Source organism: Amblyomma mixtum, chromosome 2, assembly GCF_055824585.1.
Source record: "Amblyomma mixtum isolate Tamu chromosome 2, ASM5582458v1, whole genome shotgun sequence".
NCBI classification, from domain to species: domain Eukaryota; kingdom Metazoa; phylum Arthropoda; class Arachnida; order Ixodida; family Ixodidae; genus Amblyomma; species Amblyomma mixtum.
Window position 1 is genome coordinate 138,999,742 of NC_143013.1, and position 63,674 is coordinate 139,063,415.

The 63,674-nt window shown below is 48.3% G+C and overlaps 1 protein-coding gene across 1 annotated transcript; it reads left to right on the plus strand.

The window, feature by feature from the left end:
- The first annotated feature begins 13,769 nt into the window (after positions 1-13,769).
- On the plus strand, positions 13,770-55,444 carry LOC149361081 (uncharacterized). The gene is made up of 6 exons (XM_089567990.1): positions 13,770-13,858; positions 28,397-28,472; positions 32,236-32,393; positions 42,249-42,322; positions 44,270-44,353; positions 55,293-55,444. Exons 1-6 carry the CDS (start codon positions 13,770-13,772, stop codon positions 55,442-55,444), a joined length of 633 nt encoding a protein of 210 aa, XP_089424116.1.
- Positions 55,445-63,674: the final 8,230 nt, after the last annotated feature.

Sequence of the window (63,674 nt, forward strand, 5' to 3'; positions counted from 1 at the left end):
TGCTAGCAGTACAATATCGTCCGCATACATTAAACCCGGGAGTCGCTGCTCAACTACATTTCCGCCTAATCTGTACGATACATTATAACCCAGATTACTTTCTTCTAGCCTTCTTTCCATATTTATCACATAAAGCATGAACAGCAGCGGTGATAGAGGGCAACCTTGCCTTAATCCTTTGTGCACCCCTACAGTTGTGGTACTTTTTTTCCCTTCCCATGTAATTTCAACTTCATTATCTCGGTAGATTTCCTGTAGAAAATCAATTACCTCATCACCAATACCTAAATCTTTCAATATGCTCCACAGGAGTTCCCTGTTCACGTTATCGTATGCACCGCTTATGTCTAGAAAGGCTATAAACAGAGGTCTATTTTCGGCCTTAGCTATTTCTATGCATTGGGTAAGCACGAACAGGCTATCATCTAACCGCCTACCCCTTCTGAACCCATTCTGAAGTTCTCCGAGTATCCTATTCCCTTCTACCCATGACTGCATTTTTAATTTCACCGCCTGCATTGCCAGCCTGTACATAACAGATGTTATCGTAATCGGACGGAAGGATTTTATGTTCATCTTATCTCCTTTCCCTTTATAAATCAAATTCATTTTACTCTGTCTCCAGCTGTGCGGAATTTGCTGATTTGTTATGACTGTCTCCAATGCTTTTATCAGCGCGTCCTTGCTTCTTGGGCCAAGTTCATTAATCAGCTTAATTGGAATTTCGTCTATCCCTGCGGATGTGGTTTTAGGAATATTCGCTTCCGCCTTTTCCCAGTTAAGACTAGTCAGTTCTAAGCTGTTCTCTTTTGTGCTGTCCTGTGTTGCCGCCTCATTTGGGGAGATTACCCCATTGGCGTCGCTAAAAGACGCAGCTATAAATGACGTAATGTAGTCCACAGCATCGTCTCCCTCCAAACATTTTCCCTCAGCATCTATAATCTGTTCCTGCTTTCTTTGATTTGTTTTTCCCAACCAGCTTATATGGTTCCAGAATTTTCTTGGCCCCCCTTTATTTGCCTCGCGAACTTCAGCCAGCCATTTATCAGAGGACTGCTTTATTTTAGCCTGGACTAGGACCTGAACTTGCTGTTTCTTTTGTCGATAAGATTCCCATTTTTTGCCTATTTCTTCTTCAGATAACTGCGCCCTCTTTGCTTCTCTGTGTTCCCTTGAAGCCACCCGTCGTTGTTCGATGGCCTCCTTAATTTCCATATTCCACCAGCTTCGTGGCTTCCTCTTTCCTCTCCAGCGGTTAACTCCTTTCACTTGTTTCATTTTTGTAGCGATGAGCAGTTCCAACTGATTATAATCCCAATTTTCCATGTGGCGTTTCTCAATTACTTCTTCTATATCGGCTTATATTAGCGCAATTTGTTCATCATTTAATTTTGCGTTGTCTTTTGGACTTCGTTGCATTTCTCTTTTGACTAGGGCCCCCAACTGTAGACTAATACGTTTATGATCACTTCCTAGGCTGTCCTTCCCCTCTTCGTCTATTTCCATTATTGCGAGCTTGCTATAGATGCCCTGCGACATTAGACAGTAGTCAATGGTTGTTTGCCTGTTACGGGATTCCCACGTGATTTGTCCCTCACAATTAGTTTCTCTATTGACAATAACTAAGTTGTGCCGCTCACACAAGTCTAGCATTAACTTCCCGTTACAATCTGTGTATCCACCTAGATCCTCGATGTGGCCGTTCATGTCTCCAAGCAAAATAATATCGACACCGTCTCCAATCTGCTTTATATCGTCATTGAGGCACTTAACTAGATCCTTGTTTTCTTGCCTGCATTTGTCCCCGGTCCCTAAATAAACTACCCCTAGCCATGTCCTTTTGCCAGCAATTGTACCTGATACCCAGACATGTTCTTTGCAAGTTGATTTTATTCTTTGCCAATTTGTTCCTTGATGTATCAGCATACCTACTCCTCCTCCCTTCTTCTCCGTTGTTGTTCTGTTGCACCCTTCCCAGACATAGCCATCGATGAAAGGTGGATCTTCTAGATCCCTCAGATGTGTCTCGCATAGAGCGTACACACCTACTGCTTCGTCCTTTAACTGCTGTTCTATTTCTAGCCATTTCGCTCTCTTTCTACCCCCTTGCATATTTATGTAACTGATCCTGGCGTTAAATTTCTTTTTCGTAGTTTTCTTTCTGGGCCTCCTAGTGGCCATTTTGTTGAGATCAGCCGCCATTGTTACATTTACATCGCTTCTACCTACACCTACGCCCTGAGCCACCGTGGACCCCCTAAAAAAGCTACCGCTCGGCCTCCCAGGCGCCTGCCTATCCCTTCTCCTACCCTTCCACTGAAATGGATGCCATCTCGTCCAAAGTCTCTGCCCGAACCTGCCCTGTGCACTTCCTTGTTTATTTCTACCACCTCAAAGCCTTTCTCGAGGCCTAACTGCCTTATCTCGCGATTAAGATTCACAACGTCTTTAGCAACCTCTGCATTCCTTCCTTGTACCTCCGGCACTGTACACACCACGATCTGCTCTTGCTGTGCTATCGCCCTTATACCGTCAACTCCCTGAGCTAATGTTTTCCCTACTTGTGCGGCGTTACCATTCAGGACATCATTTAGCCCCGCCGCTACCACTACCAAGTTACGCCTTGCAGCCTTCTCGGAAAGTTCACTTTTAGTCGCTGTCAGGACACCGTCCATTGTCTTTCCTGGAAACACCCCGACTGCTACCCGCCTATCACCCTTCACCCGGTCCAGAATAGCTCTTTTGCAGCGTCCCATGTTTGAGTCAGCAGCGATAAGCACTAGGGTACTCTGCCACTCCCTCCTAACTTCCGGATCTCGCTGCCTCTTATTAGCGACTGTGCTCTCATTTCCTGGAAATAGCTCGGACCCCTTCTCAGTACCGCCTCTTGAATTCCCAGCTGCCACCTGTGCATAGCTGTTCCTGCCTGAACATGTCTGACCTACTGGCCCCTCGCTGTCCATGCCAGTGCAAGCCCCATCCACGTGGCTGGCGCTGGAATGCCCGCCATTGTGGCTTCCAATGGCGGTGTCCGCCGTTTTTGACTCGATCTGAGATAGCTGTACTTGAAGCTTACGCTTCTCTGCCCTCTCTATCTGTAACTCCGTTTCTAGAGCATCCATCCTTAGCACTAGTTCGCTGTTCGCCTGTTCAGCCCTGTCCAGGCGTGCACCTAATACGCAGAATTTGCACATAAAATCTGCGCCTTCGGCCTCCTCCACTGAATCGAACCGCGTTTCTTTTAAATTCACCGATTCCTCACACTCCATACATCTAACCTTCAGTAGCTTAACCATCGTAGCAACACTCGATTATTGCTTGCACTAAATGCCCAGATATCTACACGCTCAAGACGAAAACATTTGAAAACACGTGCAAAATTAAAATAAAAGTCTGGCTACCGCAAATGCCGATCAATCACTTGGAAAAAAAAGAGCTATCTCTCTAAAAGTTAACGCACAAAAAAAAACACTGAGACAACTGTCGGCCAAATAGTCCCGGCCGAAATTAGGTCACTGACCTAAATTCTATTCCTTAACCTGCACTTCCCCTAACAGCCTAAAAAACTAAACGCACTTTTAAAACTATTAAAGGAAAGTACTCATCTATTTTACGCAGTCGCTCGCAGTCTGTCCGGTCCCGGTCTCCACGCGTGATCCGAAGAGCACCAAAAACGCACGTCCGCACAGCACGGCTGTCAACTGTCAACCTCCACCACAGCGCCCCCTAGCAGATTGGAGCGAATCGCGGCTACTTCCGGGAACACTGCAAGCCCAGAAGTAGCACCTACCGGTAAATATCAATCTCCAACCTTCAAAGCTACAACCCACTTCCTCCCCTTCCCCTCTTCCCCCCCCCCCATCTACTCCGGAAGCCTGTACTCACGTCAAGTGCATTACTTAATGAAAAGGTGTTCAGTGTAAGACGCAATCTAAAAAAATTGGAGCCGAATGTGTTCGCTTCGCAGCCGCTTCGTAAGGCTCCTGTAGCATTCATGGAAGGTTTGCCTTTGGGGGTAATGAGGTCGAGAATTCCCATTAACTTCAAGAGATCTGGAACGATGAAGCATAGCAAGCGACATGGTTAGCCCAGTGCGAGAACTTTGGACTCTAAATTTTTGACAAAGATTGTGCAATCAACACTTGCAAAGGAGATTTGTCAGATCGCATCATATGAACACTAGTGCACTTATTTTTTAACTGGATTGCTCTCTTGTTGTTTAGTGGCGATGACAAGCGATATTACTCTATGACTGCGCATGCAGCTACAGCAGGGTGACGTCCGCCAGCGCGTGTTTCAGCTCGAAGAACGACGCTTTGTGAATATTGGCCCGACTGTTTACTTATTATCAATTCCTGAAATGCCACAAGAATAGGGCACCTATTCGGACTCAGCTGAGTGTTTTACTGAAAAAAGATTCGATGACAGCTTTGAAGCGCGTTGGATTAGAGTGGCGCAAAGAGTTGACTGGCAGATTGTTCCCGTGCCGAGCAGTTATTACGATGAAAGAGCGAAGATAAGCTGTAGTCTTTGCTTGAGGGAGGCTAGGCGGCGTAGAAATGGCAGGTAAGGCTTGATAAGCGGTAAGCCGGGAAGGTAAGTGAAGCATCAAGTGGTAAATGATAAAATTTGTGAAAGAGGCGCCGCATAAAGATGCAACGATTCAATGCGAGATCAGTAAAGTGAACCCCTGATCTTAGTACAGAGACGCTGGTGGGATAAGAGCAGTCCGAAAAATAAATATGACCCTGCGATTTCGAACTAATCCGCTGGAAAGGTTACAATGATGAGGGTCGAGACTGCCCATGCAGTCTAACTTAGGTGAGACAAATGAGAAATGCTTTAACGTAACTGAAGCAGAGGCGAGTCGAAAATTTCTACGGAGGCAACCAACATTGCGACTAGCATCGTTCGTAATGCACGTTAAGAATGCAGTCAAAGTAGTTGCGTAAGAAAACATGGGGCCGCGGTATTTCTATGACTTAGTGGATATTTCCGAGCCACATATGACATAGTTAATGGACTGGAATCATTGGCGCCGATATACGTGTTTAAGGATATTAAGTGTTTGTCGCTTCAGGCTTCTAAACTTTGAATGTAATCTTGAAGTATGCAAGAGTCAGAGCTGTTAGAGAATGGTCAGTAGATTAAGCAGTCATGTGCATATAGGCGAATATGAGACGTGGTATTATTGGGCAGGTCATTAATAAAAATTAGAAAAAGCAAGGATCTGTGTACGCTGCTTTCAGGATAACGGTGAGTAACGGACAAAAAATTGACGAGGCTTTGTTTGCGTTGGCAATTTGTTTCCGATTTGCAAGCAGTTGCATGTATTGTCCAATACGAGGGAGGTTAATGTATAACCATGAATGTATTAAGCACAAACGTTTGATAGAGAACTGTCTCAAATGCTCTTTGAAACCCAAAAACTGACAATCTTCCGATGTGTTTAAACACAGATTGCAACTTATCTCGTTGATGAACAAAGTTAGAGTCATATATGAGCTGTCTGCTAAAACCATGTTAGATAAGATGAAAAGAGAAATATTAGGGATTTTACTATGGGAGAATAGAGCCCCTGCAAAATTAGCTTCCACTGAAATCTGTTTAGTTGACTGGGAGGATTACTAGAATATAAAGATGCAAGACCTTTTTGGGAACACGAACGGCCTTGCCTGCTTTCCATTCTTCCTGCACAACTCCTGATGACAATGATTGCTGCTAAGTACAGCACGAACTCACACTGACAATTTTTTGTGGGTGTCATTACTTTTGAGTTGATGAAATCGACACGTGAAGAAGATGTAAGTTTTAGTGCGCCAGTGATCTCCAACATAACAGAAGTGAAGTGTGGTTTATGGGGACCTGAGCAGAGCCGGCAACGAAGACTCAGCCGCAGGTAATCGGGAAAACAGTGGGGCGAGAGGCAGGGTCACAAAGAGCAGTTCGCAGCACCACCGTCAGTAGGCCTCCTCTAGACCTTCGTCGTCGCTGGCGTCTGCGCTTGGTCTTCGTCTCCATTCCTGAAGTATTATACGTGATGACAGGCATGACTGCGGGATCTCGTGAGCAAAGTCGGTTAAATATTTAGCAGTTCTTAGTGAATACAGAGCTGAACGTGAGGTTAAATTCTTCGGGTATTTCAGTATCAGCAATAGGACGGTTTGGTAATCGTACATTTCTGATGGCTGCGAGCAGCGGGTTTATTCGTACTCCAAAACTTCTTAGAGTTGTTTTTTATCCTCCTTCGCACAACAAACGAATTTGTTAGCAAGTGGTTCGAACACTTTTTCTGGAGCGTAATACATGTGCTGTGAACATTAAAAGAATTGGATGTGGTCTGAATGAACGGCTACAAGAGCACGTAATAAAATCTCGCTCCCTGATAGTGCGATGCGGTTTGACCAGTCACTGTCTCCAACACGATTGCAGTCCATCGTTCAACTGAGAAAAGATTAAAAAAAATTCACTTGAGTGTCAGTTACGCGTGTGCATCAGACAAGGCAAGGCACATTGCAGCCGAGCCTTACAAACACTTCTTTGGTGTATTTTATATTTTTCATTGATCGTTTCTTTTCAATTTCATTCCATTTTTATTTTTTATTCATTGTTAATCATTCATTTCTGCTGTCGACAGAGTAAACTTTTGCTTTCTCTTCTCCTTCCCTTTTATATTATTCATTTGCCGCCGTGGTGGCTCAGTGGTTATGGCTCTTGGCTGTGGACCCAAAAGACGTGGGCTCGGTCCCGGCCATGGCGGTTGAACTTTGAAGGTTGGCGAAATTCTAGAGGCCCATGAAAGGTGCGATGTCAGCGCACGTGAAAGAATCCCAGGTGGTCGAAATTTCCGGAGCCCTTCACTACGGTGTCACTCATAGGCCGAGTCGCTTTGGGACGTTAAACCCAATAAACCAAACCAAACCTTTTATATTATTTACCAAGCTTATGTCACGTGCTCTTGCTTCGATTTTTTTTCCAGCGGGACAGAATAGTTTCAGTTGGCAGATTGCGCTTGACCTTTCGCGCTGTCGTCTTTAACTTTGTCTGTTCAGTTAAACGAGCGCACGTCTTGCGTATCATCATGTCCAAACTAGCCCAATCTCAAGCACTTCTTAGCTCTCTTCGATGTGGCCTGACAGAATTAGTAACTATTTGATAGCATGGTAGCAATTAAAGGGGATACGAATGAAAGACATTTGGCTCGACAGCACCAGTAAACCAGCATGGCGTGAGCTACGCGCGAATAAGGTGTATTCAGTGTCTGTCTGCATAGCGACCGAGCGTCGCAGCTTAGTCGCGGTAAACATGGTTGTGGTGCTGTCGAGCCCACTGAAAGCGGTGGCGGATGGTGTCGCCTTTACAAAGAGGACATGTGGAGAGAAGGACGATTGCTAGCGACTAACCCTCATCGACAGGGGTGAGAGTCTGGGGCCATCTTCGTACGGCGGTCCTGGCGGGCACCGGCAGGACTGTGCTGTTAACATGAGGATAGTGCACGTGATGTGGTGCGACAGCGGGAGCCGGGAACCGCGTTGTGCTGGCGCCCAGACCGGCATCCATGTTGACCAGCAGAACACACTGCCGTCGCTCTACCAAATGCCGCAGCTCAGGAGGCACAAGGACATCCCCATAACGAACAAACGTCACAAGAATTTTGCTGTAGCCATGGCTGCAGTGGTGCTCACCTTACGCTCAAGGCCACAGCATTGGTCGTAGAGTAGGCATTTGGCTCCTGATGACTTTCTGATCTCCTAACAATGAAGGAATGCTGCATGAGAAATATTTTCACAGTGCATATAAATTAACGCGCGCAGGAAATTTGTGGTTCACCTGATGTGTTACATTTAGTCGCCCAGTGAGGACGCTATGGTTAAACGGGTAAATTTCACTGTGGACGATAGAAACTCTACCAGAAACTAAGATGTTTCTAGCGTTAATAATATTTTATTGTGACCTTAACGCCCTTTTACAAAAAAAATATGTCTGTAAGAGGTGCGAAACAATCGTGCAATAAGCATACATGCTAAAACATAAAATAAGATGTGCAGAAAGCCTTGTAAAATAAAATATACGAAGCGCATGCATTATGTAAAAAATAACACGTCAGAAAACGCTGGAGTAGATATGTGGCCAGAAACTGTTTCCGGCATGCAGCGCTCACTAAAGCAAATTTACGAACTGTATACAACTTATCAATAGCGCAGAATGAAGAGGCTCGTGAACGCTACCAAGCACAAGTGAAAAGAACGCGCCGCGCCTACCAAACAGTGAGACCGGAGGAAAACCAGCCCCCGCTTCTCTCGCCTGCCACCAGGCGGCAGTACAGCCGAGGAGGCTCAGCGCTTGACTGGGTTAGCTCGGTTAGCTCTCTTTGGGAACACAGCGTGTCTGTTTTCGCTTATGTTTACGAGTGTGTTTGACTTTCGTCATCACAATTTTACTTCTCTGGTGGTTTGGCTTGGAAGGATAGTCTACTCACCCATGTTGTCACGTCGTTGACCTGAAGGCCCCCGAAATGGGAAAAAAAAGCTTTGCGCCCCGGTGCAACTGTGTGTACCGGACATGTTGCACAGGAGTTTCAAAAGGTTAAGCCTGCACAGTCAAGATTTTGTAGTATTAGAATTTTTTCTAAAGTGACTTGGCGTTTGGGACATAGAAGTAAAGGTGGGTCGTATTGACCCGAAAACTTTTCTATCAAATTCAACTGCCCAGGGCTGAACGTCTGAGCCCCTGCAGCCTCCACTGATGCCTCCCGTGAGTCGAGCCTCGCTTCCACCTGCTGTTCACTCTTTCCGCGTCACCATCAAGCCCACACTGCGCTTTGATATAACTGCAATTCCTGCCCGGTATGTTCAAGCCACATTGACCACGCTCTTGGCTCTTCGAACTACTGCGGATTTGTCGTTCATCGCCAATCTAACACCATCACGGTAAACTTGCCATCCTTGGTGGACGCCCAGAAAATGTGCGCAGTTACTCAGATCCCCCTGGACAATAGCAAGCATGTCCCGGTGCAAATATATTTTGCATCTAGTCCTGACACCCTCCGCTGCATGGTTTATCATGTTGACAGCACAAGTCCTCCGGAGGAGGTGCGGGCTAACATACGCTGCAAGTCTCACGTAGTACTGCAAGCACGGCCTATGGGACGCCGGGGCTCATACCTGCTCGTTCTGCAAGGCCCTTTGACTCTGCCGTAGTATCTTACTTACTACGGGGCGATTATCAAACCGCAGCCCTTCCGACCACGTCGTATTTTTTGCTATCATTGCCACAAAGAAGGCCATATGCAAACCACCTGCCCTAATCCTGCTGCTGTGGTCGACATGAATGAACCATCAGTTCTTTTCGCCTTATGCAAATCGCCGGACCACGATATACGCTCTCCCGCTTGTCCAAAGAAGAAACGAGCGAAGAAGATGCACAAGCCATCTGTTAAACAGGATATTCCTACAAGTAATCGTTTTGCTGCCCTCGCATGTGATGACGACGACTTCCCTGAGCTTCCTTCAACTGACCCCGCTGGGCAGCACCCGTCTTCTCAGCACCCGTCTTCTCGGCAGCGTTCATACGCACAAGCGGCTCGCCTTCGTGGATCAAATGATACACCAACACGACCAGTGCATCCCTCACAAGTGGATTCCACAGATGAAGACGCAGCTTTAGAAAATGCTATCGTGGAGGCTCGCCGTCGACTAGACGAACTCACCCAGCGCCGGGAACAGCGTCGTTGTCACTCCTCTAGAAGAACATTAATCACTCGGGAGCAATCTTCACAGGAATCACCCCCAATAACCACTGGACCACAGTCATGTGCCGACCACCCGTCAACCGTGACTACCCCGACAGTGGATAAAATATTGGCGCTCATGAAGCAGTTGACCTCCCTCATCATAGAAGCTCTTCGGCCTCGCCATGGATAGTGCATCATCTATGGTGGTGCAGTGGAACTGTCGAGGCTTTGCTAATAAGGCCACTGAGGTGAATATCCGCCTTCGTGACGGAAAGTTGAAGGCATGGGCGTTCCTGTTGCAAGAGCATAATTCACTACCACGCCTTTCGGGATTCTGCGCATACAATTCACCCTCGATCCCTGATCGCCGTTGCATCGCCTCCTCCCTCACCCCAGGTAAATCTGCAATTTATATTCACAGCTCCATTCCCCATACTCCGCTAGACCTTTCACGGTGGTGCAAGACACGTCAAGAGGTCGTCGCCCTTCTTGTTAAACCAGCACGCACCCCTCTTATTCTAGTTTCTTTTTATGGCCGTCCTAGCTCCGCATCTCCCAATCTTGGATGGGTACGTTTCCTTCGTTGTACCAACCCGGGTATCCCTATTCTAGTTGGTGGAGACTTCAACGGCGCACACACTTCGTGGGGTTACCCAGCAGATTCCTCAAGGGGTGCGCACATCCAAGGCAGCTTTTCAGATAATTCCTTTCAACTTTTAAACCACCCGAATACTTCTACCCGCCCAAGAGGTGGCCCGTATTCACCTGATTTGACTTGGTGGTTAGGGCCCGGTAACCCTCGTTGGGATGTTGAATCAGATTCTTGGGGTAGTGATCATTGCCCTATTTTTATCTCCCTCACTCCTTCGCGTCTACGGAAAGTACGCCGCAGCGTACGCATAACATCATGGGACTCTGTACGCGCTGACAATCGTTTATCGACATTCAACCCGTCTTCAGCAGTGTCTACCCTCTCTGATGTTCTTGCAACTCATACTATTACCAGTACTGTAAATGAAGGCGACCCAAACCCGGACATACATCTCCTGAATCTGTGGGCTCTTCGTCGCCAGGCCGATCATTATGCTTCTCGCTACCCTGAAGACCCCTTGGCTCTTCCCTCTCTTCACCGCGCTTCCGCCCGAGCGCGGCGTTATGCAAAGCAGCTAAGCAGGAAACGCTGGGCTGCATGGTGTGCCCGCCTGTCCTCTACGCAGGGCAATCGACATCTTTGGAGAGTGTTTCACGCCATGGAGCGCCCTTCTCAGGTTGCAGATTACACTGAAAGCATTCGCCTCGCGCTGAATGTGGACGAAGATTCATTTGCACAACAAGCGGCCCGTCAGTTTTTTCCGCACCATGACTGCACCCCTACATCTCCTCCAGTCTTATCGGTTACAGAGCCTTCCGATGAGGTTACTTCTGATCTAACTATGGCAGAATTGCTAGCCTCCATTGAACGCCTCAAGACTACCACTTCTCCCGGGCACGACGGCATACCTAACTCTTTATTCCGTAACTTGGATGGGTCTGCTTTGCAAACCCTACTGGATACTTTCAACCAAGTGTGGCGTTCTGGTGTCATCCCTGGAGAGTGGAAGCATTCTATTGTGGTCCCAATACCCAAGTCAGGTCAGCCTCCAGTATCTCTTTCGGCCCTTCGTCCAATTTCTCTCACGCCTACCATCTGCAAGCTTTACGAAAGCATTCTCGCTGCACGCTTGTCGTGGTGGCTAGAATCACACGATTGTTACCCAGATTCCCAAATAGGTTTCCGTCCCCAGATTGGAACGGAGGATGGTCTTGCTACTTTGGCTACTGACGTGCTTCACCACTCTCCGCAGAGTCACCTCGTTCGAACGGTGATCGCGACAGACATAACAAAGGCATATGATAACATCCTTCACTCTGCCATTCTTGCCTCCCTTCAAACTCTTGGTCTCCCTCACCGGTTTCTCCTATCCATTCACGCCTTTTTAACAAATCGAACCTTCAGTGTACGGGTCCATGGAAAGCCCTTTGGTAACTTCACTTCCAATAGAGGAGTGCCCCAGGGCTCCGTTCTCGCCCCCACATTATTCAATGTGGCTTTTATTCCTCTTGTTAGAGCCCTAGAAACCATCCCTTCTATCCGTGTGCTTGCGTACGCCGATGACATAACCTTGTGGTGCTGTCACCCAGATGCGTCTATCCATCAGTCGGCCCTCCAACATGCGCTAGATGTCTTGACATCTCGCCTCCCACCTCTGGGTCTAACCCTCTCGCCTACTAAGTCATGTTTCATTCGCATTGGAAACAAAGCCGGCTTACGGAAAGCCGTCCCGTTAAACTTTACAGTAGATAGTTCTCCGATTCCTCAGGTAGAAACTGTTCGTATTCTTGGCCTCCTCCTTCATACCTCTGGGACTGGCACCCCTTGGCTGACAGCCACACGTAAATCAGCTCACGCTACTATAGGTCTGATTCGTCGCATAGCTATGCGATCTGGTGGCGCACGTGCTCATACGGCCCGCCAGCTTGTGCGCTCTATCCTTCAGCCACGGATAATATATCAGGCACAATTTCAACGTCTCACCCGCAGACAGTGGGACTCCCTTGAAGCTATCAATCGTGAGGCTATGCGCGCAATAACATTTTTGCCTCGTTTGACACCCATACCCGTGCTTCAGGAGTTCGCCCAAATTAATACTCTCAGTGAACTCATCGACCAGCGGGTGGCAAACAGAGCTCGCAAACAGTCTCTACAACTTCATCGTTTAAAGACGCTCCCTCCGTGGTCGTATTGTCAGCTCACAGACAATCGCCCCACTATTTCCCCGTCGGTATCAGCCGCGCATCTGCCTGAAGGGTGCATATTGTACACCGATGCATCACATACTGCAGAGCGGGGAGTTACTGCTGTATATAGTCCCTCCCATCCGCATCTCAACTCTCGTGCGACGTACACCGCAGATACATGTACCCCACTGGCATTGGAACTTCAAGCCATTTACAATGCCATTGCTTCCCTTCCGCTCGTTCCCACATTCAATGCAGTTCATATTTATACAGACTCCCTCGCCGCCCTTAAACAGCTCAAGGCTGTTCGACGCACATTCCAGATTACACAATCAATTCACCTACTCTGCGCAAAATACCCATGTCCTGTACGCATACACTGGATTCGCGGTCATGCTCACGATCCACATAACATTCAAGCAGATGCTATGACTCACATTGACACATCAGACGACCCGCCACCTTCCCCTCTTCCCCCAGATCCGTTCCTGTCCCATGTCTCCGATTCACAAGCTCTGCGCCAGCGAACACGCGCTCTAATTCCTCCGTGTTCGCACCCTCTCCCCCGTAGTCTAACTCGGCAGGAGGAGGTATCAGTGCGCCGGATTCGGGCAGGGGCGGCCCCGACCCCATCTGTCCGTTATCGGTGGGGTGATAAATATCTGCCAGCAACTGACAGGTGCCCTCACTGCGGCGCTGCACCGGACATTTGTGATGTGCGGCACCTGTTGTGGACTTGCCCAGCGACGGCCCCTATTAGAAAACGGCTCCTCAGGGAGGTCGGCCTGTGGTGGAACCGCGACGGGGACTATGTGAAGTGGACTATGGACAATCACTTCACCAGCAGCCTATGCGAGTACCTCGCCGAAACTGGTCTACACTCCTTCTTTTAACTTTCTGTAACCTACATTTCCCTCCCCCTTTTCTCAACTTATGCCTCAAGGCAGACTTCACGAATAAAAAAAAAAACTGCCCAGGGCTTAAGGGCAGTTGAATTCCCTCCACCATATAACTTTCGAAGTACCTTTTGGAAAAGTGTAATTTGAAATATGTGTTTACACCTAAGTTTATATAAGATGTGTTTGAAAAATGTTTCAGTATCGTCCGCCAAGCAGGAAGCCAAAATGAGCACCTGTGTCCTCCTACTTTCTTGCAGTTATACAGCACGCTTTCTTCCTATAGCTTGTTGAAACCCCCAAAGGATGGCAACTGCCAGGTGCAGGAGAATGAGGAATCGCGTTTGATGGGCTTGTCTAACATGGCTGAAGCGTTGAATGATGGGCCTTACGAGCCACGTATCAGCGAGCTCAATGCCAGACTTGATGACCTTGTTGAGGGCGAGAGAGTGTGAGGAACTGATTGACAACCTCTCTGAGTCATCCAATTTTAAAAACTGCATAATCTATTATGTGAGCTGGTTTCTCTACAAGATACTACTGGAATTCACCGAGTGTTCGGCGTGCAAAACGGGGCTCCTAGATTCTGAAAGAGTGGCCAGGCCCGAAGCAGCCCTAGTTTTGCAGAAAACACGAGGAGGGCTGCTACATGTAAATGTTGCCATATTTTCCCTATTAACAGCAATACAAGAGGAGTTTGGTGAACATGCTTCTGATAAGAACGTGTATGCCATTACAGTTGACTATATTCTTGACAATCACAAGCTATTGTTACGGGGAAATACTGTTTACATTTATTTACAAACGGTAGGATAATAGTACCCAGCGGCGAGCATCAGGAAGCACCAACGCCAACAGGAAGCACCAACAACCTCTTCTTCTTCGTGCGACCCTTTCACGCGAGAGGCCACTTCGACTTCCACTTCCTCTTCGTCGTAGCATGACCCCCGGCGGCATGAGCGCCGTCCCGGCGTTAGGCCAGTGATAGAGGAGCGGCGGGGTAGGGCTTGAGGCGCATAACGTGAACAATGTCGGTGGGTGGTGTACATGAAGAGGAGGCAGGTGTATGAGGAGCAACTTCATACGTGACATCGGTGACCTGACGCACAACACGATAAGGACCATGGTAGGGAGACAAAAGTTTTTCAGAGAGACCGACGCGACGGGAAGGGGACCACAGAAGAACGAGCGACCCCGGTTCGTAGGTGACATGACGATGGCGATTATCGTACAATGACTTCTGCGCTTGTTGGGACGCTTGGAGCCGAGTTCGGGCGATTTGGCGAGCGTCTTCAGCTTGAGCAATGGCGTCCCGGGCGAAGGCGGTGACGGGACGGTCAGCGGATGGCACGAGTGTGTCCAATGGCAGGACGGCGTGTCTGCCGTATAAGAGATAGAACGGAGAGTAACCAGTTGTGTCATGCCTGGAGGTGTTGTAAGCGAACGTCACATAGGGCAAGGCGAGATCCTAGTCTTTGTGGTCGGGGGAGACGTACATAGACAACATGTCTGTTAATGTTCGATTCAAACGCTCGGTTAGCCAGTTTGTCTGTGGGTGGTATGCTGTGGCAATCTTATGCTTGGTAGAACACGAACGCAGGATGTCGTCGACAACTCTGGACAGGAAATAGCTTTCGCGGTCTGTGAGTAATTGACGAATAAGACTAGAATAAGAATAAGACGAATAGAATAAGACTGTGCAAAAGAAAGTCAGCGACATCGGTCGCGCAGCTCGTAGGCAGCGCACGGGTGATCGCATACCGAGTGGCATAGTCCGTGGCTACTGCGATCCACCTATTTCCGGAATCCGAGGTCGGGAATGGTCCGAGGAGATCGAGCCCTACACGGTGGAACGGCTCCACAGGCACGTCTATAGGATGCAGAAGACCAGGAGGTGGTGCCGAAGGCTGCTTTCTGCGCTGACAAAGGTCGCAATTGGTGACGTAATGCCGGACTGTACGGTATAATCCAGGCCAAAAGAAACGGCGCCGTATGCGGTCGTAAGTTCGTGCCACACCAAGGTGGCCAGCTGCAGGCAGGTCATGGAGTTCTGCAATTATAGAAGACCGCAGCTGCTGGGGAATGACTAGTAGGAGTGAGGGCCCGTCAGGACGGAAGTTGCGGCGATAGAGAATGTCATTTTTAGTAACGAAGAGCTGCAGGGAGCGCTTCAAGCTTCCAGAGCTGAGGCCCTCGATGATGGTTTGCAAATATGGGTCTTTGCGCTGCTCTTCGGCGATGTTGTGTAGATCAGAAATGCCAAACAGGGAAGGGATATCGTCAGTGTCACTGAGAGCAGCTGGCTCGACAGGGTACCGAGACAGGCAATCAGCGTCTTGATGGAGACGTCCAGACTTGTACACGACAGTGTACGAATATTCCTGAAGGCGTAGCGCCCAGCGGCCAAGACGCCCAGAAGGGTCTTTCAGCGAGGACAGCCAGCATAGGGCGTGGTGGTCCGTGACAACAGAAAAAACACGCCCGAACAAGTATGGCCGGAATTTAGCTACAGCCCAAACCAGAGCGAGGCACTCACGTTCCGTAATGGAGTAATTTCGCTCGGCAGGTGAAAGCAGGCGGCTAGCATACGCAACCACGTGGTGTGGGCCCCGGGAGCGTTGAGCCAGCACGGCTCCAATCCCGTAGCCACAGGCGTCCGTGCGGAGTTCAGTAGGGGCCGCGGGATCAAAATGTGCCAGAATCGGGGATGATGTCAGCAGGCGGAGAAGCGTGGAAAATGCATTTTGTTGATCAGAGCCCCAGGTAAAGTCTGTGTCCGTCTTCAGGAGGTCAGTCAGGGGACGAGCGATAAGGGCAAAATCTTGAATAAAACGGCAAAAGTAGGAGCACAGCCCAAGAAAACTGCGCACGTCTTTCTGAGAATTTGGGCGAGGGAACTGTTGCACCGCTGCAATTTTAGCTGGATCAGGACGTACACCAGAGGCATCGACGAGATGTCCCAGAATGGTGAGTTGCCGGCGGCCGAATTGGCATTTGGACGAGTTGAGCTGGAGCCCAGCCGTACGAAAGACAGTCAGGATACTCCTGAGACGTTCAAGGTGCGAGGCAAATGTGGGCGAGAAGACAACAACATCGTCAAGGTAGCACAGACACGTAGTCCACTTAAATCCGCGAAGGAGTGAGTCCATCATCCGTTCGAAAGTAGCTGGTGCATTACAAAGTCCGAACGGCATCACTTTGAACTGGTATAAACCGTCAGGTGTGACGAAAGCTGTCTTTTCGCGGTCTTGCTCGTCAACGGCAATTTGCCAATAACCGGAACGAAGGTCAATGGAAGAAAAGTATTGAGATCCGTGGAGACAGTCGAGAGCGTCATCGATCCTAGGGAGTGGGTAGACGTCTCTTCTTGTGATGCGGTTCAGGTTGCGGTAGTCGACGCAGAAACGCCAACTGCCGTCTTTCTTTTTAACAAGGACGACTGGAGAGGCCCAAGGACTGGACGACGGTTCGATTATGTCCTTAGCGAGCATCTTTTCGACTTCCTGTTGTATCACTTGGCGTTCGGAGCTGGACACCCTATAAGGCCGGCGGTGCAGAGGAGTGGCGTCACCAGTGTTGATACGATGCTTCACAATAGTCGTACGAGCTAAAGGGCGGTCATTGAAGTCAAATATGTCCTGAAAAGATGCCAGAAGATGGGTAAGCGCCTCGGCTTGGTCGGCAAAGATATCTGAAGCGATCATATTGGCAAAGTGGTCAGGTCTCGAAAGAGCTGTGACATGATCGTCCGGAGAGGACGGTACACAATTTGTGACTACAGAAATCACGTATTCACCGGTAGGGGACAGCGTGGCGAGGCACATGTCTTGAGGAAGCGTCTGGACGTGCGTACTGAAGTTGAGAACAGGTAACCACGCGCTGTTTGCCGAGACTGCGACAACCGTATGGGCAAGGGCAACATTCTTTGTGACGGGCAAATCAAGGACAGGGGTGATGATATACTGGCCGTTAGGAAGAGGTGGAACAGATTTAAACAATACGTAAGTTGCGGCTTCCGGTGGTAAGCGGGTGAACTCGGCAGTACAGAGACGGTGCACAACTGGGGCAGGTGGTTCTGAGAGGTACGGTAGGTCCAACTCAACAACACTTGTAGCACAGTCAATAAGGGCTGCGTGCTCACTAAGGAAATCAAGGCCGAGTATGACGTCATGAGGGCACTGATTCAGAACGGTAAAGAGCACAGTGGTTTGGCGGTCAGAAATCGTCACACGAGCAGCACACAGGCCGAGGACTGGGGACGTTGTGCCATCGGCAACTCGAACAACAGCTGTAGGAGCAGGCGTCAGTACTTTGCGGAGGCGGCGTCGTAGGTCGGAACTCATCACAGAAATGTGGGCGCCCGTGTCAATCAGAGCAGAGACGGCAACGCCATCGACTTGTATGGTCAGTAAATTGCGCGGGGCACGAAGAATTAAACCAGGATTTTGGAGCCGGGTCGTATCTGCAGCATCACCTCTGGACGCTGCGGAAATTAGTTTTCCGCCTGTGATCGTCCGTAGGGGCCGGGAGAGGAAGCGCGCGGTCGTTGCGGCGAACGGGACTGGCGGCGCTGTGGAGATGGTGAGCGGCTGAAGCGGAGCGGCGGGACGTCGGTGGTGGGTCTTGACGTGTCCAAGGGTCGCGAGAAAAAGCTTGAGTCTGCAGCGTCGGGGCTATAAGGTGGCGTCGAGTAACGGTTCCGCTGGGAGGAGTACCATCGACTACGGCAATGACGGGCGATGTGGCCGACACGGGAACAGTTGAAACAGATAGGCCTGTCGTCGGGCGTACGCCACTCGGAGGGGTTGCGCGGCCGAGTAGCGGCGTAAACAGGCCGGACAGGGTATAGAGGAGGGACTTCGGGCACTTGGGAGGGATGAAGAGCGGCGACAGAGGACAAACCCAAGTTAGCAAGTTCCTGGCGGACGACGGCTTGAATAAGAGGAAGGGGCAGGGGCTGGTTGGCTGCAGGTGTTGCTAAGGAGGCCGGAGCAATGGCTTCAAGCTCACGGCGTACGATACGGGTCACGTTCTCTGGTGAGGTCGGCTGGTTCCGTGGACAAAGATCTTGGCAGGACGAAGACGCAGCCGTGTTGGGCAGGCGTGCGATATGCTCGGTACAAGCGGTAGGATAATAGTACCTAGCGGCGAGCATCAGGAAGCACCAACGCCAACAGGAAGCACCAACAACATCTTCTTCGTGCGACCCTTTCACGCGGGAGGCCACTTCGACTTCCACTTCCTCTTCGTCGTAGCAATATCATTTCCGTGCAGTGCGCACAAAGTAGACATAATGGCACAAGTTGTGAATTATTACGTAGCATTGAAAATGCATACGTATTGCAAGCAGCTGAAGAAGGATGAGTAAAACAAGACACAAAAGCTGCGGAAGCTCTCGAACTAGTTTAAGCATAATTATCATTTTACAGAATTTTGAAACATTCTTTTTGCATTGTCGCTGAGTAAAATGATGCCTGCAAGTCCTGTTTCTTATCCGCACTGTGTAATGAATAGGTGCCTTTTGTTTACGTGTGTGTTGTGAATTAATAAACATAATCTTTGTATGCCTACAAAATTCCTTCCCTCTTTCTAGCCCAAGCGCATCAAACTGCTACCTCTAGAGAATTCGTGTGACTCGGGGGAAAAAGCGGATACGCGCGCTCCTTGCCAGTTAATTGATGGCTGTCAGTATTACATCCAACACATTACTACTTTCACAATGAACAACAATCATCATAACTTGTCATACAGTTTTTAAAACTTGGAAGAGTTCGATAAAAACTATCGCAAAAGAAATGTAGCAGTGCAAAACAGGAGCTTTGGATGAGTTCGCAAGAATTGGTGGTAAAACGAGAGCCCTTGAGAGTATTGAAAAACTCAAGATGACTCTGCAGCTGAAGAGGTTTGATCCGCAAGAACAGTGTTTGGTAGGCGTTCATTGCTTGAGGAAAAGCTCATATCGCGCGAAAAATCACGGCAGTTTCAGATACCAGCGCGGTCCGTAAAATATTGTTATGGCATATTCTGCCCCCTTTTTTACTTCCAATTTCACCTGAAGATGCTGTCAAAAATAAAATAATTTCGTTCTGTGCACGCGAAACAGTCACGACGACGTTAGTACTGCTGACAGCATGCATCGTAGCATGCACCTTGAGGCGCGAATTCCATCTTTATTAGCCAGATTTCGCCTTTTAACAGTCCAAACCTTTTTAAATTTGTGCGACTCTCCTCTCCACACATCCAATGTAATATTTCTTAGTCAGCCCGCAGTCTTTTTAAATGCCACCTGGTCTCGTTTGCATACTCCGCAGATATGTTTCGTGCAGTCTCTCCTCGATCCCTTAAACATTAAGCTCACAGATATCCATCCTCTGCATAACATCTCACCTTCAGTCGAGATTTCATTTGATAACATTTTCCCATCGAATGCCAAGCTCCAGCCCTTTCCTCTCCTTCTCGGTTTGTTACAGGACCACCTAAGATCCTTTCCTTTTCATATTCTCATTGCTACCGATGCCTCGCAGGATCGTGAAAAGGCAGGTGTGGGCATTTTTTCTCCTGCATTGGGATGGTCCTTTTCTCTCCGTCTCCCTGACTTCACTCCAATTTATCTGGCCGAATTATTAGCTGTCATTCTAGCTTTACGTAAATTAGATCCTGCCGTTTCCAAAGTCATGGTTATGACGGACTCTCTATCTATTTGCTTTTCATTATCATCACCCTCTGAGTCTCGGGCATTACGCCTCTTTAAGCAGCTGATCCCGCTTCATCTAAATTCAGTGAGGTTGCTTTGGGTACCGGGTCACGTGGGCATTCAGTTAAATGAGGTTGCTGATTCATTAGCAAGGGCCTCTCTCTGTGGCCCAATAATTGCGGTCCTGCCAACCTGCGCATATACAGCTGCGGTGAGGTTTCGCAGTTACACAATATTTCAGGAATTTTCAGCCTCGGCGCTTACTTCATCCCCCGAATACAAGCATCTTCTGCACCCTTGGAGCAGCAAAGACTGGAGTTCGCGCAGACTGGAGGTCTCTTTCACGCGTTTGCGATGCCGAGTTCCTCTGCTAAATTTCTACCTTCACAGATCTGGTCTGGCGGTTTCTCCACTGTGCCCATTTTGTTCCGAGCCTGAGACAGTGGATCACTTCCTGCTGTTCTGCCGCCGATTCTCTTCTTTGAGGAGGCGCCTATTAGAAATTCCGTTTCATCAGCTGGGTCTGCCTGTGTCCACTGAGGTTGTTCTTTCCTTTGGCGCTACTTCGCTTGGACGAAGCAACAGGAGTGCGCGCTGTGCAGTTCAAAAATTTCTTTTAGAAACACAGCGACTCCCATGCTAATTTTTATTTTTACTTTTTATTTATTTATTTATTTGTTTCCCCCCTTTTTGTTTTCATTTTTCTGATTATCAAACTTTTAATTTATTATTATTATTATTTTTTTTTTATTTTTTCTGCCTCTCTTTCAGTCAATACAAAATTGAACCATTCCAGATGTTGTATTGAAATCTGCACATTATGCCGTCCTCCCTTCTTCGATCTCCCAGCTAACAGGACCCCTTTCGTTGCGTCGTCCAATCTGTCAGCCTATACCCTATTAATTCTCCTTTTCCTCTAAAGCTCCTAATCATTCCAACAGTTCACCGCCTGTGTCTTGGCCACTCCCCCGTAGTGGGTATGTGCCATTCTACTCGAGGCCAACCAACCAACCATCGTAGCATGTACTGCGAGATGGATGCATGAATGGATGGATAGGAGCGCCCCCTTTGAAACGGGGTGGTGGCAATTGCCACCATGCTCAGCTTTTCTTTCTTTATTTTTTTTTGTTTACTGTGTTGGCAATTGTCATTAAGATTCGCCAGCATCTTTACCTACGGTTTCCTACAATTCTAACCTCATGTCACATCTCTGCTTTTCAGCCACCAATCCTCCAATCGCTTTTAAGGCGGAAGCCTTTAATGCCTCATCGTTGTAAGCAGGAGCTGTCGACAAGAAATGTCACGCTTTTCAGTTGGTCGAAACGGTCGTAACGTCACAGTGCGCGAATTTCAAACGGGGCCAATTGTACTTTGGCTACTAACCATGCAACCAATTAAAGGGATCGTATAGTGATGCTCCAAGTAAGTTTGAGTTTAGTTAATTGCTTACTTAACCAATTAGTCCAATTTACCTTTCTAGTCAGGCCAGATAAATAAATAAAACCGAGTAAGAAATTGGCCGAGCTTGGGAAACGAACCCCGGTCTCCGGTGGTGGTGGAAAACATTTATGTACAGGTATAATACAGGAGGTTATGCATGAGCTGACCCAGAGGGGGCCAGCGCTTACAAATACTAGGTGGAGTTCCCTAGTTCGGGACCCCAGTGGCATCGGCCGCCGCCCAGGCTCGCGCGACCAAGGCCCGTTGGGCCTGCAGGTGAGAGCAGCCGATCAGGGTCGCCTCCCAGTCCTCCCGGGTTGGGTTGGGGTGAGGGGGGGATAGCAGGGTTGGAGAGGCAGGCCCACACCATGTGGTAGATGTCCGAAGACTTCTCCGCACAGTGCGGACAGCTGCCCGAGAAAGAGGGGTCGAAGTGTTTCAGAGCTGCCGGGCACAGCAAAGTATTAGTATACAGGCGGAGCAGAAGCCGCTCCTCCGCCTTTGACAGACCTTTACACGGGCGGGGATAAAGACTATGGCCAGATTGATAGAGTAAAACGATGTCTTTGAAGGTGTAAGCTGGAATAAATTCGAGTTCCTGATCGTCAGGGTCGGAGGGGAATGTCCGGTGAGAGAGCGCGCGGGCGGCGGCGTCAGCTGCCTCATTTCCCTCAAGGCCCATGTGAGCGGGAGCCCAAACGATACGCCGGTGCGCGGGGTCACCGGTGTAGACGCTGTTCTGAAGAATGCGGTAGGCTAGATACGGTACCCAGCCCTGCTCGACGTTCCGACATGCCCCTCGCGAGTCGGAAATAATTGTTTTTGAATTGGAATCAGATGCAGCCAACGCAATGGCGACCTCCTCCGCGTGTGTTATGTCACGGGCTCGGAAAGTAAGGCCGTTCACTGTTTTGGATTGGTGGACGACTGCGGCGTGTACCATCTCCCATGGTGGGGGCCTGAGGCATCCACGTAGAATAAGCCGGGTTTCGATCCATAGTGGCGGGCCAGGGCTTCCGCCCGCGCCAGGCGCCGGCCATTATGGTCCTAACGATTCATGTTCGCGGGAAGAGGGCGCACGTGGAGGGCGCATCTCCACTGGGATGGAATACGTACGCGCTCTTCCATGAGAGTGGTGTGTTGGATGTGTAGTCGGGCAAGGAGGCGGCGACCCGACGATGTCTTCGAGAGACGTGTGTATTGGTTAGTCAAGTGGGCTTCCCGGAGCTCCCGAAATGTGTTCACCATGCCTAGCCCCAGGAGGCGCTTGTTGGAGTTGGTCACGGGGAGGCCTAGAGCCCGCTTAATAATTTTGCGGAGGATGACTTCGAGTGCATCCTCGTCTTGCTTCCGCAGGTGAAGGTATGGAGTCGAATATAGAATTCGACTGGTTACAAATGCATGCGCCAGCCGCAAGGCGTCCTTACATCGTAACCCCCCGCGCTTGTTAGAAATCCGGCGGACCAAGCGGCCCACCTGGTTCCCCACCTGACGGAGTTTGGCCAATGTTGTTTCTGACCGTCTGTCTTGACGTATAAAGAGCCCCAGTACCCGGACTTCGATATTTTCAGGGAGCGGACCTGTCTCGAGAGACAATGAAATTTTGGCTGTGCACTTTGGTAAGGGGCGTATGTGCACAAATTCAGACTTTTGGGTGGAGCATTGGAGGCCGCAGCGGCGAGCATAACGGTCCACTATGGTCGCCGCCTCCTGCAGGTTAGCCTCAATGTCTGCAAGGGAACCCTGCGTGGCCCACAGGGTGATGTCATCAGCATACAGCGCATGCTGCACACCGGCGACAGCGCCCAGCTGGGCTGGTAGGCGCATCATAGCCAAATTGAATAAGAGGGCAGAGAGCACCGCGCCCTGGGGTGTACCGCTGGTTCCTAAATGAAAAGGGCCATGTTCTTTATCCTGGATCCGAATGTAAGATTGTCTGTCGGTTAAAAATTGCCGAATGTATTGAAAGGCATTTCTGCCACAGTTAGTTTGAGAGAGGTGGGTGAGAATGATCTCGTGGGTAACGTTGTCGAATGCACCCTTCAAATCCAAGGCGAGTACGACCTTGTCATTGTGAGGGCATTCCACGGGGTCGAGGACAGCCCGATTGAGTTGTAGCAGGACATCTTGTGCAGATCTTTGTGGGCGAAACCCGAACATGGTGTCTGCGAATAGGTGTTTGGATTCCATGAACTCGGACAACCTGTCACGTACCATCGTCTCCATGAGTTTGCCCACACAGGAAGCTGGCAAGGCCATCAACACGGACAACCTCCGCCCCCTCACTGCGGCACCAATACCTTCAATTACGTTAAACAATTTCTCACGGACAGGCTATCCTACATCAAAATACAGGACGAAGAGCACGGACCTTTCCTGCTCGGCACGAGGGGGACTCCACAAGGCGCGGTGCTGTCCCCTCTGCTATTGAACATTGCCATGATGCGCCTACCCGCCCTACTGGGTGCGGTCGAAGGGGTCCAGCACGCGCTGTACGCCAACGACATCACCATCTGGGCTACGCAAGGGCGCCTGGGGGATATGGAGACCAGCCTGCAAACGGCCGCCAGCATAGTGGACCGCTATGCTCGAGACTGTGGTCTGCAATGCTCCCCGCAGAAATCGGAATTCGTCCATTTGCGTCCCTCGCGCACATGCTCGACCCAAATCAATCTCTCGTTGCAAAGCGGTCCCATTCCCGAATCCAAGGAAATCAGAGTCCTCGGACTTTTCATACACAACCAGCGACGCTGCGACACAACATTCGCCAAGCTCCGGCAGGTGGGGGACCAGGTGGGCCGCATGGTCCGCCGGGTTTCCAACAAGCGCGGTGGGTTACGATACAAAGATGCCTTGCGGCTGGCGAACGCATTCGTCACCAGTCGAATCTTGCATTCGACTCCCTATCTCCACCTGCGGAAGCAGGAGGAGGATGCCCTCGAGGTCATCCTCCGCAAAATCATGAAACGAGCGCTGGACCTCCCAGTCTCTACCTCTACCAGCCGGTTAACACTTTTAGGGAGCTTCGGGAGGCCCACCTCAACAACCAATACACTCGTCTCACAAAGACAGGGTCGGGTCGCCGCCTTTTAGCCCGACTTCACATCCAGCACACTCAATTCACAGAGGAGAGATGCCGCCTTCCCGTACACTGGAGACGCGCCCTCCACGTGCGGCCTCTCCCCACCAATATGTCCAAAGAGGATCATAATGGCAGGCGCCTGGCGCGGGCGGAAGCCTTGGACCGCCATTTTCGGAGCAAACCAGGAGTCTTCTACGTGGACGCGTCCGGCTCGGACCCCAGGGGATGGTACACGGCCGCGGTTGTCCACGAGGGTAAAACAGTAGACGCCCTTACTTTCAAGGCCCAGTCAGCACTTCACGCAGAAGAGGTTGCCATCGCTTTGGCAGCCTCTCACACCTCCTCCAAATACATAATCACCGACTCGCGAGGGGCTTGCCGTAACGTCACGCAAGGGTGGGTTACTCCCCTAGCTTATCGCATTTACCAAAATTGCAGCCGAGACTCGGATCCCGCGCACCGATCTCTCGTTTGGGCTCCAGGTCACCAAAGCGTCCACGGAAATGAGGCAGCCGACGCCGCCGCCCGCGCGCTCTCTCTCCGGGCATTTCCCACGGGACCCGACGCCGACCAGGACACTGATTTCAATCCGATTTATACTTTTAAAGAAATATGCGAGTATTACAAATCCACGCACCAAACTCTTCCCACCCCGTGCAAAGGGCTGGGGAAGGTCAACGAGCTGGTACTCCTGCGCCTGCTCACCAACACGATGTTGTGCCCGGCAACTCTGCAACATTTCGATCCTCAATTCGACGGGCGGTGCTCACACTGTGAGGAGGTGTCTGACACTTACCACATGGTGTGGGCCTGCCAGCAGAACCCATCCCTACCCCCTATCCCAAACCCCACCCGAGAGGACTGGGAGGCGACCCTGTCCGGTTGCTGCACCCTCGAGGCCCAAAGGACCTTAACGCAGCGCGCCCGGGCTGCGGCAAACGCCAATGGGGTACCTTTCAAGGCATCCCACCTAGTGGTTGTAAGGGCGTGATCCATCAGGTCACGACCCCCAACACCTCTCCCTATGATTTAATAAATGTTTTCACCACCACCACCACCAACACCCCCATCTCTCTGACTCCCCGGTCTCCGGAGTGCGAGTCGAGCACACTACCACTCCGCTATGCCAGCTCGATGGTTTGGAATGAACAAAGGTGCGTCTAGTGAATACGGTGTCTTCGTTCACTCCCATCTTCCTCCCTTCCCGTTACGGCGAGGTTCAGGTGTGCACCGAGATATGCGAGAGAGATACATTTTCTTTCCTCAAAAAACAATTTACTGACGAGCAAGGCGTATTTGTCCGCGTTTCAGATTGGTCCAAATTGTCGTGATGTCACCACGCGCGAATGTTGACGGGTGTCCACCGAAATATGTGAGACAGTTACTGCGCAACTTTCTTTCGTCAAATACAATTTTCGACTAGTGCTACTGATATATGCGAGACAGTTAATGCGTAATTTCCTTTCCTCAAATACAATTTTCATTTTCTTCATTACGGCAACACCACCTAGACGAACTTGGTGGTGTTGATTACGGCCCCTCTTTCTTCTTTCACTCCACTTCCTCCCTTTCTGTACAGTGCGGCTCAGGTGTCCACCGAGACGACAGAGAATTACTGCGCCATTTACTTTCCTTAAAAAGCGTTGCGTTCAAAGGGCAAGGCATCGCACCGAACGGGTGGTGGCGTTCAGTGGACTCCGTGGCAGCGCTACAACACGCTGTCGCGTTCCACTCCTAAAGGCGAAGCTTAAGCGTCATTAATTGGCAGTTAATTAATGCACCAACAAAATGTGAAGTGAACAATCGTGTAGCAGAATGCAGCACTCAGGCTTTCGCCTTTCAGCACTTTAGCCGATAAAGTTCCTCGTAATTTTTCGCTGACTTCCACTGCAGATTTATTTACATTACCATTGTTATCTTTAAACCCTGGGGCCTCAGGAAGAGTGACAGTGCCTGCATCGACATCCGGATGGATATCATCACATTTGATTATGAGGTGCTCAATTGTTTCCACAGATCCACCCCACAGTGCACATGTGTCATCTTCTTCGTTAAATTTCTTTTTGTAGCTGCGCGTTCTAAGACACCCTGACCTAGCTTCAAAAAGTAGGGCACTGCCTCTTGAGTTATCATAGAAAAATTCTTTCCTGATCTGCATTTTCCAGTATCGATAAATTTCTTCACTATGTCTCTTTTCATTGACTTCATCCAATTTTTAACTTCCGCGTTTTTAACCTGTCGTTTAATGCTCTTTCTTTCTCCGTCTTCATGACCGGCATACTTACTGGTTAGTTGTCTAGTTCTTTTCCGCCACTGTGAGTCAACGCTCTTTCTATATAAATATTTAAATACCTCAGCTGCCCACCTGTTATCGTCCAATTTCCTCAGGCGTTTTTCATATAGTATTTTACTCTTAGCTTCCCGTGCTTCGAACGATGCCCGGCCCATATCCCCTTGTACTGCCTCGTTTGTGGTTTTCCCGTGGGCACCTAGTGCTAATCTTCCAACAGCTCTCTGATTTACGTCTAATCTCGACTGAACTTCTGCCCTTAAGCACGGAACCGCATTGCCGAAAGTAAGTCCCGGCACCATTATTCCTTTCTAAATACCTCTTAGTACTTCATATTGCGCCACTTCGTGGTGATGGTTGGAAGCTGGGGCGAGATTTCCACTACTGCGGAGGCACCGGTAGTACACCTGAAATATTTCTTACACACCGTGATACCAAGTATTTATTTTCGGCTCAATTCTCGGCTCTATTTAGAAGCAAGTTGGTGATTCACCTTTCCGAGTCACAATCTTATACAGTGCGTTAATCTCTACATGCGAGTTTCTGTTTGGCGGGTTTCGTTGCAGGTGGCTCTCCATACCCCAGATAGAACAATGGTGAACGCGACTGTGCTATATTGGTGGAAGTTCTGCACAAGCCCAAAGCAGCACAAACGCCAAACATTTCGAAACATTTTGACGCTCATTTAGAAGAGCTTCGGGTCCAAAACACACGTTACTTTCACTTCGCTTATATTGCACTTCTATGAGCAGGAAACAATTTACAGTACTGCAGGCGCTCTAATATTTCCTCAGTGTGGCTCCGCCACATAAAGCAGCACATAAAAATGTGTCATTTCTTATAGTGCTGGGAATAGCCTGACACAAGTTTAAAGAATACGGCAACACTTTATGACAGAAACTTCATCATGCGAATGCCAGCTGCCACTTTTTGACATGCAATCAACGGGCGCCCACATTCCGTTGTTATTACCTTCATGGAAGCTGCACTTTGTGACTGACATCGGGCAATGTTTTCGAATCCCCAGGATAATGCTTTTTGGTGACTGATAGGACATCATGACGTTTGTGAGTCCTTGTTCAGATTTTTTTTCTTATGTCATCTTTTCTTTGTGAATGGTTGGGTTTATAATATTAATGCTTTCGATCTATTATTGGGACAATAGATACGACAGATACAAAGCTCTAATCACTCCATCTTTCCCCACTCTGCTTGTGCGCCCTTAAAACAATGTGACAGTGCAATTTTGCCTGCGTGTGTGTGCGTGTGTGTGTGTGTGTGTGTGTGTGCGTGCGTGCGTGCGCGCGCGCGCGTGTGTGTGTGCGTGTGCGTGCGCGTGCGTGCGTGCGCGTGCGTGTTCGAGTGTACCTAAATTCGCGCGCAAAGAGCGACTGCCGCGCTTGCCTAACAGGGTGAACAGACTACGGCAGCGTCTCAGTGCCGCCATGAATGCTTTGCGTTTTCTGTTTCCCTTCGTTGCCAGCTTTCTACCTCTTGGCGCCGGAGTGCGGTTCCTGGAACTGAATCCAACCCTAGGCCGCTTTCAAGATGAAATAGAGGTAATGTCTAGTTACGGTTCTAGATGGTTATCTTGTTTCTTTATTTGCTTACAGAACTTTTCTTCAGGATTTTAGTAATAAAAAAGCAACGGTGGTTGTAAAAAGAAGCATGAAATAGAAGGGGCACAGTTTTTCGCCACAGGCACAGCCCAAGGTAAGCGCTTGAATGTTTTGAGCGGGTACATGCATTTTTACGGGCTCTGAATGTTACCCAACTGAAATGTGAAGTAGGATGTTGCATATCTTACATTTCAAGGCAAACGTACACTCTAAAAAAAAAGGTAGTTGAGGTTACTACATTTTAGGGTAGTAACGACTGTCACATATATGACTACCTAGGTAGTAACTGTACGTAGTAACTGCAAGGTAGTAACGTTTACTACCTCTCAGTAACTGTACGTAGTAACTGCGAGGTAGTAACATTTACTACCTCTCGAGAGAAAACACCTTAAGAAATAATCTAATGACTTTTGACAATAGAATCGTATGCATATAAGATAGTAATAGGGCAAAATAAGAGCAGAAAAAAAAACTAGAGCAAAAAAAAAGAAAAAATCTCTGCCTTCAGGCAGGATTCGAACCGCGGACCTTGGACTTTCTATGTTGAAGTTGTTTCGATCCTGTTTCTATACTTCCTATCCTACCACGCTAACCACTACGCCACGCCACCAGACGTTAACTTGTCAACTTATGTGCCGTGATATGTGCAGCCACAGTTGTTTGTTGTTCTTTTCATTGCGTGTAAATGTAGCAGCAGCATCTACATTCTCGCACGGGACAACAATGTTGTTGAGAAGGACCTTTCAGTGGCTGATGGCCAATGACATAAGGAAATCTTCTGTGTTAACGAAAAAGAGTCTCTGCTGAGTTTTTATTGTCGAAAGACATGAATACTTGACTTCGTGGTGACTTTCTAATGTGTCACAAGGAGTGCATGAACATGACATCAGAAACTCAACTCCTATTTTTGTGCATCTTGTAGTAAACCAGAAGGAAAAATGAGCACAAGTCAGGTACAATAGCTTGGGGTTGGTGAAAAGTGCAATTAAGAAATCAAACTAAAGAGTGGAACACATACGCGCTGCGTATATTGTATTGAAAACAAAAAACAGCACTGGCAATTTTGTTAGATTTGCTGCCAATTAGGAAACCCTTTTCATTATATAAAAACATGGGGCATTGAGTAGCAATGTCACCGGGAATGTTAGTATACGTACATGTGCATATTCCGATCATCCATTTCCAGATCAAGGTAGTAATGGATACTACCAGGGTTATAATGAGGTAGTACAAGTTTAGTAACTGCCAAAAAAACGTAGTAACAGCAGAAGTTACTACCTTGTTACTACTTAATTTTCTTTCCAGTAGTAACAAGGTCGTAGCAACATAGTACATAGGTAGTAGGGGTTAAAAAAAGGTTGTAACAGCAGCCGTTACTACGTTTTCACTACTTTTTTTCTAAGAGTGTATATGCGACCGGATACCGCTTTCATAAAAGTAAAAAAAAAAACATGTGTCGTTTCAACGACCATAGTAAGTTTTAAGTCGACGCCGAAATCATGGCCAATCGTTTGGTGTCGGTATGCACTACATAATCCGAGGGCTCCAAAAATAATTTATGCGGTCAGCAGTGCCGCCATGACGCAGCCTCACTGAAACGGCATTCGTGTCTAATAAATTCATTCGCGTGGTATTCTCAGAGTTGTATTTAATTTATATGCACCGTGATCAAGTCCACATCATAGGCGTTGTTGTTATTGCATTCACCAAAAATATCAGTCGGAGGCAAAGTCTGCATGCGCAAAAACATTATAGGTGCGCACATACGTGCCGAAACAAAGGTGTAGCAAATTTTAAAGAAATGAGCAGAACTTTAGATGTCAACAAGAAGGATTGTTACAGCCATCATGTGGACTGGTTAGTGCATATTTATTGTGCCTACTTTACAAATATTCCGCATGAATAGCCAAATGTCAAGGTGATCACAAAATGAACAAGGGAGGGGAAAACCTCAGGTTGCTTGAGCCAACGTTTCGACAAGGGGACTTGTCTTCGTCTGGGCAAAGAGTTCATCATTGGCAGGGATTAAATAGGGCCTTCGCTCCGAGGAGGAAGGCCCCGGGGGTGGGGAAGGAAAGTGATGTGAGAGGGGATGCGTGTCAGGAAGGGGAGGGAGGTGAATCTTGATTCGTTAAGCTGCAATAGTGGAAAAACTTATATCCCGAGGGTGTGTAATGAACAAAGGCTCTGAAGGGGCTGCGACGGGGGGTTGGCGCTGGGTGGACCTGAAAAACTCAGATAAGAGGATTAGTCAGCGTGGTACAGGAAAATGAGATCAAGGCAAACAAAATAGGCTGGCACTGGAAGGAGAAGGAAAGGGGGGACATTTCCAAGGAAGGACAAGGCAGGGGGGGGGGGGGGGGGGGGATGGCTCGAGTTCAGAGAAAGCCAAAAGGTGGGGGCAGAGGGGGTAACAGGAATGTCATGGTTTCCGAGAACTGATAGTAGGGGTTTAGGAGAAAAAAAAATCCTCTTATCTGAGTTTTTCAGGTCCTCCCAGCGCCAACCCCCCGTCGCAGCCCCTTCAAAGCCTTTGTTCATTACACACCCTCGGGATATAAGTTTTTCCACTATTGCAGCTTAACGAATCAAGGTTCACCTCCCTCCCCTTCCTGACACGCATCCCTTCTCACACCACTTTCCTTCCCCACCCCCGGGGCCTTCCTCCTCGGAGCGAAGGCCCTATTTAATCCCTGCCAATGATGAACGCTTTGCCCAGACGAAGACAAGTCCCCTTGTCGAAACGTTGGCTCAAGCAACCTGAGGTTTTCCCCTCCCTTGTTCATTTTGTGATCGCCAAGGACCATCTACCACACCCTCTCTCTACCACGGACAAATAAATGTCAAGGTATAACTTTAACGGTATAAGTCCAGAGAAGGAAGTATTCCAGAGTTGTGACATGTGTACTACACAGCTAGATATTCAAGAAAGGTAGCCATAGGGTTTATTATTTTCGGAGTAGAACATGGTATGATATGGTATGGCATAATAAGGTATGGTATGTGCTATTATATGGTAAGGTACGGCACGATATAGTACGGTATGATAAGGTATACCTTAAAATATGAAATGGTATGTGAGGTGAAGTTTTACATCCTAAAGCGGCACGTGGGCTCTCAAACTCATATACGCTTTAGTGCAGGGCTTCCTTTTAATGTAAGCCTTCTACAGTTCTGAAGAATGCGCTAATGCGCGCAGCCCATGGCAGTTTTCGCAGCTCCTCCACATTAAAATGCGGTCCCCGCTGCTACGCCCCGTATTTCGCGGCCGTCCGCGGCACCAAATATAGGCTGCGAATATTTAAAAATACACTTGGCAGCAGCCTGGGTGTGCCCACGAGTGCCACAAAGTCAACGTGCCAGGAGCGTTGCTGATGCAGGTGCGCGTTCTTTGCGCCCATAGCGTATGCGCCTTTTGCGCTGCGCAGGAGAGGGTTTCGCTCTTTTCTTCGCTTGAGTATAATCGCCAGAGGTCGGTGATAGTTGATGAAAAGCAGAGAGGTGGCATAAGGTTAGAAGTGTAGGAAAACATATTGAAAGAAAATGATGAATTTTAACAGCAATTTAGAGCACAGTTAAACAAAAGTAAAGAAAAAATGCCAAGCATGGCGGCAACTGTCACCGCCCCGTTTAAAAGGGGGGGGGGGGGGGGTGAGGGCGATGAGCTGCAATCCTGAGCAACGTTTGTGAAACTTCGTTGCAGTGCTTTCCGTTGGAACAAGCGTGGCATCTACTCTACAGAGATTTCGAATACGATCCCTACTTTGGTGGCCGGAGCAAGTGCGTCTCAAGCTACGAAACGGGAGACTTTGTGAATGACTCGGCTGTCGTTCTGTTCGAGTACCCACCAGAGGGGATCGTGTAAGCGTCTGCTGTCCTCTTCGTTGATTTAAGCTCGCACTTTCCAACTCACCTAATATACGGAGGTCAATATCCGAGCTCTTTTCTTCGTACAAAAGCCAAAACATTAAGGTTTGGTGCTTCACGAGCTGGTGAATATTTATCATTATTAGGCAGCGCTGGCGGACGACGGAGAACACGAAGCAAAATAACGCAGAGACACGCATGAGCAAGGATGTACTAGGATGAAACGAGGCAAAGTCATAAGAGTCGCCACCTGTCGATCATTAGCCACACAAAAACAGACAGGTCTAAAATTGGGGATAGGAGACAAAATCAACAAAACACGATTCCGATAAAACATTTAGCTAGAAAAATGCCAATGAAAGTCGAAAAGCAAACCGAGAAAATCTTTGGAAAAGAAAAAGTGTAACAGTAAAATTGAATAACAGCCAACAAAGAACACGCTTAAAAGAGAATGGAATAAACGGGGCAAAAAAGAAACCGGGAAAGGCCCGTGAGATAAAAACAAGAAAATGAAGAGTGCCACGCGTGTAAGGCTAACAACAACACCAAACCAAGAGACCAAGCGGTGTTAGACGAGGCTGATGACATTGAAACTTCGAAGGAATGAAGGTTGGAGAGAAACGAAAATTGGGGGGTACACTTAAGCTCAGCCTTAACGCACATCGGGGTTAATTCCCATATATGTAGAATTGGCCATTGTCCACTTAACATTGATAGATCCGTGGGAGTGCTCGTACCACTCCTGGTGCTGTGGTGAAGCAATGTGCCACTGCCCTGCGATGCCAGGTGCTGCAACCAGTAGGGATTGTGCACTCAGGTTGTTCTTTCCGAGCAAGCTCTAGCAACCAGACATCAATTTAACTGCCACCTGCGGCGATGCGCAGTTTGCTCCCAAGCCGGTACGCAGGTTGTGATGACGCCACTAGGTCACGTGACCAAGGTGGCAGACCCTCCCTCCAAAGTTGCAACTCTGGGGATTATCCGCACACTGTCAACGACGCCCGATTTTCTGCGACTGGAGCTCTTTAATTCTATTTCGTTAAAACTAGCACATGCAAATTTGCAATTAAACTCAGGCGCTAAAACTCAAGGTATACTGAGAACCTTATCGAGGAAGAGAGAAATGCTCTTTTTCCGACACGGAAACGGACGACGCGGTGGCAAACCCATCGTTTGTTTTAACGCGAGAGCTTTAAAGGACCCGTTCCCTAGGGAATCCTGTACTGGCGCTGTCGGTGTTTGAGCGAAAAATGACGAGCATGGCTCTGGCACGTGATCCCCAGAGAAACACCTAGGAGTCGGGCACCTAGGTCACATGACCTAGCGTCGTCATCACAGCCTCCCCACCGGAGAGTAAGCAAACTTGGAATGTGGCAGTTAAATTAATGTCTGGCCGGTCGGGAAGTGTAACCAAGGTCACAACAAGCACAGCGCTGGCAGCACCTGCCAGCGCAGGGCAGAGGCGCATAGCTTAACCGCTGCACCATTGCGCCAGGAGGGGTATGTGCACTCCCCTCATCTATGAATGTAAAGTTGAGAATGGCCTTCTGCATATATCCGATTCACCTAATTACGCTACCGCCTCGTACCCTTAAGGCAGAGCGTAAGTGTACCCTCCATTTTTTTTTATGTTGAGTGTTGTATTATTTCCCGGGTGAATTGATTCCTGCTTTTCACCAAAATTTCTGTTTGTTCAAAGTTCTGAGTGATGCGGCGACAAGGACTGGAGCCTCAACAGTGAATGGCCAAGTTTCCAGACTTTCTTTTTTATCATTAGTATTGTGTTCTTGCAGTCATTTGTTAACATATCGGTCCGCGTGGCCGATGCATTTCCTGCAACAGGGTAAAGGAATCGAGTGAACAACGCCCGCGGAAGATGTCACGAAATTATCCCGGTCATATTTACAGCGGTTGGACCGACCTGAAAGCCGTTTAAGAGTATCCCTCTAGCTGCCCGTATTCTGCTTAATACTGTCACGCTGTAGCGACGGCAATCCAGCAGTCAGGAAAACAGCAGCAAGCCTTGCAAACGAAGCTCTTTATTTAGGCTGACTTGCGCCCGCAAAAGAACTGAATCACTCGGCGGCGGCGTAAGCAACAAACGTGCTCGTCAGTCGTCGAACTACGAATGCCCGCTGCTCGCGGCATCGTTCAATTTAAAGCCGGCAAGGAAACTTCGAGATAACAGGTCGAGATCATCTAGAGTAATCTATAAACACGTAGATGAAGCTGTTCATGGCTGTGAACAATCGAGATTAGTCCGGTCGCTTCTCGCGTCACGAACAAAAATGATAACACCCCTTTTCTGCGGCCTTGCGCGAACGAACGGACGCTACAATGATACGTGGCATTACCCCCCTCCCAAAGAAGCATCGTCTCGATCCTTTAAAATGAAAATAAACACGAAGAATGCAAACTTCGAGTCTTTAGCGTTCATAATATGGCTTCAGGCGTACGACATGTACGACTTCCGGGCGAGTGCAGCGTCGCTGAGATGCTGTCGTGCCGTCGGGGATGACTTCATAGTCGAGGTCACCGATGCGACGAAAAACCCTGTACGAGCCAAAGTAGCGTCGCAGCAACTTTTCACTCAATCCACGGCGGCGAACTGGCGTCCATATCCAAATACGATCACCTGGCTTGTAATGCGTGTCTCGTCGGCGCAGCTTGTAGCGTCGGGCGTCGGTGTGCTGCTGGTCTTGAATGCGAAGCCGCGCAAGTCTTCGGGCTTCCTCGGCGCGATGAAGGTAGGCGGCGACGTCGAGGTTGTCTTCGTCGGAAACGTGCTGGAGCATTGCGTCGAGTGTTGTCGTGGGCTTCCTGCCGTATAGCAGCTGGAATGGGATAAACCTGGTTGTCTCCTGGACGGCAGTATTATAGGCGAAGATCACGTAGGACAGAATGGAGTCCCACGTCTTGTGTTCGGCGTCGATGTACATGGAGAGCATGTCTGCGATGGTCTTGTTCAGACGCTCTGTGAGTCCGTTGGTTTGTGGATGATAGGCAGTTGTCCTCCGATGGCTTGTCTGGCTGTAGTTTAAAATGGCTTGCGACAGCACTGCTGTGAATGCCGCTCCTCTGTCTGTGATGAGCACTTCGGGGGCGCCGCGTCGCAGGAGAATTTGTTCGACAAACAATTTTGCAACTTCTGTTGCGGTACCACTAGGCAACGCTTTTGCTTCGATGTAACGGGTCATGTAGTCCGTGGCCACGATGATCCACTTGTTACCTGATGAGGACGTCGGAAAGGGACCGAGGAGGTCCATCCCCCTTTGCTGAAAGGGCTTAGTTGGTGGTGATATGGGGTTCAGGAGTCCGGCTGGTCCAGTCGGAGGCGTTTTGCGTCTCTGACACTCACGGCACGTTTTCACGTAATGGGAAACGTCGGTAGCTAGACGCGGCCAATAGTACTTCTCCTGTATACGGTGCAACGAGCGAGCAGTCCCGAGATGCCCTCATCATGCCCTCATCAGATGCCCTCATCAGTCGGCTCATGACGATATGCCTGCATAATTTCTTGCCTGAGATTTTTGGGCACGACAAGAAGATGCACTGTCCTGTTGGGCGCGAAGTTCTTCTTCAGGAGTCAGGAGGACATTATTGTGAAAGACGAAGGACGACAGTTGGCGCTTCAACCCTCGGGGAGGCGATGCCGTCTTGCCTTTCAGATAATCAACTAGGCTTTGCAACTCAGGATCCAGGCGCTGCTGCTGCGCGAAACTGCTGGCGCTTAAAGGTCCTAAGAAAGCGTCACCGTCTTCCTCTTCCTGTGCTGCGTCGACGGGGGCTCGCGACAAGCAGTCTGCGTCGGAATGCTTGCGGCCAGATTTGTAGACCACAGTTATGTCAAATTCTTGAAGGCGCAGGCTCCAACGAGCAAGGCGGCCGGAGGGATCTTTCAAATTGGCTAACCAGCACAGAGCATCGTGATCGCTCACAACCTTAAATAGTCGTACGTAAAAGTTGGGGCGAAATTTCGACGTGGCCCAAATAATGGCGAGACATTCTTTCTCGGTGGTCGAATAGTTGGCCTCGGCTTTCGACAGTGAACGGCTAGCGTACGCGATAACTTTCTCCTGTCTTCCATTTTTCTGAACGAGAACCGCTCATGAGCCCACATTGCTTGCGTCAGTATGGATTTCGGTTTCGACGTTTTCGTCAAAGTGCCCGAGCACAGGAGGGGACTGTAAGCGGCGCTTCAGCTCTTTGAAACGTTCCGCTTGCGGCGTTTCCCATTTAAAAGGCACGTCAGCCTTGGCAAGTTTGGTCAAAGGTTCAGCGATGCGCGAAAAGTTCTTCACGAATTGCCCGTAATAAGCGCACAATCCAAGGAATCTGCGTATAGCTTTCTTGTCATTAGGCTGCGGAAACTCTGCGCTCGCAGCCGTCTTCTGAGGGTCTGGGCGAACTCCATCCTTGCTTACGACGTGACAAAGGAACAGCAGCTCCTCGTAGGCGAAGTGGCACTTTTCTGGTTTCAGTGTTAGTCCTGAAGACTTGATTGTTTCCAGCACTATCTCAACCTTCTGAGATCGTCTTCAAAGCTTGAGGAGAAGACAACAACGTCATCTAAGTAGACTAGACAAATTTGCCACTTCAAGCCTGCGAACACCGTATCCATTACTCGCTGGAACGTCGCTGGGGCAGAGCAGAGGCCGAATGGCATCACCTTGAACTCGAAGAGTCCGTTTGGCGTGATGAACGCAGTCTTTTCGCGATCTCTTTCGTCGACTTTAATTTGCCAGTAGCCGCTCTTCAGGTCCATCGATGAGAAGTACTTAGCGTTGCACAGCCGGTCCAATGTATCGTCGATGTGGGGGAGGGGGTAGACATCCTTCTTCGTAATGCTGTTCAGGCGGTGGTAATCGATGCAAAAGCGAAGTGTGCCGTCTTTCTTTTTCACTAGGACGACTGGTGCTGCCCAGGGGTTCCTCGATGGCTGGATGACGTCGTCAGGAAGCATTTCCTCAACTTGCTTGCGGATAGCTTGGCGTTCTAGCGATTATACGCGGTAGGGGCTCTGTCGCAGTGGTCGGGCGTGTTTGTCTGTGACAATGCGGTGCTTTGCTAGCCGGGTTCGTCGCACATCGATGCTGAAGAGAAGCAATCGTTGTACTTTTGAAGAAGACTGCGTATTTGGTCTTGTCTGCTCCTTGGTAATGCTCGGTTGATATCAAACGTTGGTTGATGGCCTTGGTGAGATGGTTCTACGGGTTGGTCGGGTAGGGCAAATATGTCTCTGATGTCTGCCAGCTCGTCGAGGAAAGCGACCGTCGTACCTTTGTTTAGATGCCGGTATTCTTCGGTGAAGTTGGTTAGCAGCACCTGGGCTTGGCCATGTTGGATTTCGGCGACTCCCCTTGCGACGCCCAATCCTCGATCCAGGAGTAACTGGGTGTTCCCCTCGATGACGCCTTCGGCATTTTCGATGTCTCCAGTACCTACGCAGGCGAGGACACTTGATCGGGGCGGCACGCTCAATGCTTCGTCGAGGACGTTTAAGGCAACGTGATGAATCGCGCTCGTCGCAACAGGCATGGCTTTGTCCGTGGAAAGCTTGATCGACTTAGATCGAACATCGATGATCGCTCGATGTTCATTCAGGAAGTCCATTCCCAAAATCACGTCTCGCGAGCACTGCTGTAGGATCAGAAAGCTTGTCGCATAGGTTCTCCCGTTTACAGTAACTCTCGCGGTGCAGCGTCCTGACGGCGTAATCAGGTTGCCACCTGCGGTGCGGATCAGCGGGCCATCCCAAGTTGTTGTTATTTTCCTGAGTCGGACAGCGAGTGGCCCACTCATTACGGAGTAGTCAGAGCCGGTGTCCACCAAGGCAGTAACCGCGTGAACGTCGACCATAACTTCAAAGTCACTTGTTCGCGTTTTCGTATTGCACGTTGTGTTCGGTGTACGATCTCGGCTTCGTCGGGCAGTGAGACTGCGGTGGGCGTATTCCGACGTTAATTCTCTGGGCGGTTGTATAAGGTTCATGTCTGGCCGCGTCGTAGTCGTCGTCGGTGTTGTCGTCGTAGTTGAGGCATGGTCTTGCGTTTTCGTCGATGGAGCGTCTTTGTTCTTGCGCTCAGATACCAACCTCACCTCCAGAGGCTGCTTTATTCAGTTTAACCTTCGGGGGCTGGGGAGCGTCCACGCATCGCGTAACATTGGCTAGGATCATGGTTGAAAAACAGCGCACAAAAGACTAGACACAAGAGTAAAGGCGACGACAGGACAAGCGCTGGAGATACAAAGGGCGGTGAAGATGGCGACGGGGAACGTGATAGGCGGCTCGGCGATGAGCATCCTTCCCGACACAAAAACTCCTCGATTTCGGCTGGTCGCTGGCCGGGTCGGGGTCGTGGAGCGTCATAAGAGAACCCTCGGATGCACAGTCTTCTGTATGGGCAGTGCCGGAGGACGTGACCGGCTTCGCTGCAGTGGAAGCATAGAGGGCAGCGCTGGTCGGGTGTTCTCCATTCGTCGTATTTCCTCGGCCCTGTGCGACGTTCGTAGGACGGTCGAGTTGAGGCGAGAGGGCGGCAGTCCAGCGCAGCTGGCTGAGGGCGATAGGGCTTGGGTCCCGTCGTCGAGGTGCAGGACGGCGCACTGCTGCGGCGTAAGTCATGACTGGAGGTTCCAGAGGCTGCGTGGTGGTCGGTGTCACACCCAAGGCCTGTTGCACCTCGTCCCGGGTGACGTCGTTGAGCGAAGTGAGCTGCGGCTGCGCTCCTGCTGGCAGCAATCGTCGGAGCTCTTCTCGCACAATTTCACGTAGAACCTCCCGCAGGTTATCGATGTTAGCGGTGTCCATGCAGCTTGCTGACAAAAAGCGCTTCTGGCGGTCATACTGGCGGGCTCTGGCATCAGGTGTTTTTTCCATGGTGGATGCCTCTTCGACGAATTCCGCGACGGTTTTGAGTGGGTTCCGTACGAGGCCCGCAAAGAGTTGTTCTTTAACTCCTCGCATAAGCAACTTCACCTTCTCTTTTTCCTTCATGTTTGCGTCGGCCCGCCGGAAGAGACGCTCGATCTCCTCAGTGTAGACTACAACGGTCTCGTTTGGGTGCTGTATGCGAGACTGAAGGAACTGCTGGGCTCTATCCTTTCGCACGACGTTTGTGAAGGTCTTGAGAAGCTTCTCCTTGAAGGTTTCCCAGATCGTCAGGCTAGCTTCCTCATTCTCAAACCAGATTCTTGCTGGTCCCTCCAAGGCGAAGAAGACGTACCTAAGTTTAGTGGCATCGACCCAGTTGCTGAAGACAGCCACACGGTCGAAGTGTTCTAGCCATTCTTCCGGGCCGGTACCAGGCGTAGCGTTGAAGGTTGGTGGCACCCTTTGCTGGTGAAAAATGATTGGAGTCGTCGTCTGGGGCAAGCTCATGGTGGACGTTGCTACTGGCTTTCGCTTCCGGGTAGGGTACGGCAGAGTCCCGAACTCAGGTGCGTCACCTAGCAGACGTCGGCTTGCGCGGTGGACTGGACTCAGGTCCTGTGGTGAATGACTCAGAGGGCTGGCGTCACGACTTGTAGGGGGTGTCCGGAACATGGAAGGGTACCCAGCACCTGCACCAGATGTCACGCTGTAGTGACGGCAATCGAGCAGTCAGGAAAACAGCAGCAAGTCTTGCAAACGTAGCTCTTTATTTGGCCTGACTTGCGCCCGCAAAAGAACTGCATCACTCGGCGGCGGCGTAAGCAACAAACGTGCTCGTCAGTCGTCGAACTACGAATACCCGCTGCTCGCGGCATCGTTCAATTTAAAGCCGGCAAGGAAACTGCGAGATAACAGGTCGAGATCATCTAGAGTAATCTAGAAACACGTAGATGCAGCTGTTCATGGCTGTGAACAATCGAGATTATCCGGTCGCTTCTCGCGTCACGATCAAAAATGATAACACCCCTTTTCTGCGGCCTTGCGTGCACGAACGGACCCTACCATGATACGTGGCAATATTAGGAAACGCGATTAAAAAAACATAGAAACACAGGCATGACTTGTGCGCAGCTATCCCCTGAAACCATCTTAGGCTCATTATTTTACGCTTCAGCGCAAATTCGCATTAAGTCAAAATCTGTCACTATTGATGAGGTAACAGCGAGAGGCGGAAGAAGCTCGGCACAGTTTTGGAGGGCTACTGGAACTTTTCCTGGACCGTTTTGCAGTGCGGCTTCCATCAAGGTGAATGTGCTGCTCAGGAACGCTGAATAAACTATCATCGCGACTGGTCTGTGAGCAGGCTCAGAAGAGCGACGATCTTACTGCCCTTTCCCAACGTACAAATACTTGCGCGGTGTTTTGTGTAAGACGTTTAGAACAGCTACTGTCATCCATCCGGCGCCCTAGTGTTCTGTCTATTTTAAACACGTACAAACAAGTCAACTGTCCAGCTTTCATCCGACTCTTCCGATCCTAAAGTTTACTCCCAACTGCACTTTTATTGTTCGTTTTTTGTTTGTTTGCAAATGCCCACGGAGATGTACAACATGAGCTGGTAGAGAAGTTGGTCAGGCATGACCAACTCGCCCGTCAGTTTATGTTGTACAGTTTTATTTCCTGCTCAGCGCTGTGTTTGGTCCCTTCCATGTTTGGCTTCGAGCCATTGCGCTAGTTTACAAGGCCCACGGAGATGTTGCAATTTTTAAAGCAGCTTTTGCCGATTTATAATTTTGCAACGATTATGTAGACTTCTGTTCTTGTTATATTGCGTTTTTGTACTTGTTTTATTTTTGTGAAAGAACAAAGTTCTATACGTACATCTTATTCAGAAGTGTCGTCAGCGCTTCACTGTGACGGTTTCTGGGCCTCGTAAAGTTATTTGGCTGGAGACGTTAGCCCAGACGGCCTAGCAGAATTTCTGAAAAATGAAGTTCAACGTTCAACTCTGTCCGCACTATATTATATCATGCTTCTTTGCGCGTACTGAGAGGCTCGTTGACGTTCGTTATTTGTCGCTTCGCAGATCACCAGTGAAAGTACATTCCTTTAGAGCCACAATCACTACAGTGTACATCATATCCTGATTCACTCTGGGACGTTTAACCCCCGTAAACCATAAACCACTATTTTGTAGACTTTCAGCCACGATGTGCCATGCGTTCTTCGTCATCGTGACGCAGGCGCCATGACTCATAGCCGATTGCGCCATCCTCTGTTCGGCTGACTGCGGCAAGGGAGGACGTATACAGGGCAGAACAACAGGAAATACTAGAGTGCAGAGACAGGTTGGTAATCAGTGAAAGACACTGGGGATGAAGCATTGGTCACTATTTACCGTCCTCTCTTTTTGTTCTTTTTTATGCAGTTAAAGCATATAAACTCTACTGTGACTTCATTCCCGTTGTTTAAAACTGCCAGTAATTAAACGCGGGCAAATAGCAAGCTGTTTCCAGTAAAATGTTTAAACGTAAATGCCACTGGCGCACTGCGCAGCGCGTACCTAGCGCGGTCAAAAGAAGTGTGTCGATATACGTACAAACATGGACGTGCGAGGCGGTCGCAGCATAACCGCAAGACCCGTGATCACCAATAAATATCCGACAAAGGCATAGTCAGCTTTCGCTTTCGAGCCAACTCTAAAGCAGCTGCAAGCAGTTCGCACTAAACTTGAGTGATCAATCTAAAACTGGAAAAGAAGTTCATTCACTCGAGTCTAACGTTTAACTCAGACGCTTTCGGCAACCGAATTTTATCCTCTGCGGGACTGTGTTAAGGTTGAAGAGAGTAGATTTGAGTCTCATTGGCCCCAATGTTGAAATACTCTGACATTCATCGACCAGCACACAACTCCTTAAAATATGCGGATGCATATAAAGTGGCAGACAGTATACGCGTTTGTCATGTTCTTTCAGAAACGCCACCTTCAAGCTTATTTCTTCACCGGGATACACGACAAAGAACGTCATCAACGTGCAACTGGTCGACAGTAAGAATTCGCTGTCAATCTCTTCGAACTTGATTTGTGAACTGGCATATATATGTCTACTGTAGACTAAGTAAAGACGAAAGTGTAGCGAATTAGTGAACGTTCATGATGCAAATTATAGCGTAAAGGAAACACGAAAAAGAAAGACGGACAGGAAGACACAGACAAGCGCTAACTCGCAACTAAGGTTTATTGCTGAATGTACGCAATTTATACATGTCGCCATGAAAAACATGAAACAAACAGGTTCCCTCGGGGGCCGAGTCAAAGTTTACAAAAAAAACCACACGCAGCACTTGTCACTCATTGTTCGGGGAAGAGAAATTTTGTAAATACACTTTATCAACACCCTTTCGTGGCGGAGAGTAAAAAATTAAATTAATAATCAGCGATATGGTAACAGAGGGCTGGCTGATACACTGATCTGGACAGATCCGTATGAGTGGAAGCTTTCGAAATTTCACCGAAGTCGTGGTGTCTAAAAAGGATAATTGTTCTAACAAATACAGGTGTGCACATTTTCTTTTGCTCTTTCGTGTTTCCTTTGCTATATACTTCATTTATTTATATTTATATTTCTTTATACAAAATACCTAGAGCGCCCCCACTGGGCAGTGTTGCAGGGGGGAACAGCATAAAAGCAACAGATGAAATACAGTAATTTGCATCACGGCTAATGCAACTCCGACAGCTATCAACAGTCTACTAGGAAAGAGGAAATTGCTTACCGCTTGGCAGAAGTATATCTCGAGGGTGGCAGGTCCTTGATTTGCGAACGTTCGCAGGAAAAGTTTAGAGCGCTTAAAAAGGCTGGCAAGCTTATGTATTAAACGTAGGTTAACACATGTCTTCTTTCTCATACCACGTTACATGTCCTAGGCACAACTCCACCGGGGCTATAAGTGTATACTGTTAAGGTGAATGTTTCGCACACATGCGATGATCCAAAACGAAGAGACACAGAGACACATACAGGAGCTACTTACAACTGGTTTATTCTTCTTAAGAACGCATACTTATACATCTGACCACGATCTGGAAACAAAATATTCATGCCAAGGGCTGTTAACGCACATGCGAGAGCAAAAAAATCGAATTCATATGCGCACAGAGATACGGAAGTATCACTAATGCAGTCTTTTGCTTTTTCGTTTATGTGGTAGGCTTCCAAGGCCAGCCGCGCGTGTTGGTGTTTGGTTTTTCCAAGAATCACAGTCCCGTGAAATCGCGGTGCACAGTTACGGCAAGAATTAAGGTGGGACACAAGATGTGCACCTTTGTCTGTGGGGTTAATTTTATTCGCATGCTCCCTGAGCCGCTCATTTATGCAACGCCCTGTTTGCCCGATGCGTCTCTGCGTCTCTTCGTTGTGGACCGTCCTGTGTTTGCGCAACCTTCACCTTAGCAGTAACACGCACCAACTACGCGCAACCGAAGTTTTATATAAGTGCATAAGTGCGATATTTTCGTAGGCGCTCATTTTCGGCTCATCGCAATCACAGTTCCCAAGCTGAGCTTTATATTGCCTTCATCTACGAGCCACGAAACGTGGAATTTCGTTTAACACTTCTACAAGCTGACAGTGGCGCGAACGCCGCTTATCCCGGAAGAAGCCTCTTAGTGACGCGGCTTTTATTGTCAGTAGCGATGGGTTCCCCCATTCTTGGAGCAATCTATTTCGCGATCACAGTGTAAATGAGGTTTGAGAAAGCGACGGAGAATGAAAGTCTCATGTGGCGCTCATGAGATTCCAAGTAAATGTGCTCCATACGGGCCGACTGTGGTAAAGTCGGCAGCATCGCTTGGTCCGGGGAGGTATACGCATTTCGTTTAAAATGCCTGTTATTCCAGCTTTCAGAATATCATTCCCACAATGAAGCTCGCAATGGCTGTTTTACATTGATAAAGTATTTGTACTCCGATTTGAGTAAGCTTTTTTGGATGCAGGTCCTGATGTGAACTTCAACTTGACGATTGCATACCGCGACTGTCACCTATGCAAAGTTGTTAGGCATGGCTACATAAACGATGGTGAGTATGCATCGCATATTGATCTTGTTTTTTTTCTGCGTTGAAGTTTTTTTTTGTAAAGTATACAAGATCGCCGCACATAAGAAATGTTTACACTGGAAAAATGATGATTAGAAGCCAGCTTAACAAGCTTGTCGGGCCACAATCCCCGTCATGCACGTGCTGCCGCTGGCTGCTGCAGCCTCGTGTCGGATAGAGTAGATAATAGTTGGAATCTATAGCTTGTTCTGTTCATCTTGCACGCTGAAGCACACGCCATGTAACTGGTAGGAAATAGACTCTTCTTCTCACAGCGTGGTGGCTACGGACGTGATCTATGCGGACGTCGTCGCCACAGATCCAGCGTCGAGACTCCCGCTTTCTGTTGCGAGCTGGTTCGTAGAAGCGCACTCGCGACGAGCGCTCACGCTACCATGGACGGATCCCCGGTCGTTTCAGTCTTGCTTCCTACAGTTCCGGCCACGCAGAGTGGAATTATGGTTCGTTCAGCTGGAGGCCATCATGGTAATCAACAGCGCCACAATCAAGTCATTAAGGCCGTCATTCTTATCGACGTGCTGCAGACAGAGTTGCAGCGTCTATTCAACGGTCAGCCAAACAGCTGCCGCCCTACTGACGACCCACGGGCGCCCGTGGGCAGCTACCACCCACTCCCGGCGATCGATATCGACATGAAAGTCCTGGCTGCGCCACATTACCTCCAGTCGACCTCTCTACCTCCCGGCCATCTACTGTGCCGGAGGATGTTCCTACTCCAGACATTGGGTGCGCGTCCGCCGTCTACAATATTAGGAAGCGAATCTAGTGGCTCTGCCATCCTTGCGCGAAAGACTGTCGCAGAAGCGCCTCACGACGCGCACGAAAGCCCTCGAGGTGCTGATGCTAGTGCAAGGGAGAGTAGGTCTAGCCACCCCCTCGAAAAAGAAGACACGTGATCTCTCTCCGAAGTTGCCGCAGCCTCTAGGCGCTGAGGCAGTCAGCGCACCTGGAACTGATTCCTACCGCGCATCTGCCCACTTTTCCGCCGTTTACTCAGTTCCTGAACCTACAACCAAGCGTCGTATTCCAGGAGCCCCACCGCTTCGTACGGTCACGCGAAACAAATTCGACCCACCTTTCTGGGCCATCGCGTGCGCCTTCGGCCTCCCGCCCGACGCTCGCCCGATGTTCGTGACCTACCGCGTCTTAGCTCGAGTCGTTTCTGCACGTCGTGTCCGCGCTGGCAGCACCATCTCCACCTACGGCCGCAGATGCAGCTGTGCCTACCTAGGTGTGAGTTGCGGCTCTCCAACCCTCCGCTAGTTGCCGCTACGGCTTCAACTGTTTCCGTCAGGAAGTCACACCACACTACCGGTCTACCACAACGTCGTCGCCCCTCGGTTGCTTATCAGCTGAACGACCGAGCCCCCCATGCTCTCGCTTGGTATTTCTAAGCGTCTCTTCATCGTACTCTCTGCCCTACACTCAACTCCGACTGGCGAAGCTTTCATTCGGGTACAGCTTCACACTATCACTACAAGGTCCTTCCTCTTCACGGCCTCAAATCTAGCAGGGCCCTCAACAATTTACTGAAGCACGACCCCTCAGAAGCAGCCCTGCTGGTTCGCGTTCGCCTCAACTGAATCGACCAGGGCGCTTTATGGACCCGCTTGTGCTTCTTCTGAACAATGGCACCGTCCTCGCTCTTGCATACAGTTTCAACGCGACAGTGTTATGGGTCCCGTGTCGCTGAAAAGCCGTTGTCACCGTTACCGTTGCTGTAACACGAAAATCGCCAATGACACGAAGCCATTAAGTATCGAGATAGATCAGTGCTGGAGCATTGAGATCAGTCGTAAACGTCTTAGAATCATTTAAATATTAGAAGCAAGGTAACTCCAGTTAACAATAAATTCGGGTGCTTTCGATTGGAATCGAACCAAGCACCTTCACATTTCGAGACGGGCACACTACCTTTAGACAACGAAGACTTTTCTTTTTTGTGGCGCGCAAGCACACCAACCCTGACAGGCTTCAAGTCCGACTAAACCTGGTTGCATCACGCAGCCCGTCATACACAATCACACCAGCATCCAGCTCTCACTTCATCAGCGCTCACTTCATCAGCGCATCAACCATAGCACACTGCTCTCTGCACAGAGACTCGGATGAACGGGGCGGCTTTGCGTGACGAAGTGTCATGCCGCTCTTTGAGAGGCTAAATGACTCTATGAGCAATAAAAGATCGTATGGAACCTTAGAACTTTCTATTGTGGGCAAAAATCCAAGAGGATAGGGCAAAATTTCAATGTCCTTTTTGACATTGCATTGAACAATGTTCCAAAAAAAAACAGTGCAACACAGAAAAACACATAGCAATGATCAGTAGTTTCCGGCTGCTGAAAGAAGCGGCAGTTCACAGACCGTGTCACCAAAATTACTTTTTCCCGAAGTCACATTTTTGCAGGTAAAGTTGACGTGTGAAGCTTTTTTTGTTTTTTACTGTTAAGACACATAAAACTGACGTGCCGTTCCTTGTCATTGTTTCGGAGAAAGGCTCTTGGCAAAAGTGTTTAGGACAGTTCCTGAAAGAAAAACTAACACAACAACCAGTTGACGATCCCTTCCAGGTTAAGAATACCCTTGACGTGATTAGCACTCTAGACTACTACCACGACAAGCAACTGTGTGCTTTTTATATTGACGTAAAGGGCTTGTACTACTCCATTTCGCATGACAGTCCTTTTGTGCATTAGCGACGTCATTGAAAATTATGGTGCCATTCTCTCTCAAAACGCAGCTGGCGTGTCGGTCGAAAGCTTTTCAGAATTGTTCTTAGCCAACCTTCAATCCACGTGTACAGAGTGGGAAGGTCAACATTTTACCCAGAAGAAGGGCATTTGCACAGGTTCCTGCGTTGCTCCAATTTTGAGTGATTTCTTTTTAGCAATGCATGACAGAGAACTAAATAACAGCTTAAATGGCACAGCTGTTGTGGCAGTTCGTCGCTTTGTGCATGACTATCTTGTTTTGCTCGCCTGTGACCGCGAAGCTTTTAGTAGGGAAGTGTCCAAAGTTCGTGGTGTATTTTCTGATGTTCTTGCCCCTTTAGACGTAACTCATGAAGTTCCTGTAGAGGACACAATCAGATTTCTAGACTTGAGCTTGCAGTTTTCACCTTGCAGAGTGCGCTGGTCTTTTGAGCCTAGGGCTAATAAACCGTTGCTACCATACAGTTCCGCGCACTCGAAGCTTGTTAAAAGAGGAATTATCATGTCAAACTGCAGGAGTGCACTTACAAAATCTTGTCTACATCAAGCCGAACGCAGCTTTAGTAACCAGGTAGAGAGGCTTACTGCTAGTGGCTATCCGCTTCACGTGCTTTCTTCTGTGGCCGAAGTTTTGTTGAAGAAACTGAAATGATCCGCCATTTCTGAACGTCAAACAAGTAAGCGAGTAGCAGCCATTCCCTATATCCACAAGATATCACATAATTTGAAAAGTGTTGGTAAAAGAGTCGGAGTGGATGTTGTTTTTTCGGCCCCCGTTAAGTTATCAAGCTTGTGTACGCGTGTCAACAACCCAGGGAAAACTTCCCCCGATTGCCCCAAAAACCATGAATGCAAATTTGTGAAGTGTCAAAAAAAATGTTGTGTATTCCATTCCTCTCACTTATAATAGGTTTTTTTATTGGCCAGACTGGACAGTGCTTAAATGATAGGCTCAGGCAGCACCGCAACAATGTAGATAACAGAGTCTCGTAACCTTAGCATGCATTGCCGTGAGTGTGATTGCACCCCACAGTTTAATTTTTGCCGAGTTGTTGCTAGGAACAAAGACCAGCTGTGCCGGGAAATTATCGAGGCTTCGAATATCAAGAAGTATGGTGATACATGTGTAAGTGCTGCATCAGTGTCTATTTCGCAAAAAGAACTTTGCTTCCTGAATCGCACATCTTAGTTTGTGTTTGCTTGCAGGGATCCTGGTGCATGAATAGCTCTATGCGTTGTTTTCTATTTTGGTGCCTGAATGTATTTATACGCGCCGCGTGCCAAATAAATGTCAGTTGCTAGTTCAGCGCTGTGTTGTCCATTTCCTCCCTTCTTCCGCTCTCTTCTTTGACCTTCGGCCTTGCGCTGTTTCAATCATATCATGTATAACCAACTCGCCCATCAGCTCGTGCTTTAAAAGGAAAGTTTTTGCACTCGCTTGAACTCACATTCAGTGCGCCCGCTTTAGTACACTGTTGTTTAGAAAGGAGACGTAAGGCTGGCAATGCACACGTAGAGAAAACAACGTCTCACTCAGAATTGTTGGTTCGAGTTCAAGAAAGATGGACCCAGCAACGCAGGACAGCACAACAGGGTACAGCTTAGAAGTAAGGCGGAAGCAAATATTCCTATATGCACTGCCACAGGGAGGGACGAAATTCCAAATTAGGATGATTAATGAACGTGCCCCAAGGAAAAGCTGATAAAAGTATTGGAGGCAGTCATAACAAATAAGCAAATGCCACACAGGTCGAGACAGAGTAAAATGAATTTGATTTTTAAGGGAAAGGAGATAAGATAAACATAAAATCCTTCAGACCAATTATGATAATATCTGTTATGTACAGGCTGGAAATGCAGGCCGTGAAATTAAGTGCAGTGATGGGTAGAAAGAAAGAAGATACTCGGAGAACTTCAGAACGGGTTCAGAAGGGGTAGGCGCTTAGATGATAGCCTGTTCGTGCGTAACCAATCCATAGAAATAGCTAAGGCGGAAAACAGACCTCTGTATTTAGCCTTCCTGGACATAAGCGGTGCATAAGGCAACGTAAACGGAGAACACCTGAGGATTATAATAAAAGATGAATGTACCGGTCATGAGATCAACGATTTTCTACAGAACATATACGAACATAATAAATATGAAATTACCCGGGGAGGGATATAAAGTGCAGCAACTGTGGAGGAACACAAAGGATTAAGACAAAGTTGTCCTCTGTCATCGCTGCTGTTCATGTTTTATACGATAAGTATGTAAAGAAGGCTACAAGGAAGTAGTCTAGGTTATAATCTTTCGTACAGATCAGGCTGAATGGTCTTTGAGCAATGGCTCCCAGGTTTAAAGGTGCAGTGAAGAGGAATCTGAACTCGTCTTTTTGCCGCTGGAACTCAGTCTACACGTTCCGAGCATTCTGAGAAACTTCGATTTATGGCCCTGGTGGCCAATTTCCCTAATTAAATCGAATTAACGTCTGGCTCCCGCCTTTTTTTTTAATTCTCCCCCGTACGGTGGGCGGAGTCGGCCAACGCGTGGAGTGCCTTTCACCCAGTCCCGTGGCGGCTTGCCGCTGTGCAATCGGCAGAGTAATACGTAGTAGTCCGTAGTGGCAAACAGTCCGCGCGTATTTTTATTTCTGCGGGCTTATTTTGCGGCTATATTATCTGCGAATGAAACTATTTATTCATGAAAACCTAAAAAACAAAATAAAGTGAAAGGAAAGCCTCCATGGAACTGGCTGAAAGGCACTTCACCCTTTGGTCGACTCCGCCCACCGTACGGGAAGAATTAAAAAAAAAGGCGGGAGCCCGACGTTAATTCGATTTAATTAGGGAAATCAACCACACAGTGCAATAAGTCACAGTTTCTAAGAATGCTAGGAATGTGTAGATCGAGTTCCCGCGGCAAAAAGACAAGTTCAGATTTCTCTTCAGTGCACCTTTAATGTATGCGGACGATATCGTACTTTTAGCAGATAGCCTGGAAGATTTTCAAACTCTGGTTAATTGTGGTGGGACGCTCTACATTTCAGTTTTAGAGCAACTAAGTCAAGTTCGATGATTTTCAACGATACTCGTGATCACAAGCTTACAACAGAATGCTTGAAATGACCAGAGTAGCCGAATACAAATATCTCGGCATATAGTTAAACGAAGGGCAGATATACACAGAAAAGCACGAATAGACTCTTCGGGCAAAAGGGCGAAGAGATGCCGGGATGATGAAACATAGAGCATTGTGGGGGTACCACAAATATGAAGTACTGAGAGGTAGTTGGAAAGGAATAATGGTGCCGGGGCTTCCTTTCGGGGATGCGCTTCTGTGCTTAAGGGCGGAAGTTCAGTCGAGATCACACGTAAATCAGAGTGCTGTTGGAAGGTTAGAACTAGGTGCGCACGGAAAAACCACAAACGAAGCAATACAGGGGGATGTTGGCTGGGAATATTTCGAAGCACGGGAAGCTCAGAAATACTGCATGAAGATCGTGTGAGGAAACTGGATGATAACAGGTGAGGGAAATAAATAGCGCACAAGAGAAGACGGGACAAGGGAGGAGACACAGACAAGCACTAACTTTCAACAGACGGTTTATTGCAAAATCGGGAGCATATATACACATGTCCAGAAAGGCAACAAAGAAAAGGATCGAAGATAAGATCAACAAGACACACACCCCCTCGACGGCACATCTGCTTATCGTGCCAGATATGCAAGCTCTTTTTCGACAAATTAACGGAAGGTTCGCTGACACAATCCGGTCCAAAACGCACGATGATCGACGCTTCAACAATCTCCCTGGTGAGTTGGTCGCGGTGATGGTACAAGATTACAGTATCTTCAAAAATTGGACGGCAATGAGGGTCACAGTCACATGTCTTGCAATGCAAAGCCAGATGCCCGTCGACACCACCTCTGACTTTCTTCGCGTGCTCTTTTAGGCGTACGTTGAGGCATCTGCCCGTTTGCCCGATATAGAATCTACCGCAGGACAAGGGGATCTTGCAGACTACCCCCAGCCGACAATGGACGTAGGTCTGCCTATGTCTGATAGTACAGTCGGGTCTACGCATTTTTACCGGGCAACTCATTCTGCACAATCTCCCCAGCCTCTCAGGAGCCGTGAACACGACCTTAACATGAGACCGCTGGCCCACCTTCTTGAGGTTGTGTGATACCTTTGCATGTAAGGTATCACCGCCAACTTTTCTTTGTCTCTTCTATCCTTTTTCTTTTTCCTGTCCTCTGCTCTTTGTTCATGACTCAGGCGAGAAGCTTCCTTCCTTTTGCGATGCATGCATTCAGCAACCGAAGCTATCACGTGAGTCGGATAGCCCGCGCCGTGCAAACGTGCAACTAGTATATTTAAACCCTCCTCGAAAGTATGCCGGCATGACTTGTCAAGAGCATTGGACAGGAACGAAAGAACGATATTTCTTTTGACAAGTTTAGAATGCGCTGAACTGTATGGCAAAGGGGGCTTGTTAGCTCTGGGCTCGTATAACCAACAGGCATGGTCCTTTCGAAACCGCAGCCGCAGGCCTAAGAACCTAATGCTGTCATGCTCAGGCATTTCAGACGTGAATGTCAACGGGTAAAAACAATCAACAAAAGAATTTAAAATGCGCGTGACAATAGGGTGACTACTAACGAGAATATTAGATCGTCTGACAGGAGTGTCAGTAAAAACAGACAGGTCAAAAAGAATTAAAAACACTCATGTCAGACGATCTAATATTCTCGTTAGTAGTCACCCTATTGTCACGCGCATTTTAAATTCTTTTGTTGATTGTTTTCACCCGTTGACATTCACGTCTGAAATGCCTGAGCATGACAGCATTAGGTTCTTAGACCTGCGGCTGCGGTTTCGAAATGACCATGCCTGTTGGTTATACGAGCCCAGAGCTAACAAGCCCCCTTTGCCATACAGTTCAGCGCATTCTAAACTTGTCAATAGAAATATCGTTCTTTCGTTCCTGTCCAATGCTCTTGACAAGTCATGCCGGCATACTTTCGAGGAGGGTTTAAACATGCAAGTTGCACGTTTTCAGGGCGCGGGCTATCCGACTCACGTGATAGCTTCGGTTGCTGAATGCATGCATCGCAAAAGGAAGGAAGCTTCTCGCCTGAGTCATGAACAAAGAGCAGAGGACAGGAAAAAGAAAAAGGATAGAAGATACAAAGAAAAGTTGGCGGTGATACCTTACATGCATAAGGTATCACACAACCTCAAGAAGGTGGGTCAGCGGTCTCATGTTAAGGTCGTGTTCACGGCTCTTGAGAGGCTGGGGAGATTGTGCAGAATGAGTTGCCCGGTGAAAATGCGTAGACCCGACTGTACTATCAGACATAGGCAGACCTACGTCCATTGTTGGCTGGGGGTAGTCTACAAGATCCCCTTGTCCTGCGGTAGATTCTATATCGGGCAAACGGGCAGTTGCCTCAACGTACGCCTAAAAGAGCACGCGAAGAAAGTCAGAGGTGGTGTCGACGGGCATCTGGCTTTGCATTGCAAGACATGTGACTGTGACCCTCCTTGCCGTCCAATTTTTGAAGATACTGTAATCTTGTACCATCACCGCGACCAACTCACCAGGGAGATTGTTGAAGCGTCGAACATCGTGCGTTTTGGACCGGATTGTGTCAGTGCACCTTCCGTTAATTTGTCGAAAAAGAGCTTGCATATCTGACACGATAAGCAGATGTGCCGTCGAGGGGGTGTGTGTCTTGTTGATCTTATCTTCGATCCTTTTCTTTGTTGCCTTTCTGGACATGTGTATATATGCTCCCGATTTTGCAATAAACCGTCTGTTGAAAGTTAGCGCTTGTCTGTGTCTCCTCGCTTGTCCCGTCTTCTCTTGTGCGCTATTTACGTTCCTTAAGTATGTCATACCAACATGCCCAAGCCTCATCTCTTCTGATAACAGGTGGGCAGCTAAGGTATTTAAGCACTCATTCCGGAAGAGCGTTGACCCAAAATGCCGGAAAAGAACTAATAGGAAACTAACCAGTAAGTATGCGGACACAAGGACGGAGAAAGAAATGTAAAATTTGCATTAATTCAATCGAAAAGAAGCATAGTTTAGAACTGTATACATACTAGAAAAGGCAGATCATGAAGGACTTGTTCTACGATAACTCAAGAGGCAGTGCCCTATTCATTGAAGTTAGTTAGGGTGTGTTAGAACGCGCAGCTGCAAAAAGAAATTTATTGAAGAAGATGGTACATGTGCTGTGTGTGGTAGATCTGTAGAAACAATTGAACATCTCATACTCAAATGTGATGGTATCTATCCGGATGCCGATGCAGGCACACTCACTCTTCCTGAGGCCCTGGAATTCAGCGACAAGAACGATTGTGTAAATAAATCTGCGGTGGATGTTAGCAAACAGCGATTGGAAGATTCGTAGCTGAAAAGCAGAGAGGTGACGTACGGTTAAAATTGTAGTAAACCGTATTTGAAGAAAATCGCGAATTTGAACAAAAATTGTATACATACTAGAAAAGGCAGATCATGAAGGACTTGTTCTACGATAACTCAAGAGGCAGTGCCCTATTCATTGAAGTTAGTTAGGGTGTGTTAGAACGCGCAGCTGCAAAAAGAAATTTATTGAAGAAGATGGTACATGTGCTGTGTGTGGTAGATCTGTAGAAACAATTGAACATCTCATACTCAAATGTGATGGTATCTATCCGGATGCCGATGCAGGCAGAAAAAAGATGCCGAACATGGTGGCAACCGCCACCACCCCTTTTATAAGGGGACGCTCCCATCCATTCATCCATCCATCCATCCATCCATCCATCCATCCATCCATCCGTCCGTCCGTCCGTCCGTCCATCCATCCATTCGTCCATCCATTCGTCCATCCATTCGTCCGTCCGTCCGTCCGTCCGTCCGTCCGTCCGTCCGTCCGTCCGTCCGTCCGTCCGTCCGTCCATCCATCCATCCATCCATCCATCCATCCATCCATCCATCCATCCATCCATCCATCCATCCATCCATCCATCCATCCATCCATCCATCCATCGATCCATCCATCGATCCATCCATCCATCCATCCATACATCCATCCATCTATCCATCCATCCATACATTCGTCCGTCCGTCCGTCCGTCCATCCGTCCATCCGTCCATCCGTCCATCCATCCATCCGTCCATCCATCCATCCATCCATCCATCCATCCATCCATCCATCCATCCATCCATCCATCCATCCATCCATCCGTCCGTCCATCCGTCCGTCCATCCGTCCGTCCATCCGTCCGTCCGTGCGCTCGTTCTTGCGTTCGTTCCTTCGTTCGTTCGTTCCTTCGTTCGTTCGTTCGTTCGTTCGTTCGTTCGTTCGTTCGTTCCTTCGTTCGTTCCTTCGTTCGTTCGTTCGTTCGTTCGTTCGTTTGCTGATTAATATGCTCATTAAGGCTAGGTGGCTGTGTGAATGTTGAGCAGGTGACGCGAACGGGACCTCAGGACGCTGTAGCGTTCTTCTCTTAAAGGCGAAGCTGAAGCATCCCTGATGTTTTTTTTTTTCTTTTTTGTTCTTATCATGTTTTCTTCTATAGGAGAGAGGCCTGTACCGGCATCACTGGCGCTGCGCTGCCTTGCTCGCGCCAGACGCTGGCAGTGGCTTCTGGAGTCACGTACAGGGTAAAATAAAGAACCATTTGAACCGTGAGCTTGGCCCGTCCGCCGACGCACTCGTCTTGTAGCTTTTAAAGACAGGTCTCGTCTCGCTATAATGCCGTCGTGCTGTGTCGTATGGCAGAATAGCTTGCAGGTAGCACAAGTATTAGATTTGGGGTGTGAGAGTACAGTGTGCGTATGAATCCCGCAGCAACGAACCCCTGCATATCAGTGTGGACATGAATAAAAGTTTTGGGAACTTCGAATCTCTTTAAAATAGAAAGGAAATTTATGCTACTAAGCGCATTCTTGCAATTACAAAAAACATATGGATATATGGAAACTTTTTGTTCGCAATGTGCCGTAAAAATATTTAAAAATTTACCTCTCGACAATACATCTATTCCCCACTTACACTTTCTTTCTGTAAATACCTCGCACAAAAGGATTTTGCGCTTATGTCTTTTTTTATTGTTGCTCACTGTGAGACTTTACATCCTCTATGTGATCTGAACGATTCGTTTACTCTTCTTTCCGAAGTTCTTATGTTTTTTTTTTCTGGTACACAGGCGCTGGCTGCAGTGTGTGGGTGCCAGAGGCAGAATTGCAGCAAAGTCACCCAATCTGCGAGTTCATCAGCTCTATTCTCTGCGGCTTCAATCAGATTTACCAGATATATGACGAAAGCTGCCCTGTCAGAAAGACATTCGTAACGGCCTAACCAGCATTGTTATTCTGCTGTGGCGAATAGAGAAAAGCATATGGCGATAGTAGAGGGACACATTTAGGTTGGTCAAATGTTTAGGGGAATCCCCCAAGGTGGAGTAGATTTGTAATAAGGGAATAATTACTCTTTGGTATCCACCCAAGCGCAGCCATACGGCTACAAAGGAAAGCTACAAAGGAAAGGCGGTGGTTCCGGGTTCGAACCCCGGACCAGGACGAATTTTTCTTTAACTACGAAGTTTCTGAGAAAGCTGTATAGCTTTCCTTTGTAGCCGTATGGCTGCGCTTGGGTGGATGCCAATGAGTAATTACTCCCTTATTAGAGACACATTTACAACTTCATCAAATTCTCGGCTTCAGTTGTGACGAGCGTTGTTGCAATAAATTGACATTATTTGAAGATAGTAATGTCGCGTTAACGGCGTTTTGAAGATATTGTCCTCTAGCCCCAGAAATTTATCGATTCCCAGTAACTCACTCCGTTTCCCCGCCCCCTTCACGGGGGTAGCGACCAGTTATCCGGATCTCTGCCATGGCTACGAAAGGATCGATGTCTGCGGTTAGTTCGAAACAAAAGTCGAGGGTTCGGAGAACTTCTTGATGGGCGAGTTGAAGCTTGTCATTCAAAAGAAAACATTCGACAGAAGTCTGTCTGGTTGGGAAATTTAATGTTAGGAGAAGGTAAGTGACGCCAACCAAGTAAAATACAGGAAAAACACGACGTTTCGGGACCGGCTCGGCCCCTTCTTCACGGTGTGACTACGGGCGAGCGCAGCTTGGCTTTTTAAGCCCCTGTGTGGAGGACCTGCGGGTCAATGGCCGCAGCCCATGGACGTAGGATGAGGGGAGAGTCCCCAGGGAACGATTAACATTCTCTCGTGTTTGCTGTATGTGCCACGACTCGAGTAGAAGCCTCCTGCGTGGGTTAGCTTCCGTTTCCAATACAATGGTGCTGTCGAAGTCAATTGGGTGGTCACACCCTTCACAGTGTTCGGCCACGGCGCTGCGTTGACGATTCATGTGACGGACATCCGCTTTGTGTTGGTTCATCCTTTCCGCGAAGTTCTTCGTTTCCCCTATGTACGACCCCCTACGTGAGAGGCGTGAGCGAGACGCTCGGTCGCATTCTCGGAAAAGAAGGGGTGCTGACAACGCACAAACCGACCAGCACTATCGGTCGCCTTCTCCCCCGCCCAAAAAACCGGCAGCCCAGAGAAAAGGCCCAGGGCGTCGTGTACAAAATTCCGTCTGTCCGGCGTCGTACATAGGGGAAACGAAGAACTTCGCGGAAAGGATGAACCAACACAAAGCGGACGTCCGTCACATGAATCGTCAACGCAGCGCCGTGGCCGAACACTGTGAAGGGTGTGACCACCCAATTGACTTCGACAGCACCATTGTATTGGAAACGGAAGCTAACCCACGCAGGAGGCTTCTACTCGAGTCGTGGCACATACAGCAAACACGAGAGAATGTTAATCGTTCCCTGGGGACTCTCCCCTCATCCTACGTCCATGGGCTGCGGCCATTGACCCGCAGGTCCTCCACACAGGGGCTTAAAAAGCCAAGCTGCGCTCGCCTGTAGTCACACCGTGAAGAAGGGGCCGAGCCGGTCCCGAAACGTCGTGTTTTTCCTGTATTTTACTTGGTTGGCGTCACTTACCTTCTCCTAACAAGCTTGTCATTGTTTCGAGTATTCGGGACATTTTAGTACAGCACAAGCCGGCAGTGCACAAAAGATGAAGAAAAGCTCCGCATCAACAATCACAGCAGAACACTGGATAACGTGATATTACTGCTAACATAAGGGCAAGGAAGAGTAGATATTTCAATAAACAGAAGAAGTAACGGAAGAATCTCAAATATAATTCCAAGAGACAACTTGATGAGCCTTGTCAATGTCATCACTGCATATAACTTTTGTATATGCTGCACTACACAAACTAATCATTCTTGGGAGAGAAGGAAGTCTGGTGTGTGCGAAGTCAGTGTGTGTGAAGTATAGGGCTAGGCTGTATACATCTGTGGGGACGACGACTGACTACCGCCACGTAGCCTAACGCACGACTGAGGTGTCGACTGTTCCAAAGGGGCAGTTATGCACCGTTCCTTCGTTTTCCAAGCTCCCGCTCTATTGGTTCCGTAGCTTAAGGCGCGACTAAGGTGTCCACTGTCCCAGGGGGCTAGTTATTCGCCTTTCCTCTGCTTTCAAGGTCATTTGAAGGTGAAAACTTGGCATCCGGCGATCGAAGCACGAGGTCTTGTCGTGAAGCTTTCGCTTCAAAAAAGAAAAAAAAAGGAGTAATGCACGGCGCTCAGCCACTAAATGTCTGGCAGCAAAAAGTAGGACTTCATCAGCAAGACATGTACGATCTCAGGTTTCTGTTGCGGGTGAGTGGTCCGGAAAACGCCATCCGGAATAACTTCGCGAGTTACGTCGCTTAGGTGATGGAGAACTCTGTAGGGGCCGAAGTACTTCTTTAGCAATTTTTCGGAGAGACCACGGCGTCGAATGGGGCTCAACACTCACACTCTGTGCTGGGCGAACGTCACCAGTGTGTGGCTTAGGTTGTAACGCCGGGAGCCATGGCCTTGTTGGTTCAGGATGCGCACTCTAGCAAGTTGTCGAGCTTCTTGCGCACGAAGAATGAATTCATCGGTGCCAACGTCGGGGCCGTGGCCATCATGGGGCAGCATTGCTTCCAGCATTGCCGACACTTCGCGGCCGTACAACAGAGAGAGGAGCGTTCTCCGCGTGGTTTCTTGTTGAGCCGTGTTATACGCGAAAATAATATATGGCAGGATATCGTCCCAAAATCGATACTTAACGTCAACGTACATGGCATGTCGACGTATGTTTCGTTAAGACGTTAGGTCAGGCAATTCGTCTATTGGGATGATAGGAGGTTGTTTCAGTGCCACCCAGTCGCATGGTTGATTCCAAGAGTTGGGCGGTGAAAGCCGTGACTCCATCCGTGATAAATAATGCCGGCGCGCCATGCCTCAGGATGATGTGTTCCACGAAAAATCTCACAGACTCGGCTGCTGTGCTGCTCTGGAGCACGTTGGTGTGAGCGTAGCGCGTAAGGTAGCCAGTGGCGAAGATGATCCACCGGTTTCCCGAAAATGAAGTTAGGTAAGAGCCGAGAAGGTCCGTGCCAACTTGTTCAAACGGAACTCTGGGCACTAGTAGAGGATGTAAAAGTCCAGCTGGCTCCAGCCATTCACTAGTATTCATCGAGTGCGCTGCTTTCCAAGCTGAAACAGATGCTGCGCAATAGATCACTCTCCGGGGCTGGCCACTACAATAAAATACATGCAAACAGCGCCGAGTCATTCTAATACCCTGCGTTGATTCTACCGGTGGCCTAGCCTAATAATAGAAAGTGGTTGTGCGCACTTTTTTTTTCAACAAAAAAAGAGTGTTTTGGGCACCGCTCGTGAAAACGGTGTGCTATCCAAATACGGCAACGAGAAACGTGCGACGTCCAAAGCATAGGATAGAGATAAGGAATGTTGGGGTGCGCAGCAGCGGTAGTCTAGTGGTCTCATCCCCAGTGCGATACGGGGCAGGGGTCGTTTTACAATAAGTTAGTCTTTCCTCTGGAAGGAAATTGCCTTTCTCTCAACCAAGACGCTGTTACAGACTTCAACACACAAAAACAGTCTCCAGGGAGCAGGAACCCCCGGGAGTACTCTATCCGCCCACAGTGAACGTTTTGTCCAGAGAATCGCCTTCGAATGAGCGTGCGCGGTGCGCATGAAGTTTAATTGGTCTAAAAAGGCTTCGTCGCGAATCGTGGCACATCCCGATCACAGAAGGGAATGTGAGCACGATCGCCCGAGGTCTTCGCTTCAATTACGTGGACGGTCTTTGTCATGCGACCAGGAAATACAATTGAGGTCTGGTGAATGAGCGTCCTCACTATTCAGCTGCCCCTGAAGAACTGACAGACTACGTCGCGAAACATTGCGTTATAATTTTAATCGTTTGTAGAAGAACTGCAGATTGGGCTAGTTGGTAGATGTAGGGAAGCTGGTTTCCCGGATTCAGTGCTCGTCTCGAGTGCAGGCAAAGTCCTCCGTGCACTGAAATCGCCTGCAAACACGTCTGGGCAGCAGAAGGGATCGGAAGAAGGAAGAAGAAAGATAGTGGTTATGCCGTATGCCCACGCGCTGTCGCACCGGATTAAGAAGGTGGGGAGCAAGCATGGGGTAGAAGTTCTGTTTTCTGCTCCTAACAAGCTAGAAAGAGTGGGAGCGGCGGTTCAAAGAAGGCATGAGGGGCGCAGAAGAGATGCTTGCAACATCAATCATGTGACAAGATATGTTCTCTGCAAGACTGGCATAGTTTATCAGATCCCCTTGTCCTGCGGCTTAACCTACATCGGCCAGACTGGCCGCTGTATTAACGTGCGGCTCATGGAGCACGCTAATTTTTTAAAGAACAAGGAAACAAACTTAGCAAAGCATTGTTTCACATGCAAATGCACGCCGTTTTTTGGTGATACTGATGTGTTGTTTCGTCATTCTGACAAGCGCACTAGAGAAATTGCTGAAGCCTTTCACATTAACAGGAAAGATAAAGGGTGCGTGAGTGCGCCATCTGTAACATTATCTGTAAGGGAAATGAAAATGCTACACAGTGGATAGTGGATCTGTGGATACACACGTGCTTGTAAAGCGGTTTTTACCTTTTTTAGTACTATGAGATTGTTGACATTGCGCATGTGCGCTGTTTTTTCATGTGTGTTGTTTTCGTGTGTTTATATTATGACATGCTTCTTCTTAATAAAAAATCAGTTGTAAGTTCAGTGCTGTGTGTGTCTTGTCTCCTTCTTGGTCTGTGTGTGTTTGCGCTGTTGAACCATCACTATTAATCGTTTGGTTGTGTGGCAGAGCGGTATAATTGTTTATTTTGTTTAAAATTAATAAATTATCGCCAACTGTGCCATTATGTAATCCTGCTGAGAATTTACAAATGGCTAACCCTCGTGAGGCAAAACTTATTTGCCTTTTGTGCTGTAACGTCAGACCTAGATTGTGAAAATATAATCGCAACCAATCAATCAACCAATCAATCAATCAATCTATTCTAGAGCTGCCCATAGATGGCGGCATCCGCATCGAGTTTGAGAAACGCTTTACATTTTTCGCCGTTTTGCATATTCAACAGGAAAGTCTCACATTTACACTATTTTCGAAACATCGCATAAATACACGCACCGCTTGTACATCTGCATTAAATATTTTAATACGTCGTCATTAAAGCGTTCAGGATGGAAAAATCTGTCAGTCCATTGCTCTAAAACCTCAGTTGGAAGTGGCAAATTGCAGAGAGGGAAACCCCATTTTCATTTTCAGGGGAGAAAGGAAGTGAACGCGGAGGGAAGGTGAGGGAGCGTTGAGAGGGAGTACGGCGTATCATTCTGTAATTGCTTCGATTGGATGAGCAGAGTGGAGCAAGGCTACGGCATGTCACACGGACGACTGACAGACAGGATCACGCCACCCGCTCGCCCGGTCTGACCCCGTTTGAGCACCGCCTGCTGAATCTGAGGAGAGAACTAATGATAATGATAACGTATGCATTGCCACATCAATCGAACTGATCGTCTGTGTCCATATTTTGCAGTGACAGCACTTGAGTCACAGTTCGTTAGTGGGTTTCGCGTCGGTGTAGCAGGAGCAGTAGTAGTAAAAGTGGTAGTATTAGTAGTAGTAATAGCAGCTTTAAGAGTAGTATATAGTAGAAGTAGTAATAGTATTCAACCAAAGCGTATGACAACGCAAAGGAAAGGTAGTGCTTCAGTGGAAACTTCCGGAGACTGGATCGCATGGAAAGGAGGAGGAGAGTATGGCTAGATGAAAGAATGCGTAACAGGAAGATGCTGAGCACCGGAGTCATCTGGAAGGTGCTTACTATGGATGGAGTACGGCATGACGAGGCAGAAGAATGTGGAACTGCAGCGTGGTTTGTGCTGTAACTGTCCAGAGGGTGGCGACCGCAGAAAGAAGAGAAGGGTAACATTGAAAGGCGGAGAGCACGATGAGTTTGAGGTGTGCGCAATGGCACGGTGATTACCCACGGAGCCACCTTTCAGATGTAACCTTTTAAGGAGGAATGAATGGTTAGATTGTGGGGAGGAGCAGCAGGAGAAAGCTTGGCACGGGAATGACCCCGTGGGGTGTTGATAAAAGACAACTATACTCTCTCGCCAGGAGGTGTCAGACGCATCAGCCATTTATGACACGTGTTTCAAGACAAAAAAAAAATGGAGGCGTTGAGCGGTGGCCTGGCTTTGAATCTCCCTTCTGCCATGTATAAAGCAGAGCAGAAGATTACACATGGAAAGCGTGAAGCAGATAGGGTGATAAAGCCTGAGTAGGGTGGTTGTTGCAAGTCAGAAACATCACAACAATGAACAATCAACAAGCGGGTAAAAATCAAACACACCTCGTTTGGTAAGCGTTGCCTTTCCACCAGTGTTAAGCACAGAAGGTTTTATCATTTTGCATTATGAAACGCCATGACTTATCTTTAAAGATTTCATCTAACATGTTTGCTGACGAGCGCGTATTGTAGAGTAATTAATACCACTGATAATATTGTTCAGCTACAGAAAGACTTAAATAAAACCAATCGTGGGAAATGGAATGAAACATGTCTAAATGCCAGAAGAGGGCAAATACGGGCTGGTTGGTACATGTTTTACGAATTGGAAAAACAGCGCGATGAAAGACGACCCAAGAAAAGGACAAAACACTTCTCTTGTCCTTCTCCTGTGTCGTCTTTCATTGCGCTGTTTTTCCAATTCGTAAAACATGTCTAAATGCAAACGCATGCGCGTAACCCGTAACCAGCAAACAAGCCCGGATTATTTTGTTAACGACACTCAGCTGAATTCAGTCTCGTCTTACAAGTATCTTGGTTTTAATGTTTGTTGTAACCTTTCTTGGAATGCTCATATCAGGCTCATCACTCCAAAGGCTAACCGCATGCTAGGATACGTACGCAGAAATTTTTCATCTTCTCCACCTTCATTGAAAATGCTACTATATACTACACTCATTCGTCCGTAACTAGAGTACGCATGTTCGATTTGGGATCCTGACACCATCGCATTAACAAAACAACTAGAAGCCATGGCGACTCAAGGCGTCCGTTTCATCGTTGGAAACTACCATCGCACCGCCAGTGTAAAAGAAATGAAATCTAATCTTAAACTACCCTTACGCTCCACTCACCGTAAGCTTTCACGCATTTGCCTTTTCCATGAAATTTACTACCACAATCCTTGCCTGAAAGCCATTTGTGTAAAGGCACCATCTTTCATCTCGTCTCGCATAGACCACAATCAAAAAGTAGCTGTTCCGCACTGCCGCACAGTGACCTGCTCTAATTCCTTCCTCCCTAAAACATGTCGTAACTGAAATAATCATTCACCCACAGCCACTTGTGTTAGCGACACTGCTCGTTTTAAAAGCAAATTACTCACATTGTTAGAATCAGACCCATTGTGATATGTTGTTTACCTTTATATAGACTATATAATGCTTTCTTTTTGTAATCCCTTTATTTTTTTTACTTCTATACTTTTGTTCTCAATTTTTTCGTCCTCTGTCTCTAGCATCATTCAATATTGTTCATATATGTAGCGCTCTTTTTGATCTATGTATTGTTTTTTTTTTACTGACCAACCCCCTCTGTAATGCGAAAGCCCTGAGGGTAAAATAAATGAAATGAAATGAAATGCATAATAATAAGAGTTGAGGAACCACGAAATACTCTGTTGCCATTAATGGTCCTTTTTTTTCACAATGTGCATTGATCAAGTACGCCGTGATTCTCGACCGCCTCGCAGTGATTTTACGTTCGCTCCGTGGGAGATGCATCGAGAAATCCATGAGATGTGGCTTGAGTTGCGAGCGGCGTACACGAGGAGAAATCTGATTATTTCGGAATCAATCGGAACAAACATTTTCACTGAGAATAACTTCCACAGTTCTTGTTCAGGCTACAGCGGCTTTGTGGCACTGGTTCTAGCTATGTTCGCATAAACGAGCTAGTGAGAGACGTGGTCAGGACTTTGAAGGCGCCCTTGAAATGTGGAAAATTGTTCAGTCTGAAGTGCATTTTGATTTCTTTCTTGCAGATGAAAGAATAGGGACCAGACTAGGTGTTTGTTATATATGCTAGTCTACATTTGATTGGATAACACTTA

Excerpts from the sequence above, each read along its gene's own strand:
- LOC149361081 (XM_089567990.1), top strand. The coding sequence starts at position 13,770 with ATGGCTGAAGCGTTGAATGATGGGCCTTACGAGCCACGTATCAGCGAG. Across the intron at positions 28,473-32,235 it reads GCTTTCAAGATGAAATAGAG|TGCTTTCCGTTGGAACAAGC; the intron begins GTAATGTCTAGT and ends ACTTCGTTGCAG. Across the intron at positions 32,394-42,248 it reads TACCCACCAGAGGGGATCGT|AAACGCCACCTTCAAGCTTA; the intron begins GTAAGCGTCTGC and ends ATGTTCTTTCAG.